Source organism: Nymphaea colorata, chromosome 1 (genome assembly GCF_008831285.2).
Source record: "Nymphaea colorata isolate Beijing-Zhang1983 chromosome 1, ASM883128v2, whole genome shotgun sequence".
Lineage (NCBI taxonomy): Eukaryota > Viridiplantae > Streptophyta > Magnoliopsida > Nymphaeales > Nymphaeaceae > Nymphaea > Nymphaea colorata.
Window position 1 is genome coordinate 12,005,303 of NC_045138.2, and position 72,089 is coordinate 12,077,391.

At 35.6% G+C, this 72,089-nt stretch overlaps 3 protein-coding genes across 4 annotated transcripts in view; 2 read left to right on the forward strand and 1 right to left on the reverse strand.

Annotated features, from left to right (window-relative positions):
• The window catches only part of LOC116259232 (zinc finger CCCH domain-containing protein 44-like), an 8,593-nt gene extending 4,626 nt beyond the window's left edge, over window positions 1-3,967 (forward strand). The window contains exon 3 of the mRNA XM_031636951.2: window positions 2,961-3,967. Within this exon, the coding sequence (XP_031492811.1) occupies window positions 2,961-3,687 (727 nt within the window). The 3' untranslated portion in view covers window positions 3,688-3,967. The remainder of the gene's footprint in view (window positions 1-2,960) is intronic.
• Window positions 3,968-22,579: 18,612 nt separating this feature from the next.
• Window positions 22,580-27,011, reverse strand: LOC116261748 (uncharacterized). The gene is made up of 3 exons (XM_031640597.2): window positions 26,596-27,011; window positions 24,941-25,778; window positions 22,580-23,815 (listed from the first exon to the last, which is right to left on the reverse strand). The coding sequence occupies exons 1-3, from the start codon at window positions 26,967-26,969 to the stop codon at window positions 22,754-22,756; spliced, it is 2,274 nt and encodes a 757-aa protein (XP_031496457.1). The 5' UTR covers window positions 26,970-27,011; the 3' UTR covers window positions 22,580-22,753.
• Window positions 27,012-70,857: 43,846 nt separating this feature from the next.
• The window catches only part of LOC116245931 (uncharacterized), a 25,379-nt gene continuing 24,147 nt past the window's right edge, over window positions 70,858-72,089 (forward strand). Inside the window, exons 1-4 of one of the 2 annotated variants that reach the window (XR_007574938.1) lie at window positions 70,858-71,111; window positions 71,363-71,454; window positions 71,717-71,950; window positions 72,046-72,089. The exon at window positions 72,046-72,089 is cut by the window's right edge and continues 83 nt beyond it. Coding sequence is in view for 1 of the 2 variants with exons in the window: in XM_050080776.1 (XP_049936733.1) it covers window positions 71,453-71,454; window positions 71,717-71,950; window positions 72,046-72,089 (280 nt within the window). In the remaining variant the exon portion in view is untranslated. The remainder of the gene's footprint in view (window positions 71,112-71,362; window positions 71,455-71,716; window positions 71,951-72,045) is intronic. The other variant, XM_050080776.1, reaches the window with a different exon arrangement.

A 72,089-nucleotide genomic window follows, 5' to 3' on the forward strand; every position in this document is an offset into this window, starting at 1 on the left:
TTGGAGTGTTTTGATTCCTCACACTAGGCTGCTGGCCCCTCCGGGCTCCTTGGCACACTGATAAGTACAGAAGTTCAAAAAATGAGGTTTAAGCTAGTGAAAAATTCAAAAGATCATTGAAAGTGATTTTGACTTAGCATTGTATGAGGATTTTCTATGCTATGGGCTATGGCGATGAAAGGAAAATCAGTGATGAACTTTTGTTTTTATAGAAATGTTGGTTAGTTGTAGATGGAGTAAATTGCAAGTGTTTGTGTTTTGCATTTGGAAATTAGCTCTTGTAGCATTTGCTTCATGTAAAGCTGAACTCTTTGGAATGATTGGAATAGATCTTGCATTGACCTACAGGTTGACAATCTTCAGCATGCTGCTCCACTGCTTCTCTGGTCTAGCAATGGAAGATGGGTGTTTTTGAAATGATTTTTGTTTCTTTAACTCATTAATATCATTTGAATTTTTTTTTTGCATCCTTTTATAATATATAGCTTCTTTGTGGCAATTTTCACTTGCATCATTTATTCATTGACAGGCATGTGCAACTTGTCAGTATTATTGTGTTGGAAAATCATCTCTTATTAGTAAAAATCTAACATGCGCTCATTGTTACAAATATTAGTGTCCTTGAGTATATTGTAGAAAAATGACAGTGATTTACTTAAGGGACATTATGGGAGACTTCTGTGTTGTTTGTAATAAGAATTTAGAAGAATGAAGCCCATCAATTGAAAATTTCTTTGTTTAGTCCAAAGTCCAAACTAGAAAAGGGTAACAATGTTATAGAAAGAGGCATGATGTATATTTTTGTGCTTCATGCACAATGATTCTAATTATTTAGATGTTTCAGATGGATGACCTTTCTAAAGTGAATCTATTCATTACATACTATAGTTTGTTGACATGGACTGTTCTATGTTGCAAGCCATGCTGGGGTTGTTAAAGCATTATTGGACAAGGTAAACTTTGAGTATGAATTGAGGCTCTATCTAGCTGTCCTGGCAGGAAGCCATGCTCTTTTGGAGTTTGGTTGAGCTGACTCGGTAGGTAGTTGACATTATCTCTTCTTTATGGGGTTTGATGAGGAGGGAAGCCCTATTTTGGTAACTAAAAGGCAGAACTGTCATCAAAACCTTCCTCATATTGTTTGTTGCATAACAAGGAAAGATAAGTGATGTGCCACAAGGTAATGGGACAATACAGAAAGGGAAAGGGGTATATTCTGGAGGAATAGAATGTGTTCCTGTGGTTTAGGGTCACTGCCAGGTAATATTCTGGGCTAATCCGACCTACATCCAATTTAGGTTTTCTTCGGATGTCAGATCCTGTAGCTTATTGTGTCTCATTTAGGCCACATCCTGTTATTTGGATACCATGTGTTGCTTAGTTAAGCTAAGCAAATAACATCTGTGGTGGGCAAGCCTAGGTCACTGTAAATACTATGTGCTGGGAGTTTGGACTTAGGAGATATGATCTTTGTGTTTTGTTTGGTTATTATCTCTCTAGTTGAAGGAAAAAAGGTGCTTCGACTTCATATAAAATCTTTAATGAGCTTGATGTTGCTGACCTTACATTCATGGTTTTGATCATTGAGTGCATGGCTGTGCATATTGTGGATCTCCGTAAACAAAAAGCATTGGTGTGTATGACAGATGAGCCTGGAAGAGATGATCTGTGTATTTATAAGTCTATCCATTAGAAGATAAGAGATTTCATGTAATTTTTTGTTTCAACAAATTTTAAAGATTAAAACATAGATGTTTCTTCTTCTGCAAGATGAGATTGGGACGAGGGAAGTGAATGACCACATGCATAGAACATTAGGCACAGGAACTCTGTAATGTTGCCTATACAAGTTCTGATGTAGAAGGCCCTCTTGGTCTATTGGATTGTTATCTTCTCATATAATTGAAGGAGAATATGGAAGCAAAGAACCTTATATTCTTCAGATTGTTTAACATCATACTAGCTAATCATTATGCCATGTCGAAACAAAGCAGTGGATTTGAATTACGTATTCCTAAAATCATGGAAAGATATGTTAGTGACTATCTTGTCAAGGTTTCAATACAAGGACCATGTATGTGGTTGTGTAGATTTTCTGGGATAAATTGAAACGTTTTCATTGTTTGTTTTATGTATAAGCTGATTCAGTGATTTCTGTGAAGACTATTTGAGAATGATGCTCTAAAGGAAGAATATGATAGTTGAGTTTTGGAAATGGTTAGTTGCCTTTTCTTTAAGCCCACCAGAAAACTGAAAAGGTTTCATGTAATTATTATAAAGATAAAAACGAGTTATATTATTTCTTTTGTAATGTATTCAGTAATTTATTGTGCAAGATGATGACTGAGGAAAGTGGAAAGAACATGAGGCACTGGAACGTTGCAGAGCATGTCCATTTTACTGTACAGGACCTGATGTCCAAGAAGACGCACTTGGTTGATTGGTTGTTCAAAAAGGTCTTCTGCTATAACTTAAAAAAATAAAAACTACACGAGAAAGGATCGATTTCTTTGGTTGTTTTAGCATCACTCTGGCTAGTTGCCCAAATTTATGAGTTGTATTCTGTCTAGACTCAACACCTTCAAATGGGATAAGGTGAATTACTACGATTTCTTAATGTGGATTGCTGACGGGAAAGGTATTATTGTCAACTGTCTTCTGAAGGTTCCATACAGGAACTCCGTTCCCAACCTGCCCGTTAGGCACTTTCAGAATATACCCTATTCAGTGGGTATACATAGTAATCCATTCGGACACTTAATATCACAATGTTTCACACGTTTGGATATTCATTTTTTATATGCTGAAGCTGATTGTCTGTGCTTGATGTGTAAGCCGAATATGATAAGCAAAAATATATGTTCTAATAGGGAGATAAGTTTCAATGAATGGTTCCATTAATCATTCTTTGTTGCCATGTTCTTTTCCCACTGTAATTTTTGCTGATGTTTATGGTGCAGCACTGCTGGGTGCCCATTCGGAGAAGGCTGTCATTTTCTGCATTATGTGCCAGGAGGCCTCAACGTTGCGTCACAGATGCTGCAGAACCTAAATAGCGCTGCACCTGCTGTAAGAAAGCAAGTTCCAGACGTTCCATCAGCTCCTGCTGGTGTGAAGACAAAAATCTGCAACAAGTATAATACTGCAGAAGGATGCAGGTTTGGTGATCAGTGTCATTTTGCCCATGGGGAGAGGGAGCTGGGGAGGCCAATAGCACCTGGGATGAGTTACCAGATTGGCCCTGCTCCTGGAGGCAGGTTTTCAGGCAGGCTTGAGCCTGCTGTCCCTCCAACAGCTGCTAGTTTTGGAGCCTCTGCCACTGCAAAGATAAGCATCGACGCATCCCTTGCTGGTGCCATTATCGGTAAGGGGGGAGTTAATTCTAAGCAGATATGCCGTGTTACAGGCGCAAAGCTCTCAATCAGAGACCATGAGTCAGACCCTAACTTGAAGAACATTGAGCTAGAGGGGAGCTTTGATCAGATCAAACACGCGAGCGCGTTGGTTAGAGAATTAATTGTTAGTGCAGCTGGTCCACTTAAGAGCCCTGGGGGGCCGCCTCCAGCTGGTGCTGGCCCTGCCAGCAACTTTAAAACGAAGCTGTGTGAAAACTACAGTAAAGGATCCTGCACGTTCGCAGACAGATGCCATTTTGCACATGGAGCAGCTGAATTGCGCAAAGTGTAGGATTGTGTCAGGTGGCGGCCTCTCTTTTTCGATCTCGGATGGTGTTTGTTATCAAGAGTCTGGGGCTTCTAATGCGTTCCGTTGAAGGAATTAGCTTTAAAATGTTTCTTTTTTTTTTCCCATGTTAAATCATGTTACATTGTTTCAACTATTGCAAGGCTTTCACCGGAGGCGTTTCAAGTAGGCAGTTGCACTGTTCATCTCGTTTTCTTGAAGCACCTGTGGGTTTTCTAAATTGTCTCCTTTTGAAAATTTATAATTCAATCCCAAGTTTGTGATCTGTCCCCTTGCCTTCCTACGTGGAAGCAAGTTGGAGGACTTTTTGTTTTGGTTGCAATCATGAGTATCTGTTCGGTCGGCTACCGGCTGTTTTGTGTGCAGTCAGCTCTATCCGCGAGGTTAGGATCTTGAAGTTGATGGGTTTGAAGCCTCACGACTGCAAGTTGACAAGGAAACTCTCTCTGAGCCTCCTGCACCTTTTTGTTCTAGTTTCCGAGGTTTGGCAGAATGATATGGGCGATCTGCTAACTTGATCTCTATCTGCTTGGTTAGGAGGTGCAAGTTGATAAATTCAATGTTTTGGGCTTTCAAAAGGATAAACTTGTAAAACAGGAAGAAGGAAAAAGAATTAATCAAATGACGCAATTTTCTTTTGATGTTCCTCTAGTGGGTGAGAGTGCGTAAGTGTCTAACTAGTCTTCCTTCAAGAAACTCTCTCTCTCTTTCTCTCTCTAAGCGCGTCTGTGCAGATCTGTTCATACCTTTTCATTTGACATCTTATAACACCTTGTGAGTCCAGCTTTTGTAGCTCTCTTGTTCTTTTGCTGGACTTATAAAGCTCATTAGCTACTACCAAAACTCTAAACATCAAACATAAAGGTAATACGAACTCAAAATTTTGGTTAGTTAACTGCATGCATCATTTTTCTTGAATTTGTATTTTCTGCAATAAACTCTAGTACATTAATGACAAAATAACATGTTTGTAAATTGACAAAGCAACATAATAAGTATCATTAGGTCATTTGAAAACCCATATCTTAATATAATCCTCATCTTATTTGAAGTTCACCTAATTCAAGTACTTCAACAATTTTCATAAATTATGCTAACTGTTTAGGCCCACATCCCTTGTATGAGATAAAGAAACATTTCAAAAACTTAGTTGTTTTCTCAGAAGACAAGAGGCTCACGTTTTCTAGAAATGACCATTGCTAATTGAAACTGACGGAAAAATACTGTATGCCAAGTAGAAACTAATTGCTTTCATCCAATATGAATGTCTTCAATCCATTAAATGGCTTCTTGTATTGTTCGCTCCATCCAGTCCACTCAATCTTTACATCCTTAGAGAATGCTTCTTCAATTGCTACTTCAGATGATCTGGCATTTATCTTAAGAACATGCAAACGGCAAGAAACACCACGACTTTAAGCCCTTTTCATTCGCATATTCTAAAATGATGGCCAGTTGAATGCTACTCTTTGCCTTAACATGTACCTTGCTACATTATTAATGATGAGTTCACAGTTTATTCTTTCGGTCGTATTTTTGCTTATGAAATATGGTGACGTTGCTTTTCCCATTTTAGGTTTTTGACACTTCATTCATGCTAAATTATAAAGATTGTTAGAGCTTCCAACATTATCAAGCCTCCTATTCTATTTGTAGTTATCAAACCCTTAAGATGCAGATGACTTCTTAATGAACTTCTCTGCATGGTTTGTCCTTGAATAGGTACGAATATCAACATTTTTTTTTATTTGGACTGTTCTTCAATTAGTCTTTATATTCATCATAACATGTAACTTTAAAATTTCTTTGCTTTTGATAGTTTAACTGAAATTCACGACTGTGAGGTTGACAATGATCTCAACAAAGATATGTTTTTATAAACACTATCTGGAACATTGCGATGTCAAGTAGATATAAAAATAGGATTTACAGGAAACGGTACTTGGTTAATGTTTGTATTGCTTTGCTTCTCAGTTGATTCTTGTTGATTCCATATTAAAATTTCTCCTTAATTTGAATAATATATACCAAGTATTGGATCGTGTGCTAGAAATGTATCCATTCCTATGCGTTAAAAATAAAATAAAATTGGTTAAGCATATAATTACAATACTCTACACACCATACTCGTCTAATTTTCTAGTCACCATGTCATCAACAATATATATATATATATATATATATATATATATATATATATCAATATTTTTTTTTGTTATTATCATGTGGCAATAAATAAGAATGCATGATAAATGAGAACAAAGCATAGACGAAAAGGATAATATATTATATTTTCTTATCAAATATATAATTGATGATTTATTTCCTATAAAAAATTTAATCCAATAAATACATCCTATTGCAAACGAAACATAAAATAGTCATGCATAAGTACTCGCTAACTTTGAAGAAACCTCAATCTCTTGATAAATCCAAGACAAAGGACAAACACCAAAACGAATCAATTGCCTTGAAGAGTTAAACAAGTACATGATATTAGATGGATCACAATCTCAACAATCTACAAAAAAAGTCAACAATTTGAAAATGGCCATAAATTTGAGTTAAATATTAATAGGTAGGTAAAAAAAAATCAAATAATAGTTAGTAAATAATCTGTAAAAATAGTCATATTTGGAGAGACCCATATAATTTTATAAGTTGGAAAGATCACCTGTGATTTCAATGAAAAATGCGTGAACATTTCCATCTTAAGCTAGACTTATAGCACTTAAAAAAAAGTTTACAGATTTGATTCAAATAGTGCTTCTTTACACATGAAAACACTAAATCCTGTGATGTCTTAGAGATGAAGCAGATCATCTACTATTGTTTCCAATACATTCACAAGTTCAGTAGAGTAACAAAAGTAGGTTTCTTTAAAAGATAAATAGCCAATGTCTGGATGGCTTAGGATAGCTATGTTTGGCATTTTAGTAAGCACTCAATTAGTCATCATGTCTCTATGATTGAGAAACAAGAACATGGCACTGCTTGATTGTACATAAATCATAAGAGCATTCGATATATATTGTTTCTTTCAAACTCTTCTGTCTCAATAACATTTTCCTTTATTTTTCTCTTTCAATAAATCCAGTGGGAAACACACTCCATATAGTAGTTTCTTGTTCTCAACAATTTCGGTAGATTTTTTATCTTCTTTAGTTGTCAATGCCGAATGATTTTCACTAAATCATATGCAACAAAATCAGGTATATGATTATGTTGACTCAAAATGATGATATCATTGCATGTCAGGTAATTTTATATTTTATATTGAAGATATTTCTTCCTAGTGAAGTTCATTTCTTACCAGTAGAGGTATTTCTTACTGCACTATAGGTCATTTCTAGACAAATTTGGTTAGTGGAGCCATTGTCATTGAAAAAAATCACAAATGACAAACATTATTAGTTGTTTTTGAGGGATTTACAGCAGAAAAGTGTTGCCATGGTGTTATCACTTGTAATTTTTTCTTGTTTAAAGACTTGGCTTCATTTTGTAATTGATTACAGAAACATGTTGGCTTCACTTATGTGCAAGGGCAGAGCCGGGTGGCAGGGGCCACGGCCTCCCAAAATTTAGAAAAACGAAAAATTATCTTGTAAAATTTTAGCAAATTTTCATTTAGCTCCCATGAATGTTTTGGAAAACCTAATAGATGTTTGTCACAATTTTCTTGGCCCTCAAGAAAGAAAGCTTGGCTCTGCCACTACTTAGGTGGAAAATGTTGCACATGCTCATGTATGTCCTAGGATGATGCTATGACTACAAGCAATTGGTGAGGAAACTATTGTAAGAAATGTAATATTGTTTACCTTTTTTATTTCATCTTATGCATGTGAGATATATTACTCCGATAATCTTTCACTGCAGAATTTCATTCAAGCATTAGACTGTTCAACCGGGTGTTAAAATAGATTTGGAAGAAGTTGTAACATATCTACCAACACTAGATTTTGTCATGAAATGATGCTCCCTTCGATTGATTTGCACTAGTGACAACAAATCCTTCACGCAACTTCCTCAAAACATAATTCCTCTTTTTATTTCTAATTGTTAATTTGATAATTTAATAATAATGTGAAAATCATTATTATTGTTATTACTATTATTATCATAGTACTAGTGTGTATCAGCATAATCAAACTATAGAATTCTTTAGGTCTTTATGATTTAAGGGTCTAACAAAAAGTTTGCAATCAAATGGAAGGAAATTTTATTGAACGACAATAGATTGGATTCAAATGATATATTCATTGAACCTGCTATAAAAATTTTGGATACAAAAACAAAAATAACATTAAGTTAAGAAATCATGTTACATTTCTATTCAGTTTTAGATAAATGTCCGCTTGGACAATAGAGATCTTAAGATGGACATCCAAATCTGAAGTGATGAGACAATATCGGATCTGAATTTTGATATGCAAATTCGAAATTATGAGTTAATATGTGATCCATTCGAGATGTCTGAATGTAAAGTGGTAAGCTGACATTCGATCTTATTAAAGAATATCCGATCCAATTCGAAATATCCGAATACGAAGGCGAGCCATGGGCTGGTCCCTTTGGATTTTGAAGCTGCAAGCCTTTACAACCTTGGGCTCAAAAGTTCCGGCCAAAGGAACAAAGGGACAAACTTAAGTTGTTAGTATCAAGTGAACGTAGATTTTAATCTAAAAGGTTAACATTCATAGCTAATATAGTCTCGTGGGGTTTTGAAGCTACAACTGATGACAATGTTGCACTGTTATTTATACAAAAACTTAAAACTATCATCACATGTAATTTGCTAATTTGAGAAGAAAAACTTTTTACTAATAGAACCACTTGTGTTTTTAATTAATTAATAGATATTCCATTTAACTAAACGAACGACCTTATGTAATAAAATAGGAAATAGTACATGTCACTTTATTTAAGAATTCTCACTGTAGATGAACATCATGAAAATTTGGATTATTGAAACAAAATTTGTTATTATTTAAAAATATAAAAATTAATGTTGTCCGTACACATTTAATGTCTAATAAGTCAAATAAATCATTTTGTATAAGCATCCAATCTGAGTAAAAATTTTATATATATTGAATCCATAAACTAGTTTTTTTTTTTATAAACATTTAGGAAAAAAAAATTGATTAGAGAAAATATTTGAAAATAATACATAATTTTTAAATAAAAATAAACCCAAACTTTATTCAATGAAGGTATTCATTTTAATTAATTAATTAATTTCTTTATGAAATCAGTCAATGCAATATATTTTTAATTAATTTGGTCAATTAATTAATTATCTAATATGTAAATGAGAAAATATAAAAAATTTAAAGAAAATTGGTCCATTATAAATTTATTTTGCTTAATTCAGACTTGAAATATGAAAAGAGCAAATAACTTACTTTGTTTTATTAAACAATTATATTTTGCTGCCACCACTATTGGGGACTTAAAATTCTCATAGCATATAATTTGTCAACTTGAGAATAAAATCTTTTAAATAATAGAAAAGTTGCTCCATTTAATCAATACATAGATATTTCATTCGACCAAACAAATGATTTCATATAATATAGTAAATTTTTTTAACGAACTCGATTAAATGAAAAAGTTTCCTAAAATAATATATAAGTTTAAAAGGAAATCATATAGTTAAACTTACTTAAGAATCTCAATATAGGTAATCGTAATGAAAAATTGCTTACCAAAGCAAAATTTGGTATTAGTTAGAAACATAAAATCTAACATGAGATATACTCATTTAATATGAATACAAAACTAAAATTGTGTAATGAAGTAACTATTAGTCTAATTAATCAAATAAATCATTTTGTACAACCAATGAAATCTGAGCAAAAATTTTTACTATTCAATAAATAAACTAGCTTTTCTGGATAAAAATTTAAAAAAGGAATTGATCAGAGAAAATAATTAAAAATGGTATAAAGTTAGTTAACCTAAGCTTTATTTGATGAATCTATCTATTTTATTTAATTTATTAATTAAACTGCTTTATCTAATCAACCAATGCAACATTTTTTTTAGTAATCATAAAGCCACTTGGTGATTAAAGAAGCAAGTGTACTAGCGTTATTTTTTCCCCTCACTTTGTCATCTACTTTTTCTATTTTTGAAAAGTTTTTCCTTTCCTTGACCACCTTCTCCACGGTAGGATTGGCGGATGCTAGGGAGGAAAAGGTAATTGAAAATTCAGTTACATCTTTTCACGAACATAAACATGCTTGCATGCACATTAAGACACAAGCCTGTTGAGATTCATACCCAAACGAAGTTCAGATCCATATCCAAATAAATTCTCCAAGCTTGAATTTAACTTCTTTAGGAGACGTTTGGGTCATTGACAGTGGTGCCAGTGACCATTTGGCGTCCACTCTTTCCTTCTTGCCTAATGTTGTTAAATTCAATGTGCCATTTCCGATTAGATTGCCTAATGACAAAGTTGTCTTTGCTACCCAAAAGAGACATGTATTATTATCTCCTAATTTAACTCTGGTTTGATGTCATGTATGTCTCTGCGTTCAAGTTTAATCTCCCATCGGTCAGTCGATTAACTAAATCAGCAAACCTTCAGCTAACTTTCAGTTCCTCTGCTTGTCTTCTGCAGGACCTGACGTCCCAGATGAGGATTCGAGTTGGTGAACTTAGAGACCGCCTATACTGCATTTCAAGTCTCTGTTTTACATTGTTGGCATATGATTCGACAAGCACGGGCTTCAAATCAATAATACATACATCAGTTTAGAACCTAAATTTTCTGCTTCTGCTTCTGTAAATACCAACTGGTTTGAACTTTGAATCAGAACGAAAAACATTTTCTTCTGCTACTAAAACCACTTTAAGTGACAATGTTGACATTTGGCATTTGAGGTTAGGCCATCATTCTTCGTATAAAAACAAACTATTTTCTGCATATTGTCATGAAATCAAATTTTTAGATTGTCTATGTGAAATGTGTGCTAAGACAAAACAAACAAGGATTTCTTTTGATAAAAGCAAAATTTCAACATCAAGAAACCTTTTGAGCATGTGCATTGCGGCATATGGGGACCATATTTTCAATCCTCATTATCTGGTGCTCATTACTTCTGGAGTCTAGTGGATGATTTCACTAGAACTACTTGGGTCTTTCTTATGAGACATAAAATTGAGACCAAACATTTGCTGAAATATTTTTTGAGTCTTGTGGATAATCAATTTGAATCAAGAGCTCATAAAATCAGGTTCGATAATGTTCTAAAGTTTGTTTCTCATGAACTAGAGGAGATGTTTCGTAAAAAAAGGTGTATACTCCACAGCAAAATGGTGTTGTTGAAAGAAAAAGTCATCATTTGCGGTCAGTTGTACGAGCATTGAGATTTCAAGCTAACCTCCCAACTAAATTTTGGGGAGAGTGTCTCTTGGCTGCTGCCTACTTGATAAATTGAACACCATCACCCTTGCTTGGAAATAAGACTCCCTTTGAAAAACTTTTTCAAAGAAAACCTTCATATTCACACTTATGTGTATTTAAGTGTCTTTATTATGTCACTAAAGTAAACCTTAAGGATAAATTTGACAAAATGACACATAGATGCTTGCTTTTGGGATTTCTGTTTGGAAGAAAAGCTTATTTTGTTTATGATTTAGAAACAAATAAATTGTTTTATAATAGGGATGCTATTTTTCAAGAAAAGGTATTTCCATATCATGAGTCTCAAAGCAAAGTGGATTCTGTTGTAGTACCACTTCCCTTAGCTGATAATATGCTTGAAAATTATGAGTCTCTAGTGAGGGATGAACAATCTAGCAACCAAGTTGAGGTGAACCATGAAGGCTCAGTCAGACTCTTGTGCAAATGAATCCCATGAAACCAAGAGTCACCCCCATCCTAGAGGAAGTCCAAATCTAAATGTTCTTGATTTTCCGAAAGATACCGAACCAAGCCCACCTGAAACCATTGATCCAAACATTCAGTCGCCTCAAAGTTCAAGGCCATTTGTGCCTCGTCGCTTTACTCGAGTTCGCTGTCCCTCGGTGTTACTAAATTACACCACTCAAGCTTCATGAAGGGCAAGGTCAGCAACTAAATATCCATTATCTAATGTTATATCCTTCAATAAATTCTCATTCTTTCACCGTCCTTTCTTAGTCAATATCTCTATGCATCTCATTTGATGAAGCGAATCAATATTCCTGTTGGAAGGTTGCTATGGCCCCCAGAGATAAGGGCCTTGGAGCAGAATGGTACATGGACGCTCACTCCATGTCCCCATGGGGTGACACCCATTGGCTGCAAATGGGTATGTTAAACAAAATACAGGGTCAAAAAATTTGGATGCACAGGTGTGGTGAGGGTGTATATATATATATATACAATATTTATTTTAGCTTGTTTCTCAGCTTAATCTCTGTTCTTTCTTTTTACTTTTATTACTATACATAAAGAAACAGACAGTGAAAAGAAAAAAAAATGTTGAACTTGCATAAGAAAGGATATGGTTGTGGCGCGTGTCGGAGCAGCTCCAGCACCAGCGTCTTGTCGACAAGGGTGTGGCCCCTTTTTTGAAGAGTATGTGTGGCATAGGGGCTAATAGACAGGTTGAACACCAAAAAGCACTCTTAGTGGCCAAAGGATATTCACAAATAGAGGGGTTGGATTTTCATAAAACTTTTGAGACAGTAGCTAAAATGGTGACAATTTGATGTCTTTTATCAATTGCACTAAAGAAAAATTGACTCCTTTCACAAATGTATGTATATAATGCTTTTTCGCACTGCGATTCAAAAGAGACTCTTTATATGGCATTGCCACAGCGATATGGAAAAAAGAGGGAGACACATTGTATGCATATTGAACAAGTCTCTTTGTGGATTACGGCATAAGTTCTCAGCTGCACTAGAAAGGTATGGTTTGAAGCAGTCCAAAGCCTATTATTAGTCTCTTTGCACATGGTGCAAAGAAAAAAATTTTATGTATCATTCTTGTTTACGTTGATGATCTAGTCACTGCAGGAAATGACCAAGATTTTGTGCATGGGTTAAAGGAATACCTTAACTCAGTTTTTCACATAAAAGACGTGATTTGAAATATTCTTTACGAATTGAGCTACCTCGCTCAAAAGAGGAAACTTCTCTTTTACAAAGGAAATATTGCTTGGGGATTTTCGAAGAAGTCGGATGTCTCAATGCTCGTTCAGCAGAAGCACCCATGGAGCAGCAAAGTTGCCTTTTTGAACATGATAGAGAAGTTTTGAAGGACCTGAAAGTTTATAGGCATCTAGTCGGCAGACTCATTTACTTGACCATATCAAGACCTGATTTATAATTTGCTGTTAATATTTTCAGCAGATTTGAGATTTCTACAAAAGCCGCACTCTAGTCATCTTGCTACAGCCATGAGAGTGGCTCGCTATGGGCGTTATGTTGTCATCTAGTAGTGATATTCAGTTAAAGGCCTTTTATGAAGCTGATTGGGGAGCATGTCATGAGACCAGAAGATCCATTACTTGCTATTGCATTTATATTGGGTTTTTCACAAGTAGTCTCCATTTCATTTATTGAGAAGGAATGAAAGAGTACTGAAAATTTAAAAAAAAAAAAAAAAAAGAAGGGCAATACAGCCAAACTAGACACCGTTCCTAACAAAGGGCATTAACCCATTAGAAGTCAGTCCCACTCTCTATCTTCATTATACGCATTCAAAAATATGATCCATCTCTACTCACAAATAGGAATGTTCAGCGAGTTGAGCCAACTCGTGCTTACTTGGATAAACTCAACTCGAGCTTGACTTGTAAGATAAATGAGTCGAGTTCAAGCTTAACTGATGACTCAGTTTGTAAATGAGTCAAGTTCGAGTTGGATGAACTCAACTCGATTAGACTCAATTAAACTTAGTTGGCAACTCACTGAGTTGACTTGGGAATCTTTCAAGTCAGCTCAAATCGCCAACAAATCCAGCTATGAGTCAAGGTTGGCCTCGCTCGTCCCTGACTTGGCCCAACTTAGCCTGACTCACCCTTGACTCAGCTTGACTCGGCCTGACTTGCCACTGACTTGTCTGATTCAGCTGCAATGATTTATGTTTTAGTTATTTAAATAGTAGTTAGTAAATAATCTGTAAAAATAGTCATATTTTGAGAGACACATATAATTTTATAAGGTGGAAAGATGGCCTGTGATTTCAATGAAAAATGCATGAACATTTCCATCTTAAGCTAGTCTTATAGCACTTAAAAAAAAGTTTACAGCTTTGATTCAAATAGTGCTTCTTTACACATGAAGACGCTAAAGACTATGATGTCTTAGTATGAAGCAGATCACCTACTATTGTTTCCATCGCATTCACAAGTTCGGTAAAGTAACAAAAGTAGGATTCTTTAAAAGATAAATAGCCAATGTCTGGACTGGACTGGATGGCTTAAGAGAGCTGTATTTGGAATTTTAGCAAGCATTCAATTATTCATCATGTCTCTATAATTGAGAAACAAGAAGATGACGCTGCTTGATGGTACATAAATCATGAGAGCTTTCTATATATATTGTTTATTTCGAGGGGCGCGTAAATCAGTCAAGTTCGAGTTGGATGAACTCAACTCAATTAGACTCGATTAACCATCGTTGGCAAACTCACTTAGTTGACTCGGGAATCGCTCGAGTCAGCTTAGCCAACAAATCTTGTCACGAGTCAAGATTGGCCTCACTCGCCCTTTACTCAGCTTGACTCGGTCTAACATGGCATCGATTTGTCACTAACTTGTCTGATTCAGTTGCAGTGATTTATATTTTGGTTAATTGGATACTTTACTGAGTCGATGAGTCAACTCACTGACCCAATAACCTGGTCATTTGCAGATCTGAGTCTGAGTCACAAGTTTGCCCTCTATACTTTTGATACTAATACTTATTTTCGTAATTTCAAAAAGTTAAAATGGCTTAAATAATAATGTGAAAAATTTAAACATAAAATAGACTTAAGAGAATCGAGCTCGAGCCAGGCTCACTCGTTGTACATCCATACCCACAAAAAAGAGGGTCGTATTGCATGCAAATGAGGATTTTGCAAAAGAGAAGAAAAGAAAGTTTGAAAAGAGTAACTTGCCTCTGATTTTGAAGCTACGAGACAGAAGGAGGAGGTAGGATCTGTACGCGAGTCACGGTTTTAAATTCTAAATTGTACATCTTAAAGTCTAAATGGTCGACATATTACCTAAGAAAATGATGCCAATTTAAAACTAGATGGATTTTAAATTCCATGCATTTAATAATGCTTCTTAAAAGCAATGCCACGTGATGAACAGTTTTATTTTGGGATAACTTTTTTTAGAAAAATTTCCAAAACTGGCTACATATATCTCAAGAAACATTAGTGACATTATACCTTTCTTACATATTTTGACCCATTCAAACATTAGTGACATTATACCTTTCTTACAGTCATATTTTGACCCATACAGTGATGTGTGCAAGCATTTATGTCGTCCCACTAGTGCAAATGTACCTCCAAAAACTCCTATATGGAAAAAAAAAAAACCACCTTAAATCACTCAGCCAAGGGTCTGATTTTATTTGTTTTAGATCATTTGATCCAGATTTGGGTCAGGTTATTGGATCTTGGTACAAAGGATTTAGGTAAGAGATATAATGGATCTCGACTGAGTTGCTAGACATAAGTTTAAAAGATTTGGGTCAGAGGCCTAATTTGATCTGGTTTGAGATGTTAAATCAAGGTTTGACGGATCAGAAGTTTAACTGGCCCGATTTTAGACGTTGGATCTGGATTTAATGGACTTACATCAGAGGATAAATTGACTTTCTCTGAGGTGTTGGATATGGATTTGGATCAAATGTCAAATCTGATCAAATCTGATCCAGCTTAATGTTGGATATGGATTAATGGATTTGGATTGCAGGTCTAACCTAATCCAGTCTGAGGTGTTGGACGTGGGGTTTAATGGATTTGGTTCAGAAGGCTAATCTGATCCGATCTGATGGACTTCATTTGGATTTGGAACCGGTGACTTAATCCAGGTCGATAAGCATAGAAGGTTTGAAAACTTATGCTACCTTTTTTATTGAAAAATTTTAGTTTTTCTAAAGAAGAAAAATTCTCGAAATTGGTTTAAGGTTTGTGAAGAATGCTTGAGCTAGAGGGCAGAAGCGTCATCTTTGCATATGAACCTCCCCTTACCTACCGAGTAAAAGGTATATATATATATATATATATATAAAGAGAGAGAGAGAGAGAATGTTTATTTCAAAAGTTTTTATTATTTTGAAATCCTTCTCTATTTTCCCAAAGGACATAGGATAACTCCTTAAGGAATTTATCCGACGCATTTGACTATGCAGTTTTTTATTTTCTAAAAGAACAAGATTATAAGTACTTCTATTTAAATTTTAGCATATAAGAAAGAAACCACATTTAAACAAGAAAGCAATTCCCTGAATGCTGATTTTTACTGCGGATTCAAAGAGAAAACCTGATGTAGAATTTGGTGAAGATATAGAGATGGTTTTGGAAATTTTAATCTCGATGAGACCGCAGAATGAGTAAGATTCAAACACCAAGGTTAGGTTCAGTTCGTTTCCAAGGGCACTTTAGGGGTTAAATTTCAAAAAGCTATTGTAAAACAATTTAATAAGTTTATCAAAATATACATCAATAGTATTCAAGTCAAATTAACATGAAAAAAATATTGATATTAAGGTAGGAATTCTTCAAATAAACAGCCCACACTTGAGATTGAGTTTCTAAAACCCATCATCCTAACCATCCGACAGGGTTACACATAGGGGCTAAGTTATCATATGCAGCCCCTTACCTTGGAAGCTTCCATCTGCAGCTTGCCTTGCCTTGTGAAAGTGAAATGCTGGCAACTATTCGAGAAACAGGACCGGCCCGAAAAAGCCCAGCCCTCCACGACCAAAAGCCCAATTAAGCCCGCCCGACCCATTATCAGTCGGGCCGGGCCGGGTTTCGGGCATTAACCGAAACCTGAGGCCTAAAATTACATTGCCCGGCTCGATACGGTTTCCGGGCTTCGATTTTGACATTCTTATCGGGCCCCCCGATGCACAGCCTACTTAATAACTAAAATGACTTTAGTTAATAGGGAAAAAAAAACTTTTTGTATGGACAAAAAATGTAAACACAAAAAGTTAAAAGAGTAAAAAGGACATTTTCTTTTTTAATATTCCAACTCCTGTTTTTTTGGCGTATGTGCCACTCACTCTCCCATTAGGAAGACAGCTATAAAATTAGGATAATATGACAGAAATGTCTATCTCTCTCTCGTGCTTAGAGAACCAGTGAATGTCACATGTTACAAATTAAAGCATGACATCCGCCGCTATAAAGTATCACATCATAGAGGCTTAGAGTACAAAAACGGAAAACGAGACATGACGCCAAACTAAAAAGAAACCCAAATTAGGCTCTGTCACACGCCAATACACATCATAAATTACAAACATTAGTGGATTTGAATTCTTGTGGACTGTAGGCGACATGATACTAACAGACCTCCAGTTAATATTAGCCTCCCAATCAAATTCCAAGGATGAACTTCTTATCTGGCTGTCATCCCGAACCTTTGGCGCAGTCCTCAGTCCTCGACTTTCATTGTGCAGATCGCTGCAACCTACAGCAAAAGAGGCCAAAAGATCCACTTATGTCTGCTTTGGTGTTTTATGGTGTCCTATTTCATAGATTAGGGTTTTTAAGGTCATCGAGATACTGTTAAACCCTAGTTCAGATATCTGAGTGGATTTTTTATTTGTTTTCATCTAGTTTAGCAAAATTTATAGATTTTAGTCCACATTTGTGTATCTTAGCTACGTTCATGTCAATTAGTGTCGGTTCAATTCAATCATTAAGTCTGAGTGTCTCGCATCTAGGGTTTAGAGCTATTCACTTGTGATTTTTAGTTTTCAATGTGTGTCTTTATATTGATTTGAGTTCAGATTGGGTCTTATGAAATGTCTTTAGGCTTTAGGATTTTTATCATGAAATTAAGTACTTTGCTTTTTGGTTACGACTTCATGTTTTTCCAACGGGCAGATTGTTGAGTTCATGAGATCTATTGAAAATATTTACAATCGAGTTGCAAGACATAGGGCATGGCTTTTGAACTTCAGTTTTAACATATCGAACTATTAGGTCGTGATTGTGTGCGCCTTTCTTTTCTTTAGTTTGAAGCAAAAAAGTTTAGATTCTATTAAAATTCTTCTCAATGTCGATTCCTTGAATTGGACTAGGCATTTAGTAGTTGTAATTGTGGTTTTTTGGTGTGCAGTTTCACTAAGTATTACGACGATAAACCTTTATCTTTCATGCCACATTTAAAACCACATTAATGAGCTTGGAGGTACAGTTTCTCCATTTTGTTTGTTGATTCTAAAGATGTATTAAGTTAAATTGGTATTATTTTTATCTATTAAAGAAGAAGGCCAAGTAAACAATTGCCATGTCTCCAAAAGTAGCAGGTAAAGAAATATTTTGTAAGCATAGGCTGAACATATGACATTTATGTGGATAACGTTATGATATAGCAAGTAAAAAATTACGAAATTGAATACGCATACTATATTCTCCTTCTCAAATCAGCTAAAAATTAGCTCTAGTTGCTAGACACTTAACATACTTGGTACTTGAGTTGTTCTTCAATGCATTAGCTAGGTTGCAAGCTTTTTCTGCAGCCCAAGTAAGAAAAAAATTGGAGCTTACTCAAAAGGCAAAATATATGAGGATTAGCCCTAGAAATAAGTTTCAAATGGTGTGGTGATACTCATTAGGGTTATATCAAGGCTATGCCATCCTCAATTTAATCTATATGTATTTTTTGGGAACAAGGTGTTAGAGTTTATTAAGGACAATATAAATTCAAGAGAATCTAAGCCAAAGTTCTTGGTACATGCATCATGAGATTCTGAGTTTGTATTTGGTTTACTTTGATGAATAAATTTTTGGGGATAGCTACAAGCAAAAGATTATGGTATTGTTAATGCTATTAATTTTAGTTGTTTCAAGATAATGCTTTCAAGATTTCAGATATAATGGTCCGGACTCTACTATCAACAAAATAAATACATTTTGCAATAAAGGTAATGCTGAAATGCCTAATTTAGAGGACTCGTACACACCTCAAGAACAACTAAGATATGTAGCTGAAAAGATTAAATATTTGCATCATTGTCACGTTTGTTGCTTTATAGTAACGTTGATCTACAGCATCAAAATTCTTGAACAATAGTTTTATTGAGGTAAAGGCAAAGCTTCTCCTTTAGTGGGATGTTTAAGTCCAAAGAACTTTTCTATTGCTTTTGATAAACGCAAGTCATCTTGTAGAATTATATCTGACCTCGTGCAGATGTGAAAGTCCATTGATGGTACATATTAAAGATATGAAGACGAATGTGAAACTTTTAAATTTAAATTCTTTAGGAAACCTTGTAGAAATGATAGTAACAACAAGATGACACATGCTATCTTCTCCCTGGTATATTTGTTGAACAAATTGGGAGTAGATTCACTTCAATCAATGAGAGAGCATTTTCAACAATCAATAATTTCAAAAATCAGGTTTGTAATAAAATGGGAGATGAGTGGTTGATGATGTTTTGGTTACTTACAATGCCAAGGATATATTTGACAACATTAATAATGAAGTGACCATGATTTTTTTAAAGATTTGAAAGGCCAACTAAAATAACTATAAGTTTGTATACAACTACAGTGAATTTTTTTTTATGCCAATTGTAAATTTGTTCATAATTAATTAGTTATTTGATTTTTTAAGGCAAAGTAATTTGATTTATTTTTTAAGGCAATTGTAAATTTTTAGGTCCAATTCAAAATTTGTCTATTATTCTGACTATTTGTTTTGCTTAATGAGGCCAATTGCAATTTGTTAATAATTGTAGCTCCAGGTGAGCGATAGGGTGCCCTACTTCCCTGATGAGAGGCAAAAAAAATCCCCTTCTGTCTCCCAAAGTAATTTGATTTATTTTTTAAGGCAATTGTAAATTTTAATGGTGTTCACTTAATTTTGTAAGTTTTTTTTTTTTTTATTTTACTATGCATTAGAGCTCCCAGCCAAAATCTTCAGTCTCCTTGGAGACATCCAAAAAAATTGGAATGGAAACAAGAAGACCTTAATGTATAATTATGTCAATAATTCTTAAACGAGGTCCTTCTTTAGTAATTTCAAACCCCTACCTTATAAGCTAAGTAACACAGACATGGATGGAAGGCTGTTGTACCTTTGTCGACACAACAGTTTTCTGCTTTGCATATAATTTTTTCATGAAATTTTTACAGGTTTTTGTAGAATTTGACTGATTTTTGTAAAAATAAAATAATTTTTACATATTTTTGTGATATTTTCTATAGTTTTGTAGAATTTTGCTTATTTTTTGGGAAAATTTGGGCGCGCGCACACACACACTCTATATATATATATATATATATATATATATATATATATATATATATATATATATATATATATATATATATATATATATATATATATAGCTTTCCTTATCCCCATGTTCACAATTTTTAAAATTGTCGCGTCTGTCATACTTGTGATTGACAAGGACCAATCCAATTACATATTGTACATGATTATTAGAACATCCTAAAATTGCTCCAAGGAAAACAGTTGCACTCTTCATTAATGGATGACGTTGGACATATCCAAAAGCTCAACCAAGCAAGATTTTAATATCAAAGCATGAAAACGTAACCAATACTAATACGCAATGAACTCTCCGGTTGTGAGTGGGAAACATGTTTGTCCTTTTCATGTATAGAAGGGATTGAAAGTTCATATATAGGTTCAAGAATTTCTGGCTTATGAGGTCCAAGCTACACACCCGAATACTTCTTGTAATCTCAACTCTTGTTTATCAAATTGCGGTCAGAGTGATAATAGCGTCTTTTTTCTGCTAACCAGCTCAATTACTCGTCTCTTGGGAGACGTCCGCCAAAATTGGATTGGTAAGAAGCAACCCAAGTTAAATTAGATTGTGCGGAGGAAAAAATGGACGCTTCAAATGTTCAAAAAGAAAGAAGTAAGTTTCAGTACATGCAACTAGAAGTATGAGCATGAAAAGTGGCCAATAAGGGGCTACTACTTATGGAAAATACTCGTATCAAAATTTGTTAGTTATTTAACGTCTCATCAAAATTCCATCTGGTAAGTAACAAATCTTCTGCTCCAGAAGACATAGCATAGCTGCTTGAGCAGGTGGAGCGATGAAAATATGCAGTTTAATTTATGCCAACACAGGTGTACTGCTCTCCACTCAAAGTAGTCTTAGACCTTGGTGTGGAAAAAGGAAATGATGCTTTGGCTCCCTTAAGTACCCAAAATCTAATAAATTTTATTATGCATTTAAGGTTTAATTTAAAATCCTGCCAATTAGAAGTTTTTTTAATCTTACATTCATATGAATGAAGTTACCCAAACCTCTAAGGTAGGGTAGGGGGAAGGGGAAGGAGCTTCAAGGGAAACTCCCTTGGTTTAATAAAATATCCTGCCAATTAGTTTTTTTTTTTTTTTAAATCTGAAATTCGTAAGAATGACGTTAACTTCCAATCTAACAGGCAGTCAACCAGAGACTGGCCAAATATTTTCGACAGGTTTCTTTTTCTTTATTTTGGCCATTGAGTTCTCCTGTCTCATAGTAACTGCAATAACTTTTTTTTTTCGTGATATTTCTTTATCCATGTTAAAGTCTGAATAAATATTTAAATCTAATACAAATTTTCCTTTATAAAGGAGTTCCTACTGCTTGACACCTTGGATTTATAGATTACCTCCACCAAATATCTCCGTTTACACGTGCCAACAATCCAGAATATGATCATGAATTATAAACGACTTTTGGGAAAAGAGCAACAAACATGGCCACTCCCTTTGAATTGTTCAGAGCCTCATATAGTAAGCTGACAGTATTGGTGCATAGAGTTTTTTTTTTTTTTGAAACTGTTTTCAATATTTTAAAAATATGAAATATGGAATAGCTTTATCGAATGTATAAATTTAGCAAACGACAGGCCCATGGTATATAGTAAATGGCCACAATTAGTGGCAGCAGTAAAAATGGAGAGCGTTCATAGGCGTTTTTCCGAATGTTTAGAGAGGGGAAGGCAATTTTTCAAATACTTCGCAGAAAATGGGTGCCAATAATGAAATAGCTAGATGGATACCAAAACCAAAATGATCAGATCCGAAAATTAATGAATATGATCGGATCAGAAAATTAATGAATATTATTGCTCAGATTCATTTTGTCTATTCTCCAAAGACATTCAATAAAATTGGAACGGCACGAGAGGAGATTATTACATATATTAATCACTGCGGCTCATGCATACTAGGACCGTAGGACGGAATAATTTTTTATGGCTTGCTTAAAAACGAATTTGACAAAAGACGACTATTCTGAGATAACTCCAATACCTTTAACAGTATCAAAGCCTTGGGTACCTGGTTTTCTCAAAACTTTAGGTGAAACTAAAACATATCTGAAAAAGCACTTTTTCTGTCGGCATTTTTAGCGGGAAAATGACGCTAAATCTGGAGTCATAAATTCCGATTTAGTCCCCCAGAAAGTTTGTCCGCGAGTCTCAGCCTCACACCTCTCCACTTCCAGTTCGAAGATGAAGGTAAGGAAGATACCTTCTTTATCACAAGTGGGAACGGCAGAAGAACAAGATCCAAACCAATAAAGACTAGCAAGAACCATACTTTGAACTTTAGATCAGCCCTAAGATTATTATATCCAACCAAACCTTTCTCTTTTCAGGACGCAGGTGAGTCCGACCACCAAAGCTTTACCAAACGAAGACCCTGAAAAAATGAGGCAACTGAATGGGAGTCGGAACTTGATCCAGATCCTCCTCATATCCAACGAAAGTTAATAATTATGTTAAAGCACTGAACCAAAAGACGGTTAAAAAGGGTATCCATAACATTACAAAATATACAAAAAAATCCCAGACCTATGCGTTGCCCCTCCGGGCGTCGCCGACCCTTCACCTCCTTGCCCGCTTTCTGACCGTCCTGGACGGTGGCGGTGGCGGAGGAGCAGGTTGCGCCTCTGCTTCCTTAGCCCTCTGCCTCCCCGCGACACCTTTTTTCGGTGGCCGCCCAACTCCTCTCTTGGGCGGGGCCGAAGCCGGAGCATTCTGTCTGCCGCCAGTCTGCCTCGAACCAGGTTCCTTCCGGCCATCTCTCCCTCCTTTTCGCTGGTCTCCGCCCCTCCCACCATTACCACCACCCGATTCCCTCAACGTCTCGAGCAGGTTTGTCCCCGCAGAAGTCATGGCGGCTGAGGTCGTCGTTGTTGGGCCGCCGCTTGCCCTCTTCATCCTGTTCAGGAAGTTTGCTGCGGCCGCGCTCCGCTTTTTCGACGGCAATTCTGCCTTCTCCCCTACGGTAACATTCAACACCCCCTTCGAAGCCGTTGTCGTGGACGCCGTGAGGCTGCGGCCGTGGTTGGAACTCTGACTCGCGTTCTGGTGGCTGGAAGAATTCGGCGCGTTCTTTGTTGCCATCATGCTCGCCCTGCTCTTATTGGTCCTCGAGCCCTTGAGAGGCCTCTTCTTCGACTCGTTCTCCGCTCCTCCCTTGCCCTCTCTCGAACCGGGTCCGTCAGGCTCCTCCCGTGTAACCGATTCGGTCTCCACGTTAGGCTGTTTCGCGGCCTCCGGTTGAGAGGCAGACAAGGTGCTGCGCTTTCTGCTAACGACGACTGGGGCGACGGAGTTACCGGACTTGGAAGGTTGCGAAACGGGATTGTTTGAACCGGATCTGGGTTGTTCCTTCGTATCGGAAGACGGAGACGGGTCGGACATGTTCTCGGCTTTCTGGGCTTTATTGGGGGCCATCAGTTCTCTGGTGACGAGGTCCCGAAGGTGGCCAGCGGCGGTAGACTCCGGCGAGTTCTTGGGATAGAAAACAAGAGCATTGTTGAAGAGGAGGAGGAGGTCCCTGAAAAATTCCAGGGGGCTAGAGTAGTGCCCTTCTTCGACTCGCGTCGATACTGCCTCGAGATCTACGTGCTTCCGGATCAGACTTCTGTAATACATGGTGTCCTGATATAAAGTGAGCGAGCACGGAGAAAGAAAAGGAATCAGTGACGGTCCACTCGACTCGCGCGACAAATCATGACGCAACGTCTCGGCCCATCACAACTCGGCTACACAGGTCGAGTCTGTCTCAACCAAAAGCGGATACAAATCTCAGAATAGCCCCACCAGTTCACAGTAGAAGGAGAGGGCTCGCTTGAACGAAGCCCCGAGCCAGCAAGGAAAAAGAAAAAAAAATCGTGATGCCCTGCTTGGCGTACACGCGTTCATAAGGACGCGTGTCGAAGGGCATCACATGCCCTTTGCGAAATGGTGATCGCACCTGACCTGACCCGAAACAGAAGAGCCGTCGCATGCTCGCAAATCAGAAAAGGGTAGTAGGACTCAGCGAAGCGGCCACGATGAAAAAGGAGTGTCCAACCGGATGGAACAACGTTCAACTGCCCACTTTAGCAGATGACCCGTTCCCGGTACAAGGAGAAAGGCTTTTCGTACTCTGTTCAGAACAGGTGAACAGAACTCACTTTTGTGTTTGGATAATTAAAATCAATGTGTCAAGACCGAACAAGAGAACGGGTGACTTCAGAAGCAGAAGCGCGGATTTGTAAACACATAAATGACAAAAGCAAGGGTCTCAAAAGTCCATATCTATGCTTCGGTTTTCTTAGAAATAAAAAATTTTGAAGGACTTCAAAAGAAAAGAGGGAAATAAAGAGAGGCCAAGATGACTGGACAAATAGGACACCTCTCGGGCCAGACACTTGGCGATTAGATCACGAAAAGGACGCGAGCTGACGGAGACCCAAACCCAGGCTACAGATCAGGAACGAAAGGCCTGACCCGAATCGCCGGATTCAGATCCAATCTGCCGCTGGACGGTCGAGTCATCCAACCCGAACACGTGACCATCCGAAAACGAAACTTAAATGACTGACGTGCCCTCCACCGGAACGCAGGGTGAGCGGCCAAAAGGTCAAAAGATTTAGAAGAAGCCACGCCGTTCCCTTGGACGGCGCCTCTCGGCGAAACAAGGGCACGATGAAATGCCAAATCAGTGCTCCCAAACGTAAAGCTCCTCGAAATAAACAGGGGTGGTGTAGTAATTAAGAACCTCCGCCGCCGGGAATATACCTGGCTATCGAGGCGGCGCTCGAAGACGCGGCCGTACCGGTGCGACCGCACGGCGTCGAGGGGTTCCGCCAGGCGGCCGACCTCCCCGGCAACGGCGCGGCTGCGTTTCATGCGAGGCGAGTCCCCGGTCGAAACGCCGTCGGATGCTCGCTCGTCATCGTCGCCGCTGCTGCTCTTCTCCAGCCCCTTGCGACGTCTCTTCTTTGAGAGGCGGACGGAGCTCAACTCCTCGCTGCTTTCCTTCGCGTCCTCGACCTCGCCGCTGCCGTCCTTTGACTCGGCGTTCGACCGTCCCGCGCCACCTATTTCTCCTCCTGTGGCGTCCTTCGTAGCAGAGTAAACGTCGCCGAGGTCCGCTTCCCTCCCCTCCCTCAGGGACTGTCGCCCTGCCGGATCCTTGCCAATAGTCTCCGAACTTCCGTTGTACGACTCGGACGGTGACGGCGGTCGTCCGGCAGGTCTCTCCCCCCTCGTCCCCTCGCCGGCAGGGTCTGCCGTCCGGTCTTGCACTCCATCGGTCATCTCCGGCTCTGGAGCCCTAGCCTGGGGCTTCTCCTCTGTCGAGTTCGACTCGGAAAAGGATCGGTTCTCGCGATCCGATTCATCGTTTCTCTGATTCGGTTCGCTGGGTTTCGTCTCAGGATCGATTCCCTTGATCGTTCCACCCTCCGCCTCCTTCTCGCCATCGGCCTTTCGGTCGGCTGCCTCTCCTTCTGAACGTAAGAGCTGCTCTCTGTTCTCTTCCTTCACCGGATCTAGATCTTTCTGGCCGTTCTCGGCCTCCGAGACGCTGCGCTCGCGATCTTCCTTCAGTTTGTTAAGCTTGTGTTGTAGGGAGCTGCGAAGAAACCCTAGATCGTTAATCTCGTGAGAAATGAGAGAGCGCCGGTCGTACAAAGCTGGATCGAAGAAAAGCAAAACACAAAGGCAGATATTTCAAGGAAAAAATTCGGAAGGACACGAGGAGAGGACGAGACAATAGGCTGACTGCGCCGGATCTTCGAACGACGACGTTCCGAATTAGATCTCGAACGGACGGAAAACAGACCGGCGAAGCACAAGACAATTCCTTTTAAACCAAAAAAAAAAAAAAAGAAAGAAAAGGTATGTATTATGGTTAATTTATAAAACTCAAGAAATAGCATTTATATATTTGGCGCAAAAATCGAAAATGAAAGTCGCGAGAGCAAAAACACTCAGATCTACAACAGAATGTTGAGCGAGGAAAGTAAACAAAAAAAAAGTGAAGAAAGAATCTCTGCGACTACGAACCAACCAAACCAGAAAAGAAATGAACGCCAAAATAGAACACGAAAAAATTAAAAAAAAAAAAGAAAATAGTTATTTCCCTCTTCAGAAGAAACAAAGGTAACAAAAAAAATCGAAAACTTTTCCTTTTCAATCGCAAGGAAAATAAATTGAAAGCAAACACGTAGAGAAAAGCAGTGTTTTAAATCAAAAATACCGAAAGAGGAACAAATCCAGACGGAAGAAAGACGATTGTTCACATACCGAAACCCCGCGATAAGTACACAAATAAGGAAAGGAAAGCTCGTTTAACTAAGAAGAAAAAAATCTATTTTCCATTTAAAATTTAAAAAATGGGAAAAACAGTATTCTCGCGTGAAAGGGCTGAAGGAGAAGTATCGGCTTACACGATCGAAACGTCGTAACGCTCTACCTCTCGCCTGAGTTCATCGACCCTGATCTTCCTCAACTCCTCCAACCACGGTATCCTCCTCTCCTTCTCCTCCCCGGCCTCATGTCCTTCCTCCACTCCCTCTCCCTCCTCCTCCCCCTCGTCTTCCTTCCTAGCCTTGCCGTTCCTGAATCTCCTCCATAGGTCCCTGTATTTCGCTCTGCAGTCGTCGGCGGAGAGCAGGAATCGGGAAGGCGACGATGTCCGCGTCTGGACCTCCATGGCGACGAAATCCCAACTCTTGGTACCGTGACGCTTCACGGCGCAGGCCAACACCAGCTCCTCCCACGTTCCCCACCGCTCCTTCCCTCCGACGTCGCGGGTCGACATGATTTCTCATCAAGCCTCCCCCAGCCCCTCTCTCCTCCCTCCCGCCCCCTGGCCCTCCCTCCCTCTCTCTACATCTGCCTTTAAATCCCGATCTAATTTTTCCGAAATTTTAATGTTTAAGTAAAATTCCCCTTTTCGTCTTGAATTCGGATAATTTCCCTCCCTGTCCTCGGTCTTAACGCCTGTCCTTCCCAGTGGCTATATGAAATTATATCGGAAACTCGGACTTATTAATGTGGGAGCCCAAAATTACCAAATTATACCCCATTTCTACCGTCTCTTTTGGGACGACACGCGCGGTGGGAAGGAGGTGAATTCCTTTGCGTGATATATTGTCTGCTTTTTCGCTTTCCCTGGAGAAATTGACGAAATTGCCCTTATTGGTGTTCTTTAGCTAGCTAGCGTTCGACAACAGCGGGCTTAAAGTCTTGCTACGGTGCCACAAAAATCTCAGGATTTTGATCATGGGATAGGTGGGATGGGGATTTTCATTCATATCCCACAAAAAAGGAACCGACTGGTAGAGCTTTTAATCCCCGTGATCACGCGGCCGTGTTTGATGGCACAACCGAGCAAGATTCAAAGAGAGGGAAACAGGGGGAAGAGGGAGAGAGGACGAAGGGGGCGACGGTTGCCGGTATTCTGCCGGCGGCCCATGCATAAGTGCACGATAGTTTATCAATGGATTATATTCAAATCAAATATATCATTATCCGCTTTTTTTTATACTCACTGTTTGGATTCGAAGGCTGATGAAAAATCATATTCTCAATCCAATTCAAATTTGATTTTACATTTATATCTGAATTTGAATCCGAAACAAAATTTTGAATCGAATTCGACTGGTTTTCAAAATGATAAGATATTTATTTAAAAATAAATCTAATTAAATGTATATATGAATTCAATCATAAATTTAGGTATATCTGAATTTGAATACAATCAAATGTTATTTCTTACGTTTGACTCCGATCTAATTTTTTACTCTTATGAATTTTTTTTTCTACATTCAATTTTGTTCAAACATCTCATTCAAATATGATATATTGGTGTTCTTGCATGTTCAAGGGAAGAAAAAGAGAGAGAGATAGAGAGATGATGAAGATGGCGGCTGAAAATCTCAACAAAGTCATTGATAATCGTTTCCTTTTGGTAACGGCCGCTGATAGGGGCAGAGCCTGGAATTTTTGGTCCATGAGCCAAACTATATTTTCAAAATTTTAACAAAAACTAAAATATAATTTTTTATATTTTTTTTTACACGTAAATTTTTGAGATGTTAAAAATTTGATAGGGAGAGAAAGAGAGAGTGGGAGATAAGGCGAAAGCACTAAAGGCGAATTTTTTTTTCTGTGGATTAAAATCCCACCTCCCATGAAGGGATTTCAATCCACAGAAACAAATCCCTGTTTCGCCTCTAAAACCGTAGATTTATTTTCACCATTAGTTGGGACCGTTGATTTTTTTTTAAAAAAAAATCGGGTTCCCACTTGAACAGTGGAATCCGCACCCAGCAAACACGCCCAATGAGTGTGGGGCCGCGGAAAGAGAGGAGCGCGTGATCGTCTGCCCGTCGATCTCGTAGAGATGAACGACCCGATGCGAAGATGCCAAACTGAGGTACGTGAGCAGGGTCTCAATCAGGGTCCGAATTAGGTATGAAAGAATCACGCCTTTGACGGGATCCGGCATTCTTGGTTGGGGCCTTCAAGTCTCTCCCGAAACTTTGGGTACTGAAACAAGAAAAACAGATCCAAATCCGAAACCCACTTGAGCCCAATCTTTTCTTTAAGCCGAGTCCAAAATCCAAATCGCCGGGATACGATAGTCCGAGTAGTTACAGTATCGGGCAGGTTAACCTTGTTCCTTATTTGATCCAGAGTGGTCGGTAGGGTGAGCGGGAGGTTCATCGCTATGGCCGGTAGGCACCTCTTACCGGTCTTGAGCTGTGTCAATGTCAGTGATGGTAGCGGTGCACCCATCAACTTGGTCGCGGTCATATACCTCATGAGTGTTGTTTTGCGAAAAAATATTGAAGATTAGCAATCTTGCTTTGGTTTTGGTTTTCTTATGTTTGAAACATTTTTAAGCAGTAGTATGCATGCAGCATAATCTACAAAAACTATGTAAAACCACGAGTAAAAGACATTATCATTTTTAACAAACTGAAAAAATATATTTCCTGTCATGTTAAATTTTGCAACAGAAACTTGCTTTCAAAGTAAGGCTTTTTGGCTTTTTTCCTTGGACGGAGCTAGAGAAAACAATGGATGATCGAATTTGAATCGAATGTTTTCTTAATCATCTCTATTTTTGCAAATGTTCACATACCCAGCTTTAGATTCAGATTCAAATGAGAATTTGGAAAGTAATATATGAATCTGAATCCAAAATTTGATTTTACATTCCAAATCTGATCTGAATTGCATTTTTAAATTCACGTCTGAATGTGAATCTGAATTTTAAACTAAAAGCGACTGACTTTCAATATTTAAGGGCACTGAATATATGATATTTTTTATAACTGAATCTGATAAAAATCAAAATCAGATTGGATATTTATTTATATCCACATAAAATGCAATTATGCTGAACAAATGTGAGATTTCAGTAACAGCACTAAATTTTGCTTTTATCGTGATATTTTTCTAGTTTTTTTTGCCATAAAAACTAATCCATTAACATCTGTATTCTGCTTTTCATGTTCTTTTTTATATTTTTTACGTTTACATATATATATATATGCCGCTGCATGAAGCTTAACATGGTTTGCATGTCATGTGAATTTTGGAGAACGAGAGGCACAACGATGCCATAAAAAAAACTTTTTTACAAATTGAAAATGAAAGAAGAATCAAGACAATGTGGCTATTATCATATTTGACTAACTCATTATTAGCTATCTAATTAAACGAGTGTGCCATGGGTTTACTCAAGTCCTAAAACAGTCCTCAACCCCAAAATTGGAGGAAAAGAAGAGGGTTTCAGCACTTTCTTAAAGCAAAGCAGATTCTACTCACCCGAAACTATGAAGTCGGTTTCAGATTTGAAGTGGGGCAACAATATTTTATGAGACTGATTTCGTGCTTTTCAGATCTACAGATCCAGCTAAATTTTATGATCATTCAGTTAAGGGGAAAACCCTAAAATCAGTTACGGGGAAAACCCTAAATCAAACAGAAAGCTAGTTTCTGGCAGGTTTAGCGTTCTTCGCCGGACCAAACCAAGTGGACATCGAAGTTATTTGGTTGCCTGAATTACGCCCCGGATTCGAGAACAGCGGGACGGCCTCCTTCATCATGTCTTTCACCACTAAGGAATGTCAATATATCCGATTTGAATCGGATATATGACCGATCCGATCCGATCTGAAAAAATTAGATGTGGAAAAAAGTTTAATATCCGATTAAGAAATCGGGTCGGATTCAGATTTAATAAATGTCATTTGATCGGATTCGAATTCAGATTCGGATATACATAAATACCCAATTAGATTCATATACAGATTCGAATCGGATCCATTTTTTAGACAAATGTCATGTATCTAATGCTATTAACATTCAAAATTTGGGTTCAGATATAAATATAAAAATCAGATTCAGATCGGATTCATATTGTAAAAACGGATTTCGATCTCGAATTCAGATATGACTCTCGAATATATAATATCCGAAAAAATGAATATGATTAAAGATATATTCGATCCAAATCCAATCCATCTTCAAAATAAAACTTTTTAAAAATTTACAAGTAAATTTTGAAAAAATATTCACTGTATATAAAAATTTAAAAAAATTATATTTCGAATTTTATTAAAATTTTGAAAGTTGGTGCAGTGGACCCCACCGGGAATAGGTCAGCCGAACGTATGGTACAAATCCAAACACTAACGCATCGCTGACATTTTTCAGATCTGTCAGTTAATGGGTTTAAGTGCAAACCGTGCATGTTGGATTTTTATAAAATTATTTTCTCATTCGTGCTTTTAAATGTGGAATATGAATGAGAAGGATCTGATCATATGGCTCCCACTCCCAGTGTTGATGAAAATAACGATCAATGACGGACCAACACGTTTAAGTGAGGATATGACTACACAAAGTGGACCCAAACCCGAAATATACCGGATAGATGTATGTATGAGATAATGCAGTTGATCCACCGTTATTTTTACATTGATGCCTTTAAATATTTGAGTATTTATATATATTGGTGGTGAAAGTTTTGGATTATTTCCCCTCCAACCAAAATTTCTAGTTCCGCCATTCACGACATCTCCAATTTATTTATTGCGTTCGTTGGACTATGCTATGTGGATCCTTCTTAAATAAAACCAAGATTCAGTCTTCCCTCGCTTAGTTAGTGAATGTTAGGGCGAGAGAGAAGGCTTTTGGTTGATCTTTAAACCTTTATGAACCTTCAAAATTGGTTTACCTTCTTTATTATATTGCTATCCTTATTTTAGGGGCAGATTTGGAAATTTCTGGTGAAGGGATATTAAAAATGAATTTTATATTTTTAGGGCCATCAACATGTAAATAAGAAAAATGCCCATAAAAATCTCAATATAAAAATAAGTATTTTTTGTGGCTCCTTGTGGGCAGCTGCCTACATGTTGCCCACACCTGCCTCTTTTTTTTTTTTTTTTTTGGTATTCTTTTCCCTTGATTATCGATTGTGGGGATGAGGATTCAAGCAAGTCATATCCACTGCTTCAGGATATTAGTCGGGTTAGGTCTCAACCACTATAATGGCCAAGAATAAGGAGTAATGGATTAAATAACACCACTTAGTAGGGTCAGGTCCCAATCTAGATTTTGGGTCCATGATCAAATAACTCCACTTAGTAGGGATGGTAATGGATTAGATTTGAATCAGATATAACTTTAATTGTGTCTGTTTTCTTGAATATTTACATATTCAGATGAAAATGAACAACGAAAATTATATGTTACTCTAAATCCAAAATCCGATTTCACAATTTGAATTTGATCAGAATCCAAATTTTGAATAGAACCTGGTCTATTTTCGAAATATATGAGCATTAGGTATATGATATTTAAAGCTAAATCAGATGTCATTTGGATCCAATTCTATTTCTTAATCGGATATTAGATTGGTTTCATATGCAAAATCGTTGATTCGGATGTCCGATCTAAATCGGATATATTAACATCCCTACACTTTAGAAGTGTAAAGGATTCTTATTTGGATGCACATTTAGGTTAGATTATGATAACAGTATTAATGGATCAACATAGGAGATAATGGGTCCATTACTTGCAAGTAGGCTTCATTTGGTGCAAGCGATTTTCTGACACTATTTGGGAGCAGCTATCAAGGTTTGGGTGCAAACAGATATGAAAGATTTGCAAATATTTTGTGCTGCAATTGCAATCCAGATCCTTGGATTCATGTATTTTGGGTGATTGTTCGCAAAAGTGTAGTGAACATTCAAGAGATCACTATTATTGGTTAAAAAGATATTTTCAGAGGACAGCTTGAAAAGAAATCGATTAATTGAGCAGAGGTTGGAAGGCCAAAGGGGCCCAAACGGTTTGTGAAAAGTTCAAAAAGAAAGCTTCAATCCAAAAACTTTGACTGAGAAATTGGGATTTGAAGACTTCAAAAAAGGAATTTTGGACCTTCAAGTCTCAACCCTAGATCTGGATCCTCATCAGTAGATCCAAAATGAAAGAGGTTGGAGGAATTCAGAAATTGGTTTTGGGCCTTATTACAATATCTCATTATTGTTCAATATTATGGCCACTAAATAATTTGAAAGATTTGGATATTGAACTAACCATTCATAGCAACATAAGAAAATATTAATAACATAGGGAGAAGATATCAAGAATGACATGGATGTACATTTCCTAGTGCAAGATATCTATGCAACACAAAACCAAGTAACCTTGGGAGACATTCTTGCAAAAATAGTTGCCTTAAAATTTCCTTTGAAGTTTCAAAAGTAAATAAATATTAATGTTTAATATTTATTTACTTTTTAAAACTTCAAGAGGCATATAAACGTAGCTGGTCGAGCTAAAGGCCTGTATAAAGGCAGATCTCTAGTTCGATTCCTGTGGGCGTTATGTTCATGTATCTTAAGGTGGTAGGATGCAACATCCAAGTTGAAGGGTGCACCATTGTTATCGCTGACATCAACATAGCTCAGGAACCCAGAGACAGAGAATGGGGGGGACCTTCGGGCTTCGTTTCGGGCGGTGGGATGAACCCATCGCTCACCCGAAATAAATATTAAACATGATGAATATAGAATGTAATCCAGAACTCCTTGAACCATACTTTCCAAAGCACACTCACCCAATAATCAAGAGTGTTAATTGCATGCCAAGTAACAGTAGTGGTGATCAACATAATCAAGTGATAGATGTGTTCTACTATGAAAACTTCTCTCAACAACCTCTTGGAAAGCAGATAGAACAGCAGTAAGAGATAATTCAAAGAGATTAAAACTGATAAGCAACAGCTTGATAATTGCATTATACAACTACCGCCTACTCAAGATGAATTAATCCAAACAACTCCAAAGCAATTACTGAGGATTACAAGAGATCGATCAATTTTAGAAGTCAATATAATGTCATTGGCTGCCTATCCTTATGCAAAACTTAATTTAGACGTATGATTCTTTAAATAGTAGGATCAAAATGGTTAAACGATACTTCTATTTTGGATCTAAATCTGAGTTCAAAGAACAATTCTATGATCCACGATCCTGTGTCACTTTCTAGATATGGTTCCATTTGAAATCTATACCAATTCTTATTTGGTCTATGATAAACCTTCTATTTTGAACTCACATTTCTAAGCGCAGCTATTAGATCCATGATCCAGTATGGCTTTCTAGATCTGGAGGTCTTCAAAGTCTGAATTCATTTCTATCTAATCCATGACCCATCCTCTACCTCAGATCAAGATCTCGGTTTCAAATTGAACTATACAATCAAACAAGGATCCATGTCTATTTTGGTACTTAAGATCTAGTTCTCATTTTTTAGACCCTAAACTTTCGTGTTTGATCAGGATTGAATCCAAAGTCCATAAGTCAACTCCTACACTGGACTCGGATAGTCATTTCAAGTACAATTCCTTCATTTATTTGTTATTCAGGATCCATATCTTCCTTGATGAATCTGGACCTCTCTATTCTAGGAAGAGCTAGGGAAGGAGGCACCACCTTTCCTTTTCTTCTTCTTCTTTCTGTTTCCTTTTTTTCTTTTTCACACTCTCTTTCCTTCTCCCTTGTCTTCATCTCCGCCACAGCCTCTCTATAAAAACCTATAGAGAGGATGTTCCCTCCCATGCGGTCCCTTTGTTATAAGAAGTTGTTCTCTCCCTTTCTCAGGTTCTTTCATCTCTTTCTACCAGGGTTTTCTTTCTTCTCTTGCTCTATATGCTTCCTCTTCCTTCCATGACATCCTCTGCAGATCGACTTCTTCTCTAGCCATTTCCCTAGAAGCATCTTTCCCTCTCTTCTTCTTTCTCTCCAGCAGTCCCTCTGGTGAATCCTTCTTGGAGTTGTTCCAACCAATTTCACGGTGCACGAGGATTCTTCGGTCCCATTTCTTGAACTAACTGCAACACTTCAGCCAGCCCATGCAGCACATCGACAGCAGTTTGCGGGTGAATCCCTTCCACTTTGCTCTTTTCTTTTCTGTTTGAAATCTGCATTAGAGCAAGTTTTAATTTAGCTCTCGCAAAAGTTGAAACTGCTGATTTTTTAGTTACATCTTTCTTTGTTTTACATGTTTTGGGCTTGGGGATTCGGTAAAAAAAGGACTTTTTAGTATAAATTTAAAAATTAAGGTCTTTATGCCTTACTCAAGTGGCCTGGAATATATATATATAAGTTATCCCATTCTCTCAACTATATGGCATGATGAACTAGAATCGTCTGATATGCTTAATGGCTATTTGTTTGATGAATTGTAAAAAAATGAAAAAATGGGCACAAAATCACCCTTTGTTTCCTTCCCTTGCATAGAGAGAACTTCCTCTCTCCCCATGTTTCCATGTCCCCTCTCTCTCCCCTCCAACATGGAGCTTACCTGTTGCTTGCTTGTAATCCGTAAGTGTGACTTTTCTCTCCCTCTAGAAACCCGTTTTATTTTGATAGCGGCTTGGATTTAATTTCGGACCCTGAGCCCAAGCTCACTCCAAAATAAACTTTTAGATCCATATCTAAATCCAAATCTTGACCCTAAATCTAAAACAGATCTTCAGATCCATGTCCACATTCAAATCTCGACTCTAGACCCAAAACATACTTCTAGATCCATTTCCAAATCTTGACCCTAGATCCAAAACTGACCTTTAGATTTGTGTCTAAATTCAAATCTCGACCCTAGATCCAAAACAGAAATCTAGATACATATCCAAATCCAAATTCAAGGTTTAGATCCAAAATTTACACCTCAATCCAAAATACAAAGCCAAATGTTATAATAAAATCAAGTCCAAATTATGAAAGTGGATCCAGAAAGCTGCTCTTTAGTTTCAAAACCAAAGTTTAGATCCAAATCAAAAATTGTAACTCAAAATCCAAAGTAGAGTTAAAAATAACCATTTCCAACCTTATTTAGCGCCATGTGCGTGCAAACCTTCACTTTGTTTTTCATCTCAATCTTCCACCGATTTTTTTTTTTTAGAAATATGTTTTAAGCAGAAAACACTTGTCCAGCCCTTGTTTCGCGTCAATTAGAACGGTTTTGCGACGTAGCGAACCTAATTTGGACCTAAAATGAGTCCGAAACCATCCAAAATGAAGCTGGTTCTGCTTTTAACAAAATATCAGTTTACCCTTTAAAATTTTACTATTAGAAAAATAAATTTTTTTAGTGGACCCCACCTGCCTTGCCGCACGTCTAGCCAAATCTGGCTAGGACGCATGGCTAGGGTGTTCTAGCCCTAGGTGCAGTGAGCTGCCGTGACAGCTCCCTGGTGCAGGTGCGCTAGCCCTGAGCATAGGGTGTTAGCATGGCTTACAGCCAATCGCTTTTAGTCAAAGCTAAATTAAAAAAAAAAAACTTGAAATTTGCATGAAAACTTTGTCGAATTAAAAATAATAAAAAAAAAAACAAATTTTGATTTTTTACTTCAAAACTCTTTATAAATACCTTTCAAATCTTCTCTTTTAAGTATGGGCTAATATCCTTGGAGAACTTCTAAAGCTTTTTCATTTAAGATTTTGGAAGTTCTTCATTTAGCTCTCTTTCCAATTTTTTTTCTTTTTATTTTCTTCTTCTTCTTCTTCTTCTTCTTTTCCAATCTTGATAGCATGAAGAGACATCATCAACACTTTGGAGGTTCACTTGGAGAGGCTTCAGAATCATGTGGAGAAAAAATTTTGTTTACCTCCAACCGGTCCACTTAGAGATATGTATTCAATATCCCACTTGTTTTTCCCTTGTCCATACCCCCATGGTCATATAAGATAGTTTTAAAATTTTCTTTTCAGAGTCAAGAGCTACTCTTGAATGCACTGCGAGTATGAGAAATGTGAAATAAAATTTTATTTTTCTTTGTAATCTCGAAATATGTTTTATTCTTTTTTCTCATTAAATGTGTGCATTGTTTATGTGTAAAATGATGTTCACACATAGTTGATCAATTTTCCAATTAATATGTGAATGAACGGTAAAAACAAATGTTTGGGTTGATGTTTGTTTGTTATTATGTTAATTTTTGAGGTTGAAATTTGTTCAACCCGAGAAGCACTTATAAATATATACATGCGAAAATGTATCTTTATGACATTCTTATGTTTGGTATTAATTATTTCTCTTAATTACCCAATTAAGGATCCTAAATAGAGCTTTCTTATATTACTAACTTTTCATTCAATGTCTATTTTATTTTCTCTCATTCTAACGGTCGGAGAAATAAGTCTCCTTGTAATAGATGAAATAACTATTTGCTTTTTGCATGCTTATAAAAAATTATTTGAATTGTATTTTCAAAAGAATTTCAAAAATAATTCTTCAATGAGGCATTGGAGAGTTATCCTAAACTCTTGCATAAGTCCAAATTCTTTTATGGCATACATAGAAAAATCGAAGTCGAAAATACTCCAAGTTATCTTTTGATTTTCATTTTTTTTATACAATATATACCTATATTCTTCTCTTTCTAAAATATTCTTCTCTTTCTCTCTCTCTTTTTGATTTAAAATCTTCTTATATATATATCATTCTAAAATCTTTCTCTTTGTTTCTCTCTCTTCGATTTAAACTTTTCTTTTATAAAATTTTACATACATATATAGACACATACTCACACATATATATATCTTTTTAAACCTTTCTCTATCTCCCTCTTTCTCTTTCTAAAATCTCTTTCCCTTTTCTTTTTTATTTATTTTGGCTTAAAATAATCTTTTCTCAATGAAAATATTGAACTAACCATTCATAGCAACATAAGAAAATATTAATAACATAGGGAGAAGATATCAAGAATGACATGGATGTACATTTCCTAGTGCAAGATATCTATGCAACACAAAACCAAGTAACCTTGGGAGACATTCTTGCAAAAATAGTTGCCTTAAAATTTCCTTTGAAGTTTCAAAAGTAAATAAATATTAATGTTTAATATTTATTTACTTTTTAAAACTTCAAGAGGCATATAAACGTAGCTGGTCGAGCTAAAGGCCTGTATAAAGGCAGATCTCTAGTTCGATTCCTGTGGGCGTTATGTTCATGTATCTTAAGGTGGTAGGATGCAACATCCAAGTTGAAGGGTGTATCATTGCTATCGCTGACATCAACATAGCTCAGGAACCCAGAGACAGAGAATGGGGGAACCTTCGGGCTTCGTTTCGGGCGGTGGGATGAACCCATCGCTCACCCGAAATAAATATTAAACATGATGAATATAGAATGTAATCCAGAACTCCTTGAACCATACTTTCCAAAGCACACTCACCCAATAATCAAGAGTGTTAATTGCATGCCAAGTAACAGTAGTGGTGATCAACATAATCAAGTGATAGATGTGTTCTACTATGAAAACTTCTCTCAACAACCTCTTGGAAAGCAGATAGAACAGCAGTAAGAGATAATTCAAAGAGATTAAAACTGATAAGCAACAGCTTGATAATTGCATTATACAACTACCGCCTACTCAAGATGAATTAATCCAAACAACTCCAAAGCAATTACTGAGGATTACAAGAGATCGATCAATTTTAGAAGTCAATATAATGTCATTGGCTGCCTATCCTTATGCAAAACTTAATTTAGACGTATGATTCTTTAAATAGTAGGATCAAAATGGTTAAACGATACTTCTATTTTGGATCTAAATCTGAGTTCAAAGAACAATTCTATGATCCACGATCCTGTGTCACTTTCTAGATATGGTTCCATTTGAAATCTATACCAATTCTTATTTGGTCTATGATAAACCTTCTATTTTGAACTCACATTTCTAAGCGCAGCTATTAGATCCATGATCCAGTACGGCTTTCTAGATCTGGAGGTCTTCAAAGTCTGAATTCATTTCTATCTAATCCATGACCCATCCTCTACCTCAGATCAAGATCTCGGTTTCAAATTGAACTATACAATCAAACAAGGATCCATGTCTATTTTGGTACTTAAGATCTAGTTCTCATTTTTTAGACCCTAAACTTTCGTGTTTGATCAGGATTGAATCCAAAGTCCATAAGTCAACTCCTACACTGGACTCGGATAGTCATTTCAAGTACAATTCCTTCATTTATTTGTTATTCAGGATCCATATCTTCCTTGATGAATCTGGACCTCTCTATTCTAGGAAGAGCTAGGGAAGGAGGCACCACCTTTCCTTTTCTTCTTCTTCTTTCTGTTTCCTTTTTTTCTTTTTCACACTCTCTTTCCTTCTCCCTTGTCTTCATCTCCGCCACAGCCTCTCTATAAAAACCTATAGAGAGGATGTTCCCTCCCATGCGGTCCCTTTGTTATAAGAAGTTGTTCTCTCCCTTTCTCAGGTTCTTTCATCTCTTTCTACCAGGGTTTTCTTTCTTCTCTTGCTCTATATGCTTCCTCTTCCTTCCATGACATCCTCTGCAGATCGACTTCTTCTCTAGCCATTTCCCTAGAAGCATCTTTCCCTCTCTTCTTCTTTCTCTCCAGCAGTCCCTCTGGTGAATCCTTCTTGGAGTTGTTCCAACCAATTTCACGGTGCACGAGGATTCTTCGGTCCCATTTCTTGAACTAACTGCAACACTTCAGCCAGCCCATGCAGCACATCGACAGCAGTTTGCGGGTGAATCCCTTCCACTTTGCTCTTTTCTTTTCTGTTTGAAATCTGCATTAGAGCAAGTTTTAATTTAGCTCTCGCAGAAGTTGAAACTGCTGATTTTTTAGTTACATCTTTCTTTGTTTTACATGTTTTGGGCTTGGGGATTCGGTAAAAAAAGGACTTTTTAGTATAAATTTAAAAATTAAGGTCTTTATGCCTTACTCAAGTGGCCTGGAATATATATATATAAGTTATCCCATTCTCTCAACTATATGGCATGATGAACTAGAATCGTCTGATATGCTTAATGGCTATTTGTTTGATGAATTGTAAAAAAATGAAAAAATGGGCACAAAATCACCCTTTGTTTCCTTCCCTTGCATAGAGAGAACTTCCTCTCTCCCCATGTTTCCATGTCCCCTCTCTCTCCCCTCCAACATGGAGCTTACCTGTTGCTTGCTTGTAATCCGCCAGTCGCTAGCCGCTCGCAGCCGTAAAGTGTGACTTTTCTCTCCCTCTAGAAACCCGTTTTATTTTGATAGCGGCTTGGATTTAATTTCGGACCCTGAGCCCAAGCTCACTCCAAAATAAACTTTTAGATCCATATCTAAATCCAAATCTTGACCCTAAATCTAAAACAGATCTTCAGATCCATGTCCACATTCAAATCTCGACTCTAGACCCAAAACATACTTCTAGATCCATTTCCAAATCTTGACCCTAGATCCAAAACTGACCTTTAGATTTGTGTCTAAATTCAAATCTCGACCCTAGATCCAAAACAGAAATCTAGATACATATCCAAATCCAAATTCAAGGTTTAGATCCAAAATTTACACCTCAATCCAAAATACAAAGCCAAATGTTATAATAAAATCAAGTCCAAATTATGAAAGTGGATCCAGAAAGCTGCTCTTTAGTTTCAAAACCAAAGTTTAGATCCAAATCAAAAATTGTAACTCAAAATCCAAAGTAGAGTTAAAAATAACCATTTCCAACCTTATTTAGCGCCATGTGCGTGCAAACCTTCACTTTGTTTTTCATCTCAATCTTCCACCGATTTTTTTTTTTTAGAAATATGTTTTAAGCAGAAAACACTTGTCCAGCCCTTGTTTCGCGTCAATTAGAACGGTTTTGCGACGTAGCGAACCTAATTTGGACCTAAAATGAGTCCGAAACCATCCAAAATGAAGCTGGTTCTGCTTTTAACAAAATATCAGTTTACCCTTTAAAATTTTACTATTAGAAAAATAAATTTTTTTAGTGGACCCCACCTGCCTTGCCGCACGTCTAGCCAAATCTGGCTAGGACGCATGGCTAGGGTGTTCTAGCCCTAGGTGCAGTGAGCTGCCGTGACAGCTCCCTGGTGCAGGTGCGCTAGCCCTGAGCATAGGGTGTTAGCATGGCTTACAGCCAATCGCTTTTAGTCAAAGCTAAATTAAAAAAAAAAACTTGAAATTTGCATGAAAACTTTGTCGAATTAAAAATAATAAAAAAAAAACAAATTTTGATTTTTTACTTCAAAACTCTTTATAAATACCTTTCAAATCTTCTCTTTTAAGTATGGGCTAATATCCTTGGAGAACTTCTAAAGCTTTTTCATTTAAGATTTTGGAAGTTCTTCATTTAGCTCTCTTTCCAATTTTTTTTCTTTTTATTTTCTTCTTCTTCTTCTTCTTCTTCTTTTCCAATCTTGATAGCATGAAGAGACATCATCAACACTTTGGAGGTTCACTTGGAGAGGCTTCAGAATCATGTGGAGAAAAAATTTTGTTTACCTCCAACCGGTCCACTTAGAGATATGTATTCAATATCCCACTTGTTTTTCCCTTGTCCATACCCCCATGGTCATATAAGATAGTTTTAAAATTTTCTTTTCAGAGTCAAGAGCTACTCTTGAATGCACTGCGAGTATGAGAAATGTGAAATAAAATTTTATTTTTCTTTGTAATCTCGAAATATGTTTTATTCTTTTTTCTCATTAAATGTGTGCATTGTTTATGTGTAAAATGATGTTCACACATAGTTGATCAATTTTCCAATTAATATGTGAATGAACGGTAAAAACAAATGTTTGGGTTGATGTTTGTTTGTTATTATGTTAATTTTTGAGGTTGAAATTTGTTCAACCCGAGAAGCACTTATAAATATATACATGCGAAAATGTATCTTTATGACATTCTTATGTTTGGTATTAATTATTTCTCTTAATTACCCAATTAAGGATCCTAAATAGAGCTTTCTTATATTACTAACTTTTCATTCAATGTCTATTTTATTTTCTCTCATTCTAACGGTCGGAGAAATAAGTCTCCTTGTAATAGATGAAATAACTATTTGCTTTTTGCATGCTTATAAAAAATTATTTGAATTGTATTTTCAAAAGAATTTCAAAAATAATTCTTCAATGAGGCATTGGAGAGTTATCCTAAACTCTTGCATAAGTCCAAATTCTTTTATGGCATACATAGAAAAATCGAAGTCGAAAATACTCCAAGTTATCTTTTGATTTTCATTTTTTTTATACAATATATACCTATATTCTTCTCTTTCTAAAATATTCTTCTCTTTCTCTCTCTCTTTTTGATTTAAAATCTTCTTATATATATATCATTCTAAAATCTTTCTCTTTGTTTCTCTCTCTTCGATTTAAACTTTTCTTTTATAAAATTTTACATACATATATAGACACATACTCACACATATATATATCTTTTTAAACCTTTCTCTATCTCCCTCTTTCTCTTTCTAAAATCTCTTTCCCTTTTCTTTTTTATTTATTTTGGCTTAAAATAATCTTTTCTCAATGAAAATATTGAACTAACCATTCATAGCAACATAAGAAAATATTAATAACATAGGGAGAAGATATCAAGAATGACATGGATGTACATTTCCTAGTGCAAGATATCTATGCAACACAAAACCAAGTAACCTTGGGAGACATTCTTGCAAAAATAGTTGCCTTAAAATTTCCTTTGAAGTTTCAAAAGTAAATAAATATTAATGTTTAATATTTATTTACTTTTTAAAACTTCAAGAGGCATATAAACGTAGCTGGTCGAGCTAAAGGCCTGTATAAAGGCAGATCTCTAGTTCGATTCCTGTGGGCGTTATGTTCATGTATCTTAAGTGGTAGGATGCAACATCCAAGTTGAAGGGTGTATCATTGCTATCGCTGACATCAACATAGCTCAGGAACCCAGAGACAGAGAATGGGGGAACCTTCGGGCTTCGTTTCGGGCGGTGGGATGAACCCATCGCTCACCCGAAATAAATATTAAACATGATGAATATAGAATGTAATCCAGAACTCCTTGAACCATACTTTCCAAAGCACACTCACCCAATAATCAAGAGTGTTAATTGCATGCCAAGTAACAGTAGTGGTGATCAACATAATCAAGTGATAGATGTGTTCTACTATGAAAACTTCTCTCAACAACCTCTTGGAAAGCAGATAGAACAGCAGTAAGAGATAATTCAAAGAGATTAAACTGATAAGCAACAGCTTGATAATTGCATTATACAACTACCCTACTCAAGATGAATTAATCCAAACAACTCCAAAGCAATTACTGAGGATTACAAGAGATCGATCAATTTTAGAAGTCAATATAATGTCATTGGCTGCCTATCCTTATGCAAAACTTAATTTAGACGTATGATTCTTTAAATAGTAGGATCAAAATGGTTAAACGATACTTCTATTTTGGATCTAAATCTGAGTTCAAAGAACAATTCTATGATCCACGATCCTGTGTCACTTTCTAGATATGGTTCCATTTGAAATCTATACCAATTCTTATTTGGTCTATGATAAACCTTCTATTTTGAACTCACATTTCTAACCGCAGCTATTAGATCCATGATCCAGTACGGCTTTCTAGATCTGGAGGTCTTCAAAGTCTGAATTCATTTCTATCTAATCCATGACCCATCCTCTACCTCAGATCAAGATCTCGGTTTCAAATTGAACTATACAATCAAACAAGGATCCATGTCTATTTTGGTACTTAAGATCTAGTTCTCATTTTTTAGACCCTAAACTTTCGTGTTTGATCAGGATTGAATCCAAAGTCCATAAGTCAACTCCTACACTGGACTCGGATAGTCATTTCAAGTACAATTCCTTCATTTATTTGTTATTCAGGATCCATATCTTCCTTGATGAATCTGGACCTCTCTATTCTAGGAAGAGCTAGGGAAGGAGGCACCACCTTTCCTTTTCTTCTTCTTCTTTCTGTTTCCTTTTTTCTTTTTCACACTCTCTTTCCTTCTCCCTTGTCTTCATCTCCGCCACAGCCTCTCTATAAAAACCTATAGAGAGGATGTTCCCTCCCATGCGGTCCCTTTGTTATAAGAAGTTGTTCTCTCCCTTTCTCAGGTTCTTTCATCTCTTTCTACCAGGGTTTTCTTTCTTCTCTTGCTCTATATGCTTCCTCTTCCTTCCATGACATCCTCTGCAGATCGACTTCTTCTCTAGCCATTTCCCTAGAAGCATCTTTCCCTCTCTTCTTCTTTCTCTCCAGCAGTCCCTCTGGTGAATCCTTCTTGGAGTTGTTCCAACCAATTTCACGGTGCACGAGGATTCTTCGGTCCCATTTCTTGAACTAACTGCAACACTTCAGCCAGCCCATGCAGCACATCGACAGCAGTTTGCGGGTGAATCCCTTCCACTTTGCTCTTTTCTTTTCTGTTTGAAATCTGCATTAGAGCAAGTTTTAATTTAGCTCTCGCAGAAGTTGAAACTGCTGATTTTTTAGTTACATCTTTCTTTGTTTTACATGTTTTGGGCTTGGGGATTCGGTAAAAAAAGGACTTTTTAGTATAAATTTAAAAATTAAGGTCTTTATGCCTTACTCAAGTGGCCTGGAATATATATATATAAGTTATCCCATTCTCTCAACTATATGGCATGATGAACTAGAATCGTCTGATATGCTTAATGGCTATTTGTTTGATGAATTGTAAAAAAATGAAAAAATGGGCACAAAATCACCCTTTGTTTCCTTCCCTTGCATAGAGAGAACTTCCTCTCTCCCCATGTTTCCATGTCCCCTCTCTCTCCCCTCCAACATGGAGCTTACCTGTTGCTTGCTTGTAATCCGCCAGTCGCTAGCCGCTCGCAGCCGTAAAGTGTGACTTTTCTCTCCCTCTAGAAACCCGTTTTATTTTGATAGCGGCTTGGATTTAATTTCGGACCCTGAGCCCAAGCTCACTCCAAAATAAACTTTTAGATCCATATCTAAATCCAAATCTTGACCCTAAATCTAAAACAGATCTTCAGATCCATGTCCACATTCAAATCTCGACTCTAGACCCAAAACATACTTCTAGATCCATTTCCAAATCTTGACCCTAGATCCAAAACTGACCTTTAGATTTGTGTCTAAATTCAAATCTCGACCCTAGATCCAAAACAGAAATCTAGATACATATCCAAATCCAAATTCAAGGTTTAGATCCAAAATTTACACCTCAATCCAAAATACAAAGCCAAATGTTATAATAAAATCAAGTCCAAATTATGAAAGTGGATCCAGAAAGCTGCTCTTTAGTTTCAAAACCAAAGTTTAGATCCAAATCAAAAATTGTAACTCAAAATCCAAAGTAGAGTTAAAAATAACCATTTCCAACCTTATTTAGCGCCATGTGCGTGCAAACCTTCACTTTGTTTTTCATCTCAATCTTCCACCGATTTTTTTTTTTTAGAAATATGTTTTAAGCAGAAAACACTTGTCCAGCCCTTGTTTCGCGTCAATTAGAACGGTTTTGCGACGTAGCGAACCTAATTTGGACCTAAAATGAGTCCGAAACCATCCAAAATGAAGCTGGTTCTGCTTTTAACAAAATATCAGTTTACCCTTTAAAATTTTACTATTAGAAAAATAAATTTTTTTAGTGGACCCCACCTGCCTTGCCGCACGTCTAGCCAAATCTGGCTAGGGCGCATGGCTAGGGTGTTCTAGCCCTAGGTGCAGTGAGCTGCCGTGACAGCTCCCTGGTGCAGGTGCGCTAGCCCTGAGCATAGGGTGTTAGCATGGCTTACAGCCAATCGCTTTTAGTCAAAGCTAAATTAAAAAAAAAAAACTTGAAATTTGCATGAAAACTTTGTCGAATTAAAAATAATAAAAAAAAAACAAATTTTGATTTTTTACTTCAAAACTCTTTATAAATACCTTTCAAATCTTCTCTTTTAAGTATGGGCTAATATCCTTGGAGAACTTCTAAAGCTTTTTCATTTAAGATTTTGGAAGTTCTTCATTTAGCTCTCTTTCCAATTTTTTTTCTTTTTATTTTCTTCTTCTTCTTCTTCTTCTTCTTTTCCAATCTTGATAGCATGAAGAGACATCATCAACACTTTGGAGGTTCACTTGGAGAGGCTTCAGAATCATGTGGAGAAAAAATTTTGTTTACCTCCAACCGGTCCACTTAGAGATATGTATTCAATATCCCACTTGTTTTTCCCTTGTCCATACCCCCATGGTCATATAAGATAGTTTTAAAATTTTCTTTTCAGAGTCAAGAGATACTCTTGAATGCACTGCGAGTATGAGAAATGTGAAATAAAATTTTATTTTTCTTTGTAATCTCGAAATATGTTTTATTCTTTTTTCTCATTAAATGTGTGCATTGTTTATGTGTAAAATGATGTTCACACATAGTTGATCAATTTTCCAATTAATATGTGAATGAACGGTAAAAACAAATGTTTGGGTTGATGTTTGTTTGTTATTATGTTAATTTTTGAGGTTGAAATTTGTTCAACCCGAGAAGCACTTATAAATATATACATGCGAAAATGTATCTTTATGACATTCTTATGTTTGGTATTAATTATTTCTCTTAATTACCCAATTAAGGATCCTAAATAGAGCTTTCTTATATTACTAACTTTTCATTCAATGTCTATTTTATTTTCTCTCATTCTAACGGTCGGAGAAATAAGTCTCCTTGTAATAGATGAAATAACTATTTGCTTTTTGCATGCTTATAAAAAATTATTTGAATTGTATTTTCAAAAGAATTTCAAAAATAATTCTTCAATGAGGCATTGGAGAGTTATCCTAAACTCTTGCATAAGTCCAAATTCTTTTATGGCATACATAGAAAAATCGAAGTCGAAAATACTCCAAGTTATCTTTTGATTTTCATTTTTTTTATACAATATATACCTATATTCTTCTCTTTCTAAAATATTCTTCTCTTTCTCTCTCTCTTTTTGATTTAAAATCTTCTTATATATATATCATTCTAAAATCTTTCTCTTTGTTTCTCTCTCTTCGATTTAAACTTTTCTTTTATAAAATTTTACATACATATATAGACACATACTCACACATATATATATCTTTTTAAACCTTTCTCTATCTCCCTCTTTCTCTTTCTAAAATCTCTTTCCCTTTTCTTTTTTATTTATTTTGGCTTAAAATAATCTTTTCTCAATGAAAATATTGAACTAACCATTCATAGCAACATAAGAAAATATTAATAACATAGGGAGAAGATATCAAGAATGACATGGATGTACATTTCCTAGTGCAAGATATCTATGCAACACAAAACCAAGTAACCTTGGGAGACATTCTTGCAAAAATAGTTGCCTTAAAATTTCCTTTGAAGTTTCAAAAGTAAATAAATATTAATGTTTAATATTTATTTACTTTTTAAAACTTCAAGAGGCATATAAACGTAGCTGGTCGAGCTAAAGGCCTGTATAAAGGCAGATCTCTAGTTCGATTCCTGTGGGCGTTATGTTCATGTATCTTAAGGTGGTAGGATGCAACATCCAAGTTGAAGGGTGTATCATTGTTATCGCTGACATCAACATAGCTCAGGAACCCAGAGACAGAGAATGGGGGGACCTTCGGGCTTCGTTTCGGGCGGTGGGATGAACCCATCGCTCACCCGAAATAAATATTAAACATGATGAATATAGAATGTAATCCAGAACTCCTTGAACCATACTTTCCAAAGCACACTCACCCAATAATCAAGAGTGTTAATTGCATGCCAAGTAACAGTAGTGGTGATCAACATAATCAAGTGATAGATGTGTTCTACTATGAAAACTTCTCTCAACAACCTCTTGGAAAGCAGATAGAACAGCAGTAAGAGATAATTCAAAGAGATTAGAACTGATAAGCAACAGCTTGATAATAGCATTATACAACTACCACTTACTCCAGATGAATTAATCCAAACAACTCCAAAGCAATTACTGAGGATTACAAGGATCGATCAATTTTAGAAGTCAATATAATGTCATTGGCTGCCTATCCTTATGCAAAACTTAATTTAGACGTATGATTCTTTAAATAGTAGGATCAAAATGGTTAAACGATACTTCTATTTTGGATCTAAATCTCAGTTCAAAGAACAATTCTATGATCCACGATCCTGTGTCACTTTCTAGATATGGTTCCATTTGAAATCTATACCAATTCTTATTTGGTCTATGATAAACCTTCTATTTTGAACTCACATTTCTAACCGCAGCTATTAGATCCATGATCCAGTACGGCTTTCTAGATCTGGAGGTCTTCAAAGTCTGAATTCATTTCTATCTAATCCATGACCCATCCTCTACCTCAGATCAAGATCTCGGTTTCAAATTGAACTATACAATCAAACAAGGATCCATGTCTATTTTGGTACTTAAGATCTAGTTCTCATTTTTTAGACCCTAAACTTTCGTGTTTGATCAGGATTGAATCCAAAGTCCATAAGTCAACTCCTACACTGGACTCGGATAGTCATTTCAAGTACAATTCCTTCATTTATTTGTTATTCAGGATCCATATCTTCCTTGATGAATCTGGACCTCTCTATTCTAGGAAGAGCTAGGGAAGGAGGCACCACCTTTCCTTTTCTTCTTCTTTCTGTTTCCTTTTTTTCTTTTTCACACTCTCTTTCCTTCTCCCTTGTCTTCATCTCCGCCACAGCCTCTCTATAAAAACCTATAGAGAGGATGTTCCCTCCCATGCGGTCCCTTTGTTATAAGAAGTTGTTCTCTCCCTTTCTCAGGTTCTTTCATCTCTTTCTACCAGGGTTTTCTTTCTTCTCTTGCTCTATATGCTTCCTCTTCCTTCCATGACATCCTCTGCAGATCGACTTCTTCTCTAGCCATTTCCCTAGAAGCATCTTTCCCTCTCTTCTTCTTTCTCTCCAGCAGTCCCTCTGGTGAATCCTTCTTGGAGTTGTTCCAACCAATTTCACGGTGCACGAGGATTCTTCGGTCCCATTTCTTGAACTAACTGCAACACTTCAGCCAGCCCATGCAGCACATCGACAGCAGTTTGCGGGTGAATCCCTTCCACTTTGCTCTTTTCTTTTCTGTTTGAAATCTGCATTAGAGCAAGTTTTAATTTAGCTCTCGCAGAAGTTGAAACTGCTGATTTTTTAGTTACATCTTTCTTTGTTTTACATGTTTTGGGCTTGGGGATTCGGTAAAAAAAGGACTTTTTAGTATAAATTTAAAAATTAAGGTCTTTATGCCTTACTCAAGTGGCCTGGAATATATATATATAAGTTATCCCATTCTCTCAACTATATGGCATGATGAACTAGAATCGTCTGATATGCTTAATGGCTATTTGTTTGATGAATTGTAAAAAAATGAAAAAATGGGCACAAAATCACCCTTTGTTTCCTTCCCTTGCATAGAGAGAACTTCCTCTCTCCCCATGTTTCCATGTCCCCTCTCTCTCCCCTCCAACATGGAGCTTACCTGTTGCTTGCTTGTAATCCGCCAGTCGCTAGCCGCTCGCAGCCGTAAAGTGTGACTTTTCTCTCCCTCTAGAAACCCGTTTTATTTTGATAGCGGCTTGGATTTAATTTCGGACCCTGAGCCCAAGCTCACTCCAAAATAAACTTTTAGATCCATATCTAAATCCAAATCTTGACCCTAAATCTAAAACAGATCTTCAGATCCATGTCCACATTCAAATCTCGACTCTAGACCCAAAACATACTTCTAGATCCATTTCCAAATCTTGACCCTAGATCCAAAACTGACCTTTAGATTTGTGTCTAAATTCAAATCTCGACCCTAGATCCAAAACAGAAATCTAGATACATATCCAAATCCAAATTCAAGGTTTAGATCCAAAATTTACACCTCAATCCAAAATACAAAGCCAAATGTTATAATAAAATCAAGTCCAAATTATGAAAGTGGATCCAGAAAGCTGCTCTTTAGTTTCAAAACCAAAGTTTAGATCCAAATCAAAAATTGTAACTCAAAATCCAAAGTAGAGTTAAAAATAACCATTTCCAACCTTATTTAGCGCCATGTGCGTGCAAACCTTCACTTTGTTTTTCATCTCAATCTTCCACCGATTTTTTTTTTTTAGAAATATGTTTTAAGCAGAAAACACTTGTCCAGCCCTTGTTTCGCGTCAATTAGAACGGTTTTGCGACGTAGCGAACCTAATTTGGACCTAAAATGAGTCCGAAACCATCCAAAATGAAGCTGGTTCTGCTTTTAACAAAATATCAGTTTACCCTTTAAAATTTTACTATTAGAAAAATAAATTTTTTTAGTGGACCCCACCTGCCTTGCCGCACGTCTAGCCAAATCTGGCTAGGACGCATGGCTAGGGTGTTCTAGCCCTAGGTGCAGTGACCTGCCGTGACAGCTCCCTGGTGCAGGTGCGCTAGCCCTGAGCATAGGGTGTTAGCATGGCTTACAGCCAATCGCTTTTAGTCAAAGCTAAATTAAAAAAAAAAAACTTGAAATTTGCATGAAAACTTTGTCGAATTAAAAATAATAAAAAAAAAACAAATTTTGATTTTTTACTTCAAAACTCTTTATAAATACCTTTCAAATCTTCTCTTTTAAGTATGGGCTAATATCCTTGGAGAACTTCTAAAGCTTTTTCATTTAAGATTTTGGAAGTTCTTCATTTAGCTCTCTTTCCAATTTTTTTTCTTTTTATTTTCTTCTTCTTCTTCTTCTTCTTCTTCTTTTCCAATCTTGATAGCATGAAGAGACATCATCAACACTTTGGAGGTTCACTTGGAGAGGCTTCAGAATCATGTGGAGAAAAAATTTTGTTTACCTCCAACCGGTCCACTTAGAGATATGTATTCAATATCCCACTTGTTTTTCCCTTGTCCATACCCCCATGGTCATATAAGATAGTTTTAAAATTTTCTTTTCAGAGTCAAGAGCTACTCTTGAATGCACTGCGAGTATGAGAAATGTGAAATAAAATTTTATTTTTCTTTGTAATCTCGAAATATGTTTTATTCTTTTTTCTCATTAAATGTGTGCATTGTTTATGTGTAAAATGATGTTCACACATAGTTGATCAATTTTCCAATTAATATGTGAATGAACGGTAAAAACAAATGTTTGGGTTGATGTTTGTTTGTTATTATGTTAATTTTTGAGGTTGAAATTTGTTCAACCCGAGAAGCACTTATAAATATATACATGCGAAAATGTATCTTTATGACATTCTTATGTTTGGTATTAATTATTTCTCTTAATTACCCAATTAAGGATCCTAAATAGAGCTTTCTTATATTACTAACTTTTCATTCAATGTCTATTTTATTTTCTCTCATTCTAACGGTCGGAGAAATAAGTCTCCTTGTAATAGATGAAATAACTATTTGCTTTTTGCATGCTTATAAAAAATTATTTGAATTGTATTTTCAAAAGAATTTCAAAAATAATTCTTCAATGAGGCATTGGAGAGTTATCCTAAACTCTTGCATAAGTCCAAATTCTTTTATGGCATACATAGAAAAATCGAAGTCGAAAATACTCCAAGTTATCTTTTGATTTTCATTTTTTTTATACAATATATACCTATATTCTTCTCTTTCTAAAATATTCTTCTCTTTCTCTCTCTCTTTTTGATTTAAAATCTTCTTATATATATATCATTCTAAAATCTTTCTCTTTGTTTCTCTCTCTTCGATTTAAACTTTTCTTTTATAAAATTTTACATACATATATAGACACATACTCACACATATATATATCTTTTTAAACCTTTCTCTATCTCCCTCTTTCTCTTTCTAAAATCTCTTTCCCTTTTCTTTTTTATTTATTTTGGCTTAAAATAATCTTTTCTCAATGAAAATATTGAACTAACCATTCATAGCAACATAAGAAAATATTAATAACATAGGGAGAAGATATCAAGAATGACATGGATGTACATTTCCTAGTGCAAGATATCTATGCAACACAAAACCAAGTAACCTTGGGAGACATTCTTGCAAAAATAGTTGCCTTAAAATTTCCTTTGAAGTTTCAAAAGTAAATAAATATTAATGTTTAATATTTATTTACTTTTTAAAACTTCAAGAGGCATATAAACGTAGCTGGTCGAGGTAAAGGCCTGTATAAAGGCAGATCTCTAGTTCGATTCCTGTGGGCGTTATGTTCATGTATCTTAAGGTGGTAGGATGCAACATCCAAGTTGAAGGGTGTATCATTGCTATCGCTGACATCAACATAGCTCAGGAACCCAGAGACAGAGAATGGGGGAACCTTCGGGCTTCGTTTCGGGCGGTGGGATGAACCCATCGCTCACCCGAAATAAATATTAAACATGATGAATATAGAATGTAATCCAGAACTCCTTGAACCATACTTTCCAAAGCACACTCACCCAATAATCAAGAGTGTTAATTGCATGCCAAGTAACAGTAGTGGTGATCAACATAATCAAGTGATAGATGTGTTCTACTATGAAAACTTCTCTCAACAACCTCTTGGAAAGCAGATAGAACAGCAGTAAGAGATAATTCAAAGAGATTAAAACTGATAAGCAACAGCTTGATAATTGCATTATACAACTACCGCCTACTCAAGATGAATTAATCCAAACAACTCCAAAGCAATTACTGAGGATTACAAGAGATCGATCAATTTTAGAAGTCAATATAATGTCATTGGCTGCCTATCCTTATGCAAAACTTAATTTAGACGTATGATTCTTTAAATAGTAGGATCAAAATGGTTAAACGATACTTCTATTTTGGATCTAAATCTGAGTTCAAAGAACAATTCTATGATCCACGATCCTGTGTCACTTTCTAGATATGGTTCCATTTGAAATCTATACCAATTCTTATTTGGTCTATGATAAACCTTCTATTTTGAACTCACATTTCTAAGCGCAGCTATTAGATCCATGATCCAGTACGGCTTTCTAGATCTGGAGGTCTTCAAAGTCTGAATTCATTTCTATCTAATCCATGACCCATCCTCTACCTCAGATCAAGATCTCGGTTTCAAATTGAACTATACAATCAAACAAGGATCCATGTCTATTTTGGTACTTAAGATCTAGTTCTCATTTTTTAGACCCTAAACTTTCGTGTTTGATCAGGATTGAATCCAAAGTCCATAAGTCAACTCCTACACTGGACTCGGATAGTCATTTCAAGTACAATTCCTTCATTTATTTGTTATTCAGGATCCATATCTTCCTTGATGAATCTGGACCTCTCTATTCTAGGAAGAGCTAGGGAAGGAGGCACCACCTTTCCTTTTCTTCTTCTTTCTGTTTCCTTTTTTTCTTTTTCACACTCTCTTTCCTTCTCCCTTGTCTTCATCTCCGCCACAGCCTCTCTATAAAAACCTATAGAGAGGATGTTCCCTCCCATGCGGTCCCTTTGTTATAAGAAGTTGTTCTCTCCCTTTCTCAGGTTCTTTCATCTCTTTCTACCAGGGTTTTCTTTCTTCTCTTGCTCTATATGCTTCCTCTTCCTTCCATGACATCCTCTGCAGATCGACTTCTTCTCTAGCCATTTCCCTAGAAGCATCTTTCCCTCTCTTCTTCTTTCTCTCCAGCAGTCCCTCTGGTGAATCCTTCTTGGAGTTGTTCCAACCAATTTCACGGTGCACGAGGATTCTTCGGTCCCATTTCTTGAACTAACTGCAACACTTCAGCCAGCCCATGCAGCACATCGACAGCAGTTTGCGGGTGAATCCCTTCCACTTTGCTCTTTTCTTTTCTGTTTGAAATCTGCATTAGAGCAAGTTTTAATTTAGCTCTCGCAGAAGTTGAAACTGCTGATTTTTTAGTTACATCTTTCTTTGTTTTACATGTTTTGGGCTTGGGGATTCGGTAAAAAAAGGACTTTTTAGTATAAATTTAAAAATTAAGGTCTTTATGCCTTACTCAAGTGGCCTGGAATATATATATATAAGTTATCCCATTCTCTCAACTATATGGCATGATGAACTAGAATCGTCTGATATGCTTAATGGCTATTTGTTTGATGAATTGTAAAAAAATGAAAAAATGGGCACAAAATCACCCTTTGTTTCCTTCCCTTGCATAGAGAGAACTTCCTCTCTCCCCATGTTTCCATGTCCCCTCTCTCTCCCCTCCAACATGGAGCTTACCTGTTGCTTGCTTGTAATCCGCCAGTCGCTAGCCGCTCGCAGCCGTAAAGTGTGACTTTTCTCTCCCTCTAGAAACCCGTTTTATTTTGATAGCGGCTTGGATTTAATTTCGGACCCTGAGCCCAAGCTCACTCCAAAATAAACTTTTAGATCCATATCTAAATCCAAATCTTGACCCTAAATCTAAAACAGATCTTCAGATCCATGTCCACATTCAAATCTCGACTCTAGACCCAAAACATACTTCTAGATCCATTTCCAAATCTTGACCCTAGATCCAAAACTGACCTTTAGATTTGTGTCTAAATTCAAATCTCGACCCTAGATCCAAAACAGAAATCTAGATACATATCCAAATCCAAATTCAAGGTTTAGATCCAAAATTTACACCTCAATCCAAAATACAAAGCCAAATGTTATAATAAAATCAAGTCCAAATTATGAAAGTGGATCCAGAAAGCTGCTCTTTAGTTTCAAAACCAAAGTTTAGATCCAAATCAAAAATTGTAACTCAAAATCCAAAGTAGAGTTAAAAATAACCATTTCCAACCTTATTTAGCGCCATGTGCGTGCAAACCTTCACTTTGTTTTTCATCTCAATCTTCCACCGATTTTTTTTTTTTAGAAATATGTTTTAAGCAGAAAACACTTGTCCAGCCCTTGTTTCGCGTCAATTAGAACGGTTTTGCGACGTAGCGAACCTAATTTGGACCTAAAATGAGTCCGAAACCATCCAAAATGAAGCTGGTTCTGCTTTTAACAAAATATCAGTTTACCCTTTAAAATTTTACTATTAGAAAAATAAATTTTTTTAGTGGACCCCACCTGCCTTGCCGCACGTCTAGCCAAATCTGGCTAGGACGCATGGCTAGGGTGTTCTAGCCCTAGGTGCAGTGACCTGCCGTGACAGCTCCCTGGTGCAGGTGCGCTAGCCCTGAGCATAGGGTGTTAGCATGGCTTACAGCCAATCGCTTTTAGTCAAAGCTAAATTAAAAAAAAAAACTTGAAATTTGCATGAAAACTTTGTCGAATTAAAAATAATAAAAAAAAAAATAAATTTTGATTTTTTACTTCAAAACTCTTTATAAATACCTTTCAAATCTTCTCTTTTAAGTATGGGCTAATATCCTTGGAGAACTTCTAAAGCTTTTTCATTTAAGATTTTGGAAGTTCTTCATTTAGCTCTCTTTCCAATTTTTTTTCTTTTTATTTTCTTCTTCTTCTTCTTCTTCTTCTTCTTTTCCAATCTTGATAGCATGAAGAGACATCATCAACACTTTGGAGGTTCACTTGGAGAGGCTTCAGAATCATGTGGAGAAAAAATTTTGTTTACCTCCAATCGGTCCACTTAGAGATATGTATTCAATATCCCACTTGTTTTTCCCTTGTCCATACCCCCATGGTCATATAAGATAGTTTTAAAATTTTCTTTTCAGAGTCAAGAGCTACTCTTGAATGCACTGCGAGTATGAGAAATGTGAAATAAAATTTTATTTTTCTTTGTAATCTCGAAATATGTTTTATTCTTTTTTCTCATTAAATGTGTGCATTGTTTATGTGTAAAATGATGTTCACACATAGTTGATCAATTTTCCAATTAATATGTGAATGAACGGTAAAAACAAATGTTTGGGTTGATGTTTGTTTGTTATTATGTTAATTTTTGAGGTTGAAATTTGTTCAACCCGAGAAGCACTTATAAATATATACATGCGAAAATGTATCTTTATGACATTCTTATGTTTGGTATTAATTATTTCTCTTAATTACCCAATTAAGGATCCTAAATAGAGCTTTCTTATATTACTAACTTTTCATTCAATGTCTATTTTATTTTCTCTCATTCTAACGGTCGGAGAAATAAGTCTCCTTGTAATAGATGAAATAACTATTTGCTTTTTGCATGCTTATAAAAAATTATTTGAATTGTATTTTCAAAAGAATTTCAAAAATAATTCTTCAATGAGGCATTGGAGAGTTATCCTAAACTCTTGCATAAGTCCAAATTCTTTTATGGCATACATAGAAAAATCGAAGTCGAAAATACTCCAAGTTATCTTTTGATTTTCATTTTTTTTATACAATATATACCTATATTCTTCTCTTTCTAAAATATTCTTCTCTTTCTCTCTCTCTTTTTGATTTAAAATCTTCTTATATATATATCATTCTAAAATCTTTCTCTTTGTTTCTCTCTCTTCGATTTAAACTTTTCTTTTATAAAATTTTACATACATATATAGACACATACTCACACATATATATATTTTTTAAACCTTTCTCTATCTCCCTCTTTCTCTTTCTAAAATCTCTTTCCCTTTTCTTTTTTATTTATTTTGGCTTAAAATAATCTTTTCTCAATGAAAATATTGAACTAACCATTCATAGCAACATAAGAAAATATTAATAACATAGGGAGAAGATATCAAGAATGACATGGATGTACATTTCCTAGTGCAAGATATCTATGCAACACAAAACCAAGTAACCTTGGGAGACATTCTTGCAAAAATAGTTGCCTTAAAATTTCCTTTGAAGTTTCAAAAGTAAATAAATATTAATGTTTAATATTTATTTACTTTTTAAAACTTCAAGAGGCATATAAACGTAGCTGGTCGAGCTAAAGGCCTGTATAAAGGCAGATCTCTAGTTCGATTCCTGTGGGCGTTATGTTCATGTATCTTAAGGTGGTAGGATGCAACATCCAAGTTGAAGGGTGTATCATTGCTATCGCTGACATCAACATAGCTCAGGAACCCAGAGACAGAGAATGGGGGAACCTTCGGGCTTCGTTTCGGGCGGTGGGATGAACCCATCGCTCACCCGAAATAAATATTAAACATGATGAATATAGAATGTAATCCAGAACTCCTTGAACCATACTTTCCAAAGCACACTCACCCAATAATCAAGAGTGTTAATTGCATGCCAAGTAACAGTAGTGGTGATCAACATAATCAAGTGATAGATGTGTTCTACTATGAAAACTTCTCTCAACAACCTCTTGGAAAGCAGATAGAACAGCAGTAAGAGATAATTCAAAGAGATTAAAACTGATAAGCAACAGCTTGATAATTGCATTATACAACTACCGCCTACTCAAGATGAATTAATCCAAACAACTCCAAAGCAATTACTGAGGATTACAAGAGATCGATCAATTTTAGAAGTCAATATAATGTCATTGGCTGCCTATCCTTATGCAAAACTTAATTTAGACGTATGATTCTTTAAATAGTAGGATCAAAATGGTTAAACGATACTTCTATTTTGGATCTAAATCTGAGTTCAAAGAACAATTCTATGATCCACGATCCTGTGTCACTTTCTAGATATGGTTCCATTTGAAATCTATACCAATTCTTATTTGGTCTATGATAAACCTTCTATTTTGAACTCACATTTCTAAGCGCAGCTATTAGATCCATGATCCAGTACGGCTTTCTAGATCTGGAGGTCTTCAAAGTCTGAATTCATTTCTATCTAATCCATGACCCATCCTCTACCTCAGATCAAGATCTCGGTTTCAAATTGAACTATACAATCAAACAAGGATCCATGTCTATTTTGGTACTTAAGATCTAGTTCTCATTTTTTAGACCCTAAACTTTCGTGTTTGATCAGGATTGAATCCAAAGTCCATAAGTCAACTCCTACACTGGACTCGGATAGTCATTTCAAGTACAATTCCTTCATTTATTTGTTATTCAGGATCCATATCTTCCTTGATGAATCTGGACCTCTCTATTCTAGGAAGAGCTAGGGAAGGAGGCACCACCTTTCCTTTTCTTCTTCTTCTTTCTGTTTCCTTTTTTTCTTTTTCACACTCTCTTTCCTTCTCCCTTGTCTTCATCTCCGCCACAGCCTCTCTATAAAAACCTATAGAGAGGATGTTCCCTCCCATGCGGTCCCTTTGTTATAAGAAGTTGTTCTCTCCCTTTCTCAGGTTCTTTCATCTCTTTCTACCAGGGTTTTCTTTCTTCTCTTGCTCTATATGCTTCCTCTTCCTTCCATGACATCCTCTGCAGATCGACTTCTTCTCTAGCCATTTCCCTAGAAGCATCTTTCCCTCTCTTCTTCTTTCTCTCCAGCAGTCCCTCTGGTGAATCCTTCTTGGAGTTGTTCCAACCAATTTCACGGTGCACGAGGATTCTTCGGTCCCATTTCTTGAACTAACTGCAACACTTCAGCCAGCCCATGCAGCACATCGACAGCAGTTTGCGGGTGAATCCCTTCCACTTTGCTCTTTTCTTTTCTGTTTGAAATCTGCATTAGAGCAAGTTTTAATTTAGCTCTCGCAGAAGTTGAAACTGCTGATTTTTTAGTTACATCTTTCTTTGTTTTACATGTTTTGGGCTTGGGGATTCGGTAAAAAAAGGACTTTTTAGTATAAATTTAAAAATTAAGGTCTTTATGCCTTACTCAAGTGGCCTGGAATATATATATATAAGTTATCCCATTCTCTCAACTATATGGCATGATGAACTAGAATCGTCTGATATGCTTAATGGCTATTTGTTTGATGAATTGTAAAAAAATGAAAAAATGGGCACAAAATCACCCTTTGTTTCCTTCCCTTGCATAGAGAGAACTTCCTCTCTCCCCATGTTTCCATGTCCCCTCTCTCTCCCCTCCAACATGGAGCTTACCTGTTGCTTGCTTGTAATCCGCCAGTCGCTAGCCGCTCGCAGCCGTAAAGTGTGACTTTTCTCTCCCTCTAGAAACCCGTTTTATTTTGATAGCGGCTTGGATTTAATTTCGGACCCTGAGCCCAAGCTCACTCCAAAATAAACTTTTAGATCCATATCTAAATCCAAATCTTGACCCTAAATCTAAAACAGATCTTCAGATCCATGTCCACATTCAAATCTCGACTCTAGACCCAAAACATACTTCTAGATCCATTTCCAAATCTTGACCCTAGATCCAAAACTGACCTTTAGATTTGTGTCTAAATTCAAATCTCGACCCTAGATCCAAAACAGAAATCTAGATACATATCCAAATCCAAATTCAAGGTTTAGATCCAAAATTTACACCTCAATCCAAAATACAAAGCCAAATGTTATAATAAAATCAAGTCCAAATTATGAAAGTGGATCCAGAAAGCTGCTCTTTAGTTTCAAAACCAAAGTTTAGATCCAAATCAAAAATTGTAACTCAAAATCCAAAGTAGAGTTAAAAATAACCATTTCCAACCTTATTTAGCGCCATGTGCGTGCAAACCTTCACTTTGTTTTTCATCTCAATCTTCCACCGATTTTTTTTTTTTAGAAATATGTTTTAAGCAGAAAACACTTGTCCAGCCCTTGTTTCGCGTCAATTAGAACGGTTTTGCGACGTAGCGAACCTAATTTGGACCTAAAATGAGTCCGAAACCATCCAAAATGAAGCTGGTTCTGCTTTTAACAAAATATCAGTTTACCCTTTAAAATTTTACTATTAGAAAAATAAATTTTTTTAGTGGACCCCACCTGCCTTGCCGCACGTCTAGCCAAATCTGGCTAGGACGCATGGCTAGGGTGTTCTAGCCCTAGGTGCAGTGACCTGCCGTGACAGCTCCCTGGTGCAGGTGCGCTAGCCCTGAGCATAGGGTGTTAGCATGGCTTACAGCCAATCGCTTTTAGTCAAAGCTAAATTAAAAAAAAAAAACTTGAAATTTGCATGAAAACTTTGTCGAATTAAAAATAATAAAAAAAAAATAAATTTTGATTTTTTACTTCAAAACTCTTTATAAATACCTTTCAAATCTTCTCTTTTAAGTATGGGCTAATATCCTTGGAGAACTTCTAAAGCTTTTTCATTTAAGATTTTGGAAGTTCTTCATTTAGCTCTCTTTCCAATTTTTTTTCTTTTTATTTTCTTCTTCTTCTTCTTCTTCTTTTCCAATCTTGATAGCATGAAGAGACATCATCAACACTTTGGAGGTTCACTTGGAGAGGCTTCAGAATCATGTGGAGAAAAAAATTTGTTTACCTCCAACCGGTCCACTTAGAGATATGTATTCAATATCCCACTTGTTTTTCCCTTGTCCATACCCCCATGGTCATATAAGATAGTTTTAAAATTTTCTTTTCAGAGTCAAGAGCTACTCTTGAATGCACTGCGAGTATGAGAAATGTGAAATAAAATTTTATTTTTCTTTGTAATCTCGAAATATGTTTTATTCTTTTTTCTCATTAAATGTGTGCATTGTTTATGTGTAAAATGATGTTCACACATAGTTGATCAATTTTCCAATTAATATGTAAATGAACGGTAAAAACAAATGTTTGGGTTGATGTTTGTTTGTTATTATGTTAATTTTTGAGGTTGGAATTTGTTCAACCCGAGAAGCACTTATAAATATATACATGCGAAAATGTATCTTTATGACATTCTTATGTTTGGTATTAATTATTTCTCTTAATTACCCAATTAAGGATCCTAAATAGAGCTTTCTTATATTACTAACTTTTCATTCAATGTCTATTTTATTTTCTCTCATTCTAACGGTTGGAGAAATAAGTCTCCTTGTAATAGATGAAATAACTATTTGCTTTTTGCATGCTTATAAAAAATTATTTGAATTGTATTTTCAAAAGAATTTCAAAAATAATTCTTCAATGAGGCATTGGAGAGTTATCCTAAGCTCTTGCATAAGTCCAAATTCTTTTATGGCATACATAGAAAAATCGAAGTCGAAAATACTCCAAGTTATCTTTTGATTTTCATTTTTTTTATACAATATATACCTATATATATACATGTATATCTTTCTCTCCTTTTGTAAAATCTCTTTCTTTTTTATTTAAAATCTTATTTTCTAAATTTTTGTACACGTATATATATATATATATATATATATATATATATATATATATATATATATATATATATATATATATATATATATATATATATATATATATATATATAATATATATATATATATATATATATATATATATATATATATATATATATATATATATATATATATATATATATATATATATATAAGATTTTAAATCAAAAAGAGAGAGAGAAAGAGAAGAATATTTTAGAAAGAGAGAGAGGGGAATATATATGTGTATATTATATTCTTCTCTTTCTCTCTCTCTTTTTGATTTAAAATCTTCTTTTATATATATATATATCATTCTAAAATCTTTCTCTTTGTTTCTCTCTCTTCGATTTAAACTTTTCTTTTATAAAATTTTACATACATATATAGACACATACTCACACATATATATATCTTTTTAAACCTTTCTCTATCTCCCTCTTTCTCTTTCCAAAATCTCTTTCCCTTTTCTTTTTTATTTATTTTGGCTTAAAATAATCTTTTCTAAATGATCATATATGTAAGTGGATATATATACATATACATATATCCTTTTTTTCTAAAACCACTTCTTCTCTTTCTTTCCGTTTTTTTTTTTCACTCATCTAAATATCTTTTTTTTAACACCTAAAAATTTTTATTTTCATTTATTGACTTCATTAAAACCAAAACTCAAGTAATGACGCAATGTTGGAGTCATGCTTGATGGTCGACAACCCTATTTTACTTTCAAAAAACTTTTTCTTTTTTCATAAAAGTATTTATGACAAAATGTTAGATGAGATACAAACAAGTGTAAGAAATGTAGTTGTATGTAATAGTATAAATGCATTTAGATGAATATTATGATAGAAATGAACAATTTATTTTCCATTATATAGAATCAATGCACTCATGTATTCACAATTACTTGTGGAATCTACGAATGATCACAAACATCTTTTTAAGAAAACTTAACTAAGATGAGGTATAGTTGAGCAATATTTCAAACCTACTTAAGGTTCTAAGGGAACATTAATTGATTTCAAAAGAATTTTTTCAAAATATTATTGTTAGCTTTCAAACATTTTCAAACACTACTTGTAAAGGTTTCCAGATTCCAAAATTTATTAAATAAAAAATATTTATCTTCTCAAGTGATACTTCAACATTTTCTCATTCAAAGGTCTTTGAGATATCAATCTTCAAAATTATTTTAAAGTACCACACCACATTTAGGGTGAAGACTGTTTAAGTAAAAATGAAATACATCAAGAATAATCATAATTCTTGGATTAACTATTCCTGATAAGTGTTTGGGGAATAGCCAATCCTCGTACCAATAGCGAGTTCCTTTTTCTCTCTTTTCAAAACAAAACCTTATTTTTTAATAAAAACTAAAAAATAAATTTTGAAGGAAAAATAAAAGGTGACTATGATGGGACCTATCATCGTTTGACTATATTTACCATTACTACATTTCTATTAAATTGAGCATCATCTATATTGCTGATGTTAAAGCGGGTCCCTTTCTTTAGCTTTGACCGCATCAACATTATATCATATTGCTTGGTGTAAGTATTTGTTTTCTTGCATTGACTAATTAAGGAGGATCAATCATGTTTACCTAGATGTAGTATTGAATACAACCTTCTTTAATTTAAGGCTTGATTGAAAACAATGTTTGTTTTTCTACCTTATTTTAATCACAATATTAAGAAACATTGCATTAAAGACGACTATTTTACATGTTTGCTTATATTTTTTTATACCTATTTATCTCGATCATCATGTTGATGGACTTAGTTTTAGGTAGTAGTACAAGACTAAGCATTACACACCTTAAGAGGAAATGCTTTCTCATTAGTACCATGAGTGGTAATTTGTGGCATATTGATAGGTGACAGAGAAGAAATAGAAAAACTTTACCCTTACTTGCTTAAGGAAGAATCTATGCTAGTAATAAGCCATTTGGCTAAAGTATATAAGCATACCTTGATATTTGATTATCGTGATGTAATATTATCTCAATTAGACAAGCAAAAAAAAAAAAAAACAATAAGAACAACAAGCCATTTCCTACAACTAAGGATAAAGATCATCTAGATTTGAACTCACAACCAGTAAGGAGGAAAAGCCTGAATTGCCACTACCAAAGGAGAAGAAGGCAATGAACAAGATCAAGAAAAGAAAGGAGATCATAGAAGATAGCAGCTCACCTAACCCTATCTCAAAGTGAAAGTTTGGGAGAAAAGTCGAAAAAGAAAAGAAAGCCCACCAAGAAGGGGGAAAAGACAAGAAAATGTACCCCCAACAGCAACTCTAACAACAAAAAAGTATCTTTTAAACCCGCCAATCCTAAAACCCCCTATTACTAGGTAAATCATTGGTACTTTACATCACCGTAAATGAGTTAGCATGCAACAATTTCTTGGCATAGAACGAGGAGGACTGTTGCATCGAGTATGCAATATATTACGTCAGCAAAACTTTTATCTTGCATGAAAAGAAGTATTCTTCCTTAGGAAAGCTTGCATAACACTTGTTTGGATGTGTCAGAAGCTGACATATTATTTGCTACCTTGTGGGGTTAAGATACTCTCTAAACTAAATACGCTAAAGTATATCTCGGAGCAACCATTCCTTAAAGGATGCATCACCAAATGACAATTATTTTTGATGCAATATTATCTTAAATATGTGACATAAAAATCAATCAAAGGACAATTGATAGCAGACTATCTAGCATATTTTCCTCAATGTGAAGAAATCAGAGCAAACGATGCATTTCTTGTTGAACACGTATTAATTTTGAAAGTGGCACCGGTGCATAAGATGATCTTTGATGGATCTATAAATATGATGTGGAGCAGGTATAGACATTTTGCTTATCACTCCGAAAGGTGAAATGATTTCATACTCTTTGAAACTTGACTTTTCATATACATATAAAATAGCTGAATGTGATGCCCTTATACAAGGACTTCATTCTTTGTTGAGTTTCCAAGGAAAAAAGGTTCATGCATTTGGCTACTTAGCTTACCATCAACCAAGTGAATGGAGAATGGCAAGCCAAAGATTGAAAGTTCGTGTCATATCAAGAGATCACTATTTTCTTAATCCATCAATTTGAAGAAGTTAAGCTGCCTCATTGCAGGTGGCCTCGCAAGCCAATACAGTGATTCATTCTTTTGAAATTGAAAAGTTAGAGCATCCTGCTTTTGAAGTGATGCAATAGGTTCATCATATCCAAGAAGGAAAGATGCTTTGGAATCACAATATCAAAAGTCATATCGTGATTATAGAATTCTTGACTGCATGCCTAAGAGAGAGTAAAAAGCAATTCAATGCATGTTAGTAAGGTACTTTATTCTTTTTGAAGTGCTAATACTGAATACTCTTGATGTCTTGATGAGGATGAGACAAAGGAAGTCATCAAAGAGGCACATCCAAGAAATTGTGGGGGTCATGTTGGTTATCAAACCCTTATAAGGCAAATACTTTGTACATGATACTATTGGTTTGCTATACAAAAAAATTGTTGCCAATTCATCAAAAGATGTAGGGAATGTCATTTGCATGGCCCAAAAATCCATGCACCAACTTTGCACTTGCATTAAATAACATAACTTTGGGCCTTTTCAATGTGGTCATTTAACATAGTCGGACCAATATCTCTTACAGCTTCTAATGGCCATAAGTCTTGCTGCAACATACTATTTTACCATATATGTAAAAGTCACACTTAGGATAGTAGAAAGGTGACATATAGTTTCATTTACAAAAATATTTTGTATGGATGCTGAGTCACACATGACATAGTATCTTATAACAATACTCATTTCAAAAAAAAAAAAAAAACCAGCTATGCAGCAAATATCATATCAAGCATCATTTGCTAGCTCCTTATTATCATCAAGGTAATGGATAAGCAGAAGCCACAAATATGATCCTGATCCGCATCTTGGAGCAAACAATAGAGACTAAACGAGACTGGCATGAAAAGATACACAATGCCTTGTGGGCATATGGCACTACTATGAGGATTCCAACAAATACCACCCCAATAGAACTAGTTTACAAAACAAAAGTGGTTTTACCATTACATAGATTAAAACCTGCTTTGAAGTTTGCTTTTCTTATAGAACTTCTTCTAAATGAGTACTAAAAGAAGAGATTGATGCAACTCGATTTGCTAAATTAAAAGTGGTTGAGCATGCTAAAGTTTACGTCAAAGGGTGACCAGACAATTTGCCAAGTCAGTTATAAGGAGACATTTCGAAGTGAATAACTTAATCCTATAATCCATGGTGTATCTCTCAGAGGACGACCGCGTGACAATTAGGTACCGAATTGGGTTAAGGAAGCATTGCCCAATTATTTATACAGATTGATTGATGTTGACAGGATGGAACTCATTGATCATGTTAACACTTTTTACCTTAAAAAATTTTATGGTTAGTTCTCTTGCATTCACCTTTCAATCATATTTATGTTCTTTACATTTTATCCTTTATTGCTTTGGATCTTTCTCAATTGTAAAAATAATTACACTAAGACATTTTTTTTCAGTACTATCATGCAAAAATTCAAGAGCAACTCATGTAAGTAATGGGTAAAACCTGTAACGCAAGCCAAAGCAACCCACTCAGGTAACAGGTTAAACATGAACTCAATATTAGCAAACCCAGGTAGGTAATGGGTTAAACTTGCAACAAGCTCAAATAACTCATTCAGGTAAGGAGTTAAACTTGAAATGTCATTTCAAATATGCTTTAGTTTTCAAAATTTAGGATGCTTATCTTTGCCACTAAGCACGACATACACTGACTTAGTAACAAAGAAGAGCATTTGTTATCACCCCTAAATTTTATCAAGAGATTGTACTCAATTTATTTAAACATATTTGAGTGATTTCAATCATTTTGATAGTGATTTGGATCTAATTTTAGACTCAAGGACTAAGCTCACCCCAAACAAACTTCTAGATCCATATCCAAATTCAAAACTTGACCTTAGATCCAAAATAGACCTTTAGATCCATGTCCAAATTAAAATCTCAACCATAGATTCAAAACAAACTTCTAGATCCATATCCAAATCCAAATTTGACCCTAGACTTAAAACAGACATTTAGATCTGTGTCCCAATTCAAATCTCGACCCTAGATCCAAAATAGTCTATAGATCCATGTCTGAATCCACATGCAAGGTTGAAATCCAAAATCTAACTTTAGATCCTGATTTGGATCCAAGTCCAAGTCTTAGATCCAAAATACAAAGCCAAATTCCGTAATCAAACCAAGAAGCCAAATCGAGTCCAAATTAGGAAGGTGATCCTAAAAGCCGCTCTCGGGTCCGAATTAGGAAGGTGATCCTGAAAGCGGCTCTTAGGTCCAAATTAGATCCAAATCAAGAGTTTGAACTTAAAATCCAAAGTTGAGATCAAAATAACAATTTTCAACCCTATTTAGTGTCACGCGCGCGTGCAAACCTCCCTTTTGTTTTTCTCTTGGGTATGAGCTAACTAAAAACCTCCAATTCTCTTCTTCTCTTTTTCTTTTTCTTCTTTTTTTCTCCAACTTTGGGAGCAAACTTTTTTTTTTTTAACTTTCACTCTTCAAGAGTGCACAAGGAGACCGCTTGGGGAGACATTTTAACACCTTGGAAGCTCACTTGGAGGGGCTTCGGGGTCATATGGAGAAGAAGATTAGTTCCCCTCCAACTGGTCTACTTAGAAATATAAAGTCATTATCTCACTCTTTTTTTCCATTCTTTATCTCTTTATCGCTATACATGATAGCTCTAAAATCTCCTTTTCGGAGTCAAGAGCTACTCTTGAGTACACGGAGTGTAAGCAATGTGAAATAAAATTTTATTTTCCTTTCTAGAATCAAAATATATTTCTTTCTTCTCTTTGCTCATTGAATGTGTGCATTGTTTATGTTTGAAATGATGTTCATGCATAGTTGATTGATTTTCTAATTAATATGTGAATGAACGGTAAAAACAAGTATTTGAGTTGAAAGTTCTTTATTATTATGTTAATTTTTGAGGTTAAGTTTTGTCCAACCCGAGAAAACCCTTAAAAATATGTATATGTTAAAATGCATCTTCATGACATTCTTACATTTAGTATTGATTATTTCTTATAATTACCTGATTAGGGATCTGAATGAGAGCTTTCTTACCTTATTAACTTTTCATTCTATGTCTACTTGATTTTCTCTCATACCTAACAGTTAGAAAAATAAATTTCTTTATAGTAGATGAAATAACTATTATGTTTTTAGATGTTTATATAAATATATTTTGAATTTTTGTTTTAAAAAAAAAATCAAAAAATAAGAACCTTCTTCAATGAGACCTTGGATACTTAGCTTATGCTTTTGCATGAAACCAAGTTTCTCTCTAACCTACATAGAAAAATTGAAGTTGAAAATGCTTCAAATTATCTCTTGAATTTAATTTATATATATATATATATTCCCCTTTGTCTCTCTTTTTCGAAAATCTTCTTCTCTTTCTCTCTCTTTGATTTAAAATCTTCTTTTACAAATTTTCATATATATATATATATTAAAGTTTTTCACACACACACACACACACACATATATATATATATACGTCTCTTTTTTTTAAATTTTTCTTTACCTCCCTCTTTCTCTTTATTTATTTTGGCTTAAAATCATTTTTTATGAATATATGTATATATATATATATATATATATATATATATATATATATACATATATATATATACATATATATACGTCTCTTTTTTTTAAATTTTTCTTTACCTCCCTCTTTTTCTTTATTTATTTTGGCTTAAAATCATTTTTTATGAATATATGTAAGTGCATATGTGTTTATATATACATATACATATGTCATTTCTCTAAAATCACTTCCTCTCTCTCTCTCCCTCTCTTTCTTTTTCTTTCTTTTACTCATCCAAATATTTTTCTTTTAAGACCTAAAAATTTTCATTTTCATTTATTGACTTTAATAAGACCAAATCTCAACCTTTATGACAAAACGATAAAAAATATACAAACAAGTATAGGAGATCTAAATGTATGTGATCGTACGAATGCTTTTAAATGAATGTTATAATAAGAATGAAAAAAATACTTTTAATCATATAAAACCAATGCATTCACAATCATTTGTCGAATCCACTTATGGTCATAAGCACCTCTTTAAGAAAACTTAAGGTGGAACACTAATTAGATAGTAACTGAATTAGGATAATATCTCAAACCTACTTAATGCTTTAAGGAAACAATAATTGATTTCATTTTTTTTTTGAAAATATCAACATTAACTTTCAAAGATTTCAAACACTACTCGTAAAACTTTCACGATTTCAAAATTTCTTTAATGAAAAAGGCTTATCCTCTCAAATGATAATTCAAAATTTTCTCATCCAAAAGTCTTTGAGACATCAATACTCAAAAGCAATGTTTTAAAAGGCAAAAAGGTGAGGAGAGACATTGAGCCTCTCATGAGACATGGCGAGATGAGGCGTTAGTTGAAGCGTAAGCTTCAAGGCCAAATTTGTTAATTATATAATAACTATAAACATAACAAGAAATTTTAAAAAAAAAGTAAGAGCATATCAGGTAATCCAAGCGAAAGAATTGATGGCCAGTATGATCAAACCATATCTTGGAATGTGCATTTAAGGCCCAAATATATAACGCTAAACAAATTGCAATCATCATAACATCTAAAAAAGAGGCAACATTTCTGAAATCCTGCAATAACATCAGGAAATGCTCATTGAAGTTTCTCATCACTGAGTCAACAACTAATAACCGTTGAAAACTATATTGATCATACAAAATCAGTCAATGGGTTAGTTGGAGCCCATGCTGCTTCCTTTCTTTTTATTCATTTAATTGCAGGAATTTTGTTTTATTAACTATTTTGTTTCATTTTTTTGTTCTAGATTCTAACTTAGCTGAAAAAGAATCTAGATAGTATGAAAGAAAGGATAAATGACACTAGATGATCAGGATTTACCGCTCATATCATCATATTATGTGAAACTTTTCTGGTTTAAGCTAACCCTACTAGACCTGTAACTGATAAAATATAACGTCTTGACTGCAAATAAATGTAGATTATGATAATAACTCAAAAAGGTTAGTTAAGGTGCAAGAATTAGATTAGCGATTTTATGACTGGGAAGCCTAGGTTTTGTGCGGCGGCAAAATCGATGCAGCTTAAGTTAATTTTCTGTGAAGATCTTCAAAGGCTATTATAGTCCTACCTCAGGTCTATCATTAACATGATGTTTTAATAATGAAAACAATTTCCTTCATTTGGAAGGCTTTGACTTAGGGGTTGTTTAGATAAGCTTAGGAAGAGGGAACACTACAGGCTGCTGGCAGCGATAGACCTCTGTAGCAAGAAATTTTCACCTTTCTCTCAGGCTCCCTCTTCAATAACAAAATCTAGACATTATACCTTCACTTAAACCTATCAGTCATTATTTTCTTCTTTTCTTTAAGTTTTTTAAATTTTATAAACAAACAAAAAAAGACATGCGTGAGGCGTATGCTTCAGGCATGAGGTGCTTCTAAGGATGAGGTGTGCGCCTCACCCAATGAAGCGCACGCTTCAGGGTGGAGGTGCCTCACCCCTTAGCCTTTGAGGGCTTTTTCTTGTAAAAATGCTTCAACGCGTATGCTTCAAGGCATCAAGTGTGTTTCACATTGTTCAAAATTTTTTCCAACCACATTTAAGGTGAAGAAAATGTTTAAGTAAACAATAAGTATTGTTATTGGATTAGTTATTTTTGGTAAAAACACCGAAAATGGCTAATTCTTGTATCGATGGACACGAGTTCTCTTTTTTTTCTTTTTTCTTCCAAGACAAAAACCTTATGTTTCTGAAGTAATGAAAAACCAACAATAATTTTTGGGATGCAAAAAACATCTCATGTGCTCTCTTTTTTGCTCTTTCAATGGTGACAAACTCAGAGCAACCACCATGAATCTCTCATCCCTGCTGTGCGACACCCCATCAAGAGCACCGTTGACAACCTGCCCACCATCAGTGCTTTTGGTTAATTATATTCTTGAATGATACTATAATAGAGTGGTGCTATGAATGACTATGGATTGTTACTCGAATGACTATAGATCAATGTTATAAAAGGTGTAGCATATCGTGTATCGGTCAGGCCGACCTATACGCCTTATCATAATTTATCGCAAACGTAGTGTAGCGTATCGTAAAATTAAAAATTTTAATTAAAAAAATTAAAAAATCAGAAAAAATAGAGAAAAATCATTAAAAATATGAAAAAATAAACAAAAAAAATCAGAAATCAAGAAAAATGTTTTCAAATATAAAAAAGATCATATACGTAAGGAACATTCATGTGTATCAACAACATATTCAAAAATAAGAAATTAGAGATTCAAAATAACATCCATCACTATTTTAAACTTGAAAATTTTATAAAATCTTAGAACTTAGAGTCTTAGGACTTTGAGTTTCTGAACTTATATTACATTATAATTTCATAAGTTCAAAACATATAGTTATCATCTTTCATGATGCAATGATAATATCTCTCCAAATTGATGAATTCTCTGTTATTTTTTATGAAAATGGGCAAAATCTCTCCCTCCCACGTCTCTTGGACTCTTTAAATACAAGAAAAAAGAGAGGGATGAGTGTTTAAACTTTAAAAATTAAAGAATTTTGTGTTTTTTCCCGTATCGTATAATACGAGAGTGTATCGCCTGTATCATACGATACGATGCCTGTATCATACGATACAGGTGATATGCTTATGATATACGAGCGTATCGTGTATCGTATAGATTTTTTAGACCTATGCAATACGTATCGGATGATACGAAGATAGAGATAGCATTGCTATAGATTGTTACTAGCTTAGCTGAGGAAAGACACTTGGTATACCTTAAAGGAAAATCCCTCTTGTGGATTTGCAAAACCAAACATACTGCGGGTTTATAACATCTGAGAGTTAAGGATTCCTTCATGCACAATCAATAAAAAAAACAGCAAAAAAATAAGATGGACACTAGATGAGTATGAATAGTATTTCATTATATCATTCAAAAGAAAGTTAGAAGCTTCCACCCAACTCACCCAACTCTTGTTGGTGGAGGGTTTGCTTTTAATATCTAGTACCTGGATATGCTGCTTCTACCATGCTTTAACTCTAAAAAATAACACATTAAAAGATTTAGAATAAGAAATGACCATCTAGTAACCCCATCAAAACAAAACTGACCTTCTACAAGCCTCCATCCAAGGTACCCCAACCCCTCAATAACAAAATACGATGGTACCCCAACCCCTCAATAACAAAATACGATGGTACCCCAACCCCTCCATAACACAATACGATGGACTCTATGGTAGCGTGTAATATTCTAAAGCTGCACTACTTTGAAATATTTTAAAATACCTGCGGAAATTTGGCCGCCGATGGCTGAAGTTTTAAACGTTTGGCTCCTATGGCCTTCCTATCTCAACCAGCGGACGTCCTTCACCGACCAACATTCCGCTTACGCTTCTTTTAGCGTCAAGATCGTCGGTCCCTTTCCATCTGTTATTGGGTTTGGACCCCGTTGTTGATTCTGCCTCAGTTTGTAACCACCTTTTTTTCTGTTTATTCTAGTGGTTTGGTCTTCAATATTACTTTTCCTCGGGTTTTCGAGGTACTTTGATGTTTCTTCCTTACTCGTTTATGTTTCCAATTTGTTGCTTCCCTTTTTCTTGGCGAGGTTAAATTGATGATTGCTTATATCGTGTAGTTTAATTGATTTTGGTAGTTGCATTTTGATCTTGCATCTCTTGTTGATCTCAATGTTCTTTGTGTTTCTTCCACCTCGAAGGAATGTGAAGATTCTATTTGTTTGGTTTTCTTTATTGGCTAACCTTTCACTAAAAACTGTTTCCGAACCTACAGGTGCAGCGGCAGTCTAGTAATATCCTGTAGTATAGCATCCACAGTGAAACAAGCGGAAATTGTTAAGTTGAATTGCAATTTGCTCCAAGAATGTTAGTTGGGAATTTTGCCCTCCGAAATCCGAATAAGATGGGAGATTTTTCTTCTCTCTTAGATGTTTTATTAAATTTCCATTACAATATGCATTTCAGCCGTTGCACTTCTAAGCGCTTTTATTAAAGTTGATAAGCCAAATATATATGTTTATTGCTATTTTTTGCCATTATATTGTTATCTATTGGATTCTGGTTACTATAGACGAGCTTTGCTGCGTCAAAGTCCACACACGGGGAGTTTAATTAGTTGGATATCCAGGTTGGGGGATTCACCCAATGCATGCTCGATGGAAGCGATGATGAAGTGTGGAGTCTACAGTTTCTTTCATTCATTTCCTCTAGCTTATCGTAGCAACCTCAAGAATCAGAGACTACAACCTTACATAATTTTGTATAGGCCAGTCGCTCGGAACTTCAGATTTATTTGCCATGGTATTGATTCTCCAAATGCTGGAATTAATAGTTGCCAACAATATCTTCCTCCATGGTTCAGGTGCAAACCTTTATATCATTACAAGAGTGCAGTTGTTGGCTAACTAGCAGCTTCAGTTTACTGACTGATGAGCCTTTTGGATTTTTGTTTTGCAGTGTCGCTCCTATGATGGATTGGACCGATAACCACTACAGGACTC

Excerpts from the sequence above, each read along its gene's own strand:
- LOC116261748 (XM_031640597.2), bottom strand. The coding sequence starts at position 26,969 with ATGTCGACCCGCGACGTCGGAGGGAAGGAGCGGTGGGGAACGTGGGAG. Across the intron at positions 25,779-26,595 it reads CGTTACGACGTTTCGATCGT|CTCCCTACAACACAAGCTTA; the intron begins GTAAGCCGATAC and ends GTTTCTTCGCAG. Across the intron at positions 23,816-24,940 it reads AGCGCCGCCTCGATAGCCAG|GACACCATGTATTACAGAAG; the intron begins GTATATTCCCGG and ends ACTTTATATCAG.